Genomic DNA, 62,812 nt, shown 5'->3' with positions numbered 1-62,812 from the left:
AGTCCCACTTGTGAATAATGTTTGGTCACCTACCAGAAAAAGAAATTCTTTGAGCTTCTGCCATTTCTTCATTTACACTCACATCAGCCAGATCACTTCTAAAGCACATGGTTGTGTATGTCGGCTTTTAAAAACCTAATTTCCTAAGGAATAGGAAATCCAAGGCATTCTTTCTACAAACACAGTGGAATAGATCTCTGCCTAGAGGAGTGAGAAAGAGCTGTCAGCTAAGAAGTGGCTGTTGGTTTGCTGTTTCATAGGCAGCAGAGGATCTACTGAAAGGTTCAGCCATGGTGTGCACATAGTGCCATTAGCTGTGCCAACAGCAAGTCTTACTTGATGCCTTGTTCTTCCATAATTAAGGATGTGGTGTGCTGTGTGTTTTGAGTTTTTCTTGGAGTGTGCATGCTGTTTGTTTGTTTAGTACTGGCTGACTTTAGAACAAAGAATTGAATGATGCTGGTGGAGTTGCTCTTCTCTCTCCACAGAAAGATGACGTGTTTTCACTGGTGTTCCATCTGGTTTGAGTATTTGTGATAAATCCTTGATTTATATTTTCTGAACTGGATAATGAAGACTGCATTAAGAAGGATATGGGTGAGAAGGGTGATGAAGGCTTGTCATGAGAAGAAAGCAACCAGAAGCAAGCATTTTTTTAATTGATCTTTATTTTTAATCAAGCCCAAACCTGAAAGGAGTGAGGGATGTGAACAGCATAAAAGCCAGAAAATGAATGTGGGAGCCAGATAAAACATATCTGCAATAAAAATATTTGCATTCATTGCTACGGTCACTATCTTCAGGAAAAGCCAATTTAGAGAATGACAAGATCGTGACCTAATTACTGTTGCACAAATACTCGTGATGATAGAATTGTGCTCTTTTGCTAACTCTTGCAGTACAGTGCTTTCTGACCACAGGGTAAGTCAGTAAATCAATAATGAAGATGGATATAAACCTGGAACCCGTCACCAACAGTCTGGCACTTTAATTGGTGTAACTCTTCTTTTTACCATAACTTTAAAGGGCAGTAGAGGTTCCCTGGGGCTCTAATTTGATGAGCCATTGGTGACTCTGTAGCAATGACTATTGCTGTGAGACAACAGCATAGTCCTGAGCTCAGGTGAGGGCTTTTTTACTTGCCTGGCTTGTTTTGCTGAATTTTCCTATATTTTGCTCTCTTTTTTTTTTTTCTATAATGTGGATAAGATGCCCTAGCTGAAGATTCATGTGTGTGATAAATGCTTCACCTGATGGCCATAAAGGGACTGAAATTTGTCAAAATTATGTTATTCCTGCTCATTATGGCTTGGGTTTGCCAGCGTTGCGTGGCAAAAAGCATGAAACATTGCTTTCGTCTTTTGTAATTTTCAGTAGTTGAAGTGATAGTATGCTGAAACAAGTAAACTCTTGGGAGATGGTGAATACTGTGTGCTGTACATAGAATTAATGTTGTTAAAGCACCAGCTTTAAGGAGCATTGAAAGTTTGGACTCTTGTGGCAAATACGATAGGTGAAGCTGCTATTTCCCTCCTCCTCTCCTCAAGTTTTTGCCCTACTGCTCCAGTAGAAGCTTAAGCTTTTGCTGGGGTGTAGCTGACAGTTGATGAAGCACTTCCTCAACCACCTATTCATCCTGCAGTAGTCAGGGCTTTAGTGTTGTGTGGATTTGGTTTCAGTATAAAGTAATTGAGTAAGTTTGGTTTGAGTGTAAAGTAATGCTCTCTGCAGGGACCTGATGGCTCACAAACTGCGTTATGCTTGCTGTGGGTTAGTGCATTCTGTGTGTGGCTGGAGCATCTGTTTTAGCATGTTTGCATCAGTGAAGAAACCTGAACTGGAAAAGCAGATCTCTTGCTCTCTTCCCCATCTGCAACAGTCCATTTCTTGCAATATTTTTTTTTATCTCACACCTTTTAGCTAGATTCTGCTACCAGTTACATCTTAAATCTTGTTGACACTGCATTATACTTCCTTACTACAGCTAAAAGAAGAACTTAAACTATCATAAATAAAATGATGAAAACCTTGGTTTTGTGTTTTTGTTTTTTTTTTTTTAAAGTAGATTTGGGCTGGGATTCTGTTGCCTAATGAGTCTGGAGTTACAGATGCTGCAAGTTATTCGGCACATCTGTGTAGAGCAGACATTCAGCTCTGGGAGGACAGTACTCTTTCTGGGGCCAGTTACGGACTAGAAAATGGGATTAGATGCCTTTCTGTTGGCAGTTTAATCCAACCTGAAGCGTCAGAATAAACAGCCTTTCTTGTGGGGTGCTACTATGTTAATCATTCTCCAAAGTGGCAAAACATTGGCTAAAGAAAGTACGGGTTTGTATTTGTCCTTAAACCATGACAGTATTTTAACCCTTTTAGTGTGCACATTGCACAACACTTCTAATTATAATATCAGTACATTTTCAGGTCTTTAAACTCCTTTTCTTATTTTAATGGCCAAAACTTGGGACTTTGTATGATGATCAGAGCTGCCTGGTCATGGTTAGGAATAAACTTGTAGACAAGGCTGTGCTGACTGCCTGCTGCTGGGGATGTACTGCATGGGCACAGTTGGTTTTGATAGCTGTTGTTTCCACCTAGAGGATCTGGTTTCAGCTGGAGCTTGTTTTTAGCTAGGGAATTCCGGAGCTGAAAGCTTCCTTTATGCTCCAGTACTCCTCCAGTAGTAATGCCTTTCAGAGTATACTGTGTGACAGAATTGTCCTGTCGTGTATCTACTTGTGTAGTGAGATCTTTGTATTCCAACTCAGAAGGGGATTGCTAACAAAAAATGTAATCGGCGTTGCGTTTATGTTTCCCACAGGTTGGCAACTGTTATGTTCCGCTTAACTATCTCTGCAACATATGTTGCTCTCCCACTTGAAGATCTTTAGCAAAGCTTGAGTGTTGTGACCTCCCAGCTAGTGATCTGTTACGGAATCTTTTGCTCTGTGTTACTTGCAGTGTGTAGGCTTGAACAGGAGCTTTATGCCTGTAGGCATTACTGAGAGAAGGGATGCGATGTACTGGGTACCGAAGCACAGTTTGTGAAGACTAGTTCATTCTTACAAAGTGCTGCAGAGCAGGGAATGTGTTTGAAAGAAGCATTTTGGGAAAGAGGGTACTTCCTGGCAGTGAACTTTAGCATTTCAAATGCAGCCATCAATTACTAATTAGTAAAAGGTAACTCACTCTGATCATGAATGACAGTATTCACTTGGTGCAAACCAGTTAATTCTATGCTGCCAATTGGTGTTTAGCACAAACAGGGCCTTAAAACTGGTGTATGTACTGATCTAAATGGGATGTAGTTCTTTGTTGCAGTATTCCTGTTTCTTGTTAGCTGTAAGCTGCTGAGAACCAGCTTAAGGTGGTGGAAAACTGTGGTACTGCTGTGACTTTGTCTGGTGAATCTGTTCTCTTGATAAACTAGAGATTCTGCTTTTGCTGCAGGCAAGGATTTATACCTGCATTGGGTAAAATGCTAGCAAAATCTGTGGCAATGTCAACAGTCTCTGGTGTTGCTTCTCTTATTGTATTGGAACATGTGGCCTGTGGGCCATGAACGTGACACTGTCTGCTGTTCAGTTCTGTGCAGCTGCTCTTTGTTGTGTATATGTCCCCCTTGCTGAAGAAAAAGACATTTCTGTATTGTCTGTTCAGAAATACATTGCTTAATACACAATATATCAGTGTATCCTGTGGCCCTAAAACTTGATGACCGGTATACCTTATACATATATGCCACAGGTAGAAAATGATTGTTCTTGATCAATCTTGGACAATGTGGCTTAGTTTTTTAATTGGTGTAATTATTTCTGTTTGAACTTGTTAAGGGGAAAAATACTGTGCTGGATCCGAGAGCTTGAAGCTGCTACAGTTCTGTTCCCCCAGGTGTAACTGTTACTAAGGCTGAAAAGGTATACCCAGTGGGCACAAGCACATAGAGCAGATGTGTACATGATACATACACGTGTATGTATCTCGCCACACAGATCAGCCAGGTACATGGCTACTCACAGATAGCAACAACATCCTTATCCTCCTTCCTTCCCTAGCTGAGCAGGATGGAGGTCTGCTAGGGAGGGTATGTGTGCATATCTGTGTATACACACACATATATGTGCATGTGTATGTACATCGTAGATTCCCTCCAGCAGCCTGGCTTATACACGCAGTCTGCCCAGCAGCTGGTTCCTGGGTCCCAGTCCTCCCAGTTGCTGGCTTCTGGACACTAGAGCCTGCAGGCCACAGCCCTGCTCCAGGCTGGGTATGCGCTGTCTGGTCTTGGCTGTCTGGGGCTACTCTGCTTCCTGGGTTCAGCACCCCTGTACCCACTGACCTTGCCCTATAGAGAGACCCCGATGTGCACACACACACAGCTAGTGGCACACCCTTGTCTCCCAGGTCCTTTGTTGAGGGGCAGGCACACACAGAAAATATTAATAGTGTTCTTGATTCCTTCCCTTTGGATCCCACTTGCATTGTGAAACTTGAAAGCACTTGGCTATTAGCATTGGCTTTTTCTTGTCCATATTTTAAAAACTTCCAAGATGGAACCATAATGTGAAGCTGTTTAGAGAATGAGGGAACATGACCCTTAACAAAAAGATTACCATCTCTTTGTGATGTTTGGTATCTCTTTCCTTCTTATTCCTCTGAACCTTATCTTCTCTCCAAATCCACGCCCCAGCATTTGGGGTGTTCCCCTTCCACTGTGCCAATCTTATCTGAGTATATGGAATTGTGTTTTAACCCAGACAGCAACTAAGCACCACACAGATGCTCCTTGCTTCACCCCAGTGGGATGCAGGAGAGGACAGTAAAGGTGAGAAGATTGCAACCTTACATTCTTTCACATGTGTAGAACTTTGTATTTCAGCAGTTTCTCTGTAAAGTGAATGTGTTTAATCCTCAGGTTTTTCAGTTTGAGTTCATTCTTCTAATTAAAAGGGAAAAAAATCCCCGTGGTGTTCACTTACGGGCCTACCCATGTTACAGTTTTGATGTATGTTTTTCAAGTGCCATAAAAACGTCTTTTCTTTAGGTATGTGCATACATTTCAGTTGCCAAGAAACCTTGAAAGGAGTGCTGGCCCCTGTGATGTTGCTTTTAGGATTCAGAAAATAGTCAAACCAAGAACAAAAGTGTGACTTGAGGTGTCGATTCAGCTGCAAAGCAGTTTGTAGTAGGTGTCACCGTGTGCCAGACTGTGGTCTGTAGGTGACCCTGGGCTTTGGTGGCAGCTTATTGATGCTGATGCCTTGGCTCTGGTACTGTCCTTTGTAACGGATCTAGTGTTGTAGAATAAATGTCTTTAACGGAAAAAGGAGGCTTGGGGGCGCCATTGAGGTGTTCACTTCCAGCCGTGCTTTGTTTGGTGTTTGTTCCCTCGACACTCAGAAGTCTTGTTTCAGCGGGCTTATGCCTGGTTTGCGTGACTTCCTTGATGCGTGTGAAGGGCTGTGCATGGCGCGCGGCTGGGCCGGGTGCTGAGGCAGGGAAGGCTCCTGAGGTTATGCCTAGTCACTGCTAGGCCAGGGTTGATTTGTTACCCAGTTTGCCAAACCTCACCCAGGATGCCAGGTCTGTCGGGGGCACGGTGACAGCATGTTGGCTCCCAGAGGTGAGGGGCACTTGTGCGGCTTTGGTGGCATAGGGACGAATTATGTCAGGTCAGTGCAACCTCGCTCAGAGGGATGCGGGCTGATGTTGCTCCCGGCTGACGCTTCCCTCGGGACGAGGGGGTGCAGGCACCCGCGTTCCCGGCCCGGCGCCAGCTCTGCCCAGAGACCGTGTGTGGCACGCGTTGTCCTTGCGGAAGAGGAAGCGGCGAGGGAGGCGGCAGCTCCGCGCCGGGGCTGGCGGTGCCCTCCCCGCATCGCCCCATGGCGCGGTGCGGCGCTCGCCGACCCTGCTCAGCCCAGGCAGCCGCCGGTGTCGCATCCCGCCGGCGCCGCCCCCCCCCCCCGGCCGTCGTGCGCCAGCGCGGGAGGCGTCCCCGCCACCGGCCAAACCGGGGCCTGAAGCGGACCCGCGGCGGCGGCGCTGTCGCTCGGAGCCCCGCGTGGCCTCGAAGGCGGTGGCGGCGGCCGGTGCCGTAGCGGTGCGCGCCCGTTCCAGAACCTTCCCCGCGCGCGGCGCCCTGCGGCCCCGGGCGCCGGACCCCGCGCTCGGCGCGGGCACGTGACGGGCAGGCGGGAGGGAGGGGGGCGCGAGCTGGTGGCGCGCCTGCGCGCGCTGCGGCGCGGTGACGTCAGCGCGGCGCGCACGCACGTTGTCCCCAGCTGGCGGACACACGGTCCGCGTGAGGAGGACGGAAGCGGGAGGGCCCCGCGCCTCGCCCCGCCGCACGGTAACGACCGCAGAGCGCTGCCGCGCCTCCTCCTGGGCCCGCCCGCGGGCTCCGCGCCGCTCCCCCCGCGCCTCCCGCCCGCTTCCCCAACTGCGAAAATTAACACCCGCCGCAGCCACGAGGCCACGGGCCCGGGCCCGCGGGGCCGCTCCACGGACGCGACGCGACGCGCCGCCTCGGGGCCGCCTCGCCAGCGGCGGGGCCGCGCCGGGCTCCGGCGAAGAGCGGCGCGGCGGTTTCCCCACGTGCGCCGGCCCCGCTGCCCTCCGCCTCCACCAGCCGGCGCTGGTTCCAGCCCCCGCCTCTCCCGGAAAGGCCTTAGCGGTCGCCCTCCCCCAGTCCCGAGGCTTCCGGCTGGGGGCCGTCCGGCGGTGGCGGCAGGGCGGGGGGAGGGCGCTGCAAGCGACAAGTGCGCTGCTCGGCCCGCGGCCGTGACGCCACCTGCCCCGGGCGGGGCGCTCGCTGCATCGGGCACGGCGCCCCGGGTGCCCGGGCGGGCGGTACAGCACCACTGCCGCGGTGTTGAACGGCAGCGCCGCGCGTTCAGCGCTCGCTGCCATTGGATCCGGCCCCGGGCTCCCGTCGGCAACGCGGCGGTTGCGGGGCTCCTCCTGTGAGCGCTGTGTGCAGGAATCGTGGTCTCCGTTGCAGCTTGGAGGCTTCGGGGTTTCTGCTTGTTTGGGTCTTGTTTTCGGCTTCGGAAATAGATTTTCCCGCATCTGATTATCTTCCTGCTTTTAGCACATCTCAGTTCAACTTTCGAGTTTTTTTGGCCCCTGCTGCCTAGTTAGATGTTGCTCCTCGAGTATAAGGTCTGCATATGAGTAGAGAAAAGGGATATATATGAAGCAGATTAAATCTTAATTTCTACAACTACACACGTTTTCCTTGAAACAGTGGATTAGAAACTCCGTGCTGCAACAAAGTAGATTTGTGTGTATGACCAGGTGTAATAAAATGTGTGAAATTGTTCTTGTAATAGCCCATGTCAGTGCTGAAATAACGTAGCTTTTGGCTATTGTAATTGCACGTGATCACATTGTAACCACATGCGTGTTTGACTAGATGCTGTGAGCGGGGCTTATGGTAGAAATAACTACAGTGGTGCAATGTTTCCAACTTTAGACGTTGGAAAACAGAAATTGTGACTCAGTCACCCTTTCTGTGCATAGAGTTTTTGCTGAGTGGATGGTGTTGAGCTTTTTTGTATTTATTTCTGGCATGTGTAGGAACTACCTCAGGTAAATTTAAAGTTGCAGGTGATCTGCAGATCTTAATCCAGATTTAAAACCAGTTTGATAGTGTATTTCCTTCATGAGCTAATACAGTTTTGATGTGTATTGCACAGCACTGGTGTGAACTCACTTTATGATTGTATGTTTAATATACCTCTAAATGTGCGAGAGGGTAAGTTGGTGGGAAATCACATACAACTTAGGATGTCATTTCTTTCTCCCCACTCCATCTGTTTGATTTATATTTCTGTTGTGTTTTTATAGATGAAGGTGAAAAAGCTTTTCGGGGGGGTAGCTTTTCGTGTTGCTGGCACTTAAGATGTGATCAATTGAAAAAGGGCATCGTTCTTCAAAAGCAGCCTCATATTTTCTATTTTAACAGCTAATGAATTTCGTGCTCTAGGCTCTGCCTTGGGTGGTTGTGGGTGTGTTTGTGGGGAAAGTGTTTCATCCTTAAAGGAAAAGTGAAAACCAGATCTTGTTACTCCGCAGGTCTCAGAGCCTGTACAGAACAGTTTTGGGGTTTTTCCCTTCAGTTTAACTCTTGCATAACATTTTAAAGTGCAAAGTTTAAAGGTTGGAAGCAGATATTTTCTAGGTGTCAAAAACATTTATCATGGAGTATAAATTGCCTGCCTCCTGAGATTTGAAGTAATTTCCCACATGCATTTGGCAGCTGGCTTGCACAGTGTTTCCTCCAGCAGTGCCCCAGTCCTAGCATCATAAATGTGTCTTTTTAAATACCCAGTTCAGTTAAAACTTGGGAATTTGACTTAATTCTTTGTAAAGAAATACAGTTGTTCTCAAGCAGTTAACTCCTGTTGGTGGTGATTCACTCCTGTCCCTGGTTCTCACCAGCTAAACATTGATACCGTCAACGTGTATTTAATTCCATATACAATATGGGACAACATGCAGACATCTGAAAGGGGGAATGGCGTTCAGAAGTTTTAGTTAGTGGTGATGTAATATTTAGCCTGTGAGGTAGATACACAAAAGTCAATGGTATATATGAGGTAAAGGTAACCCTCTTTTTTAGTTCCCTAACTGGTGATGGGGCTAATCATTAACACTACAAATGTTTTCTTGTTTGATTAAATTATTTCCATGAATTAGAAGGTAGAAGTAGCTAAGGTTTTGCCTTGTGCTTTACATGCATCCATTTAATCTTAGCTGCATTGCATTTTGAGGGGTTAGTCTAATTTTTTTCCCAAAGCTTACCCTTAAACTGTTTTTTCAGGTTGTTTTTTCCTCCTGTTTTTTGTTTCTGCCTTATACAGATATTTAGAAGTTCCTGGGACTGGGGTTGGTAGGAACAAAGAAATCCCAACCCCACAAACTTAGTCTTCTTTAGTAAAGATATTTGGTGAAAATGTGAATTTTATTTAACATTTTCTTTTCCCTTTCTTTCCCCTTTCTCATTTGTGAGAAGTTTTGGACCTCTGGGAGCTATTTCTTTCTGGTCAGAGCAAGTGATATCTGCCTTTCTGTCAGAGATGTGCCATTTGTCCTTCTGAAAACTTCTGCACCTTTTGCCAAATGCTGTTAAGAAAATGATCTGAAGAGTTGGGCCAATACCAGAACAAAGCACTTTGAAATATCGAGCAAAGTAAGGAGTTCTCTTGTGGCAAAGCATTCTAAGAAAATGCAGTTTAAAGGTGTCATAGCCCTCATGTCTATAAGGCCTAATTTATATACACACAGGCAACCTGGATTTGATGCTTCTTCCTAATTGCACTCTATAGTACTTGTTATCTTTTAAGTTTTTGATGTGGGGAAGTGTTGCACAAAGGATTTCTCATGAGACTTAATTACTCAGACTGTATTTGAATAACTTTTCACTGGGTTTTCCTTTTTTTTCCAGAATGGTGAACACCCATAGAAGGCTATCAGAACTGTGTAGAATTTGCATTCGATTTGAGAGCTTGTAAGAGTACTCATCATGGAGAAACAGCAGCTTGTCCTGGGTAGCCAGGACAGTGGGACTGTGTCTGGTGCAGCACCTGCTTTTTTTGTCATCCTGAAACAACAGCAGGGAAATGGTAAAGCTGACCAAGGAATCCTAGTAGCAAATCGTGATGCTTGTGCTCTTGCCAGCAGTGTATCTGCTCCAATAAAACCCAAAGTCAAGACCTGTCTCCCAGCTGACTGTGTCTCAGGGGGCATTACTGTCACCCTAGATAACAACAGCATGTGGAATGAGTTTTACCATCGTAACACAGAGATGATCCTGACGAAGCAGGGGAGGCGCATGTTCCCGTACTGCCGATACTGGATTACAGGTCTGGATGTCAGCCAGAAGTACATCCTAGTCATGGACATATCCCCTGTGGACAATCACCGATACAAATGGAATGGCCGTTGGTGGGAGCCCAGTGGGAAGGCAGAACCCCATGTTCTTGGAAGAGTGTTTATTCATCCAGAATCCCCTTCCACTGGCCAGTACTGGATGCACCAGCCAGTATCATTCTACAAACTCAAACTTACCAACAATACCCTGGACCAGGAGGGTCATATAATCTTGCATTCTATGCACCGCTATCTGCCACGACTTCACTTGGTGCCTGCAGACAAAGCCACAGAAGTCATTCAGCTCAATGGCCCAGGTGTCCATACATTTACCTTTCCACAGACAGAGTTCTTTGCAGTTACTGCCTACCAGAACATCCAGATTACCCAGCTGAAAATAGATTACAATCCTTTTGCTAAAGGATTCAGAGATGATGGGTTGAATAGTCGACCTCAGCGTGATATGAAACAAAACAGTAACTTGGACTTGGAAGGAGGTGATGTTTTTAGTGCTGCTGGCATTCGTGGTCGTCCGTCTGAAGTTGGTGCATTAGATTTGCATCAGAGAAATTTAGATGCTTCATTCATTGGTCAAAACTCATCAGACACTGACATGGACAAAGATTCCTTTAATGCAGAAAGGGACTTCCTGGGTTTCCTGGATACTGACCTGTCTTCAGGTGATATGCCAAAGCTAAAACAAGAGGTCTCTGAAAGGTGGGTTAACATTCTTTTTTTAGCACAAGTACTGGTTGAGTGGGATATTTGGGGAGACACTAAATAACAAGATGCTTAGTATACAGATTTGCAAAGGTTGCCTGACTTGAAATGGCAGAACACTTAGTATTAAAAGCTTTTCTTAGCTTGAAGTCTTCTGTCAGTCTGGACTTTCTAATGTGTCTGAGGAGAAGAAAAGTTTGGTATTTTTTCCTGTGTTGCTCTAACTCCCTTTGTAGAGCAGTGTTGAGGGATTTCTCTTAACCCTCTTAACATTTTAGAAGACTAATTTTTCAGAGTTGCAAACAGCGCATTGTAGTCATCAGAACTTTTTACTGTGAGTGTGGTGAGACACTGGCAAAGGTTGTCCAGAGAAGCTGTGGCTGCCCCATTCCTGTCAGTGTTCAAGGCTGGGTTGGATGGGGCTTGGAGCAACATAGTCTAGACAAAGGAGTCTCTCTCCATGGCAGAAGGTTGGAACTATATGGTCCTTAAGGTCCTTTCCAACCCAAACCTGTCTATGATTCTGTGAAAACGTTGTTCTTTTTAGGATTGCTTACCACAGCAGCATGCTGCCTCCATGTCTTTGTTTCTCATTAGAGGCTGGTGGGGATGTGTAGTGTGTATGGGTATTTAGGTTGGGTGTGTGCAGGGATTGCTACAAGGCACTTGTAACTGGCAGCACACCACTGTTTTTTCAATAACTGCTTGTGGGAATTTATTCCACAAAGCAGCATGAGGTAGCCTGCCTGTTGGTAGTCGGTTGCCTCATGTTTGCTCTGAGGTAAGAGAATCTGCACCATAGGGAAGTACTTCAGAATAACTGTTACACTCTTCACACCATAATTTGCTCTGTGGTGATTTTAGGTCTGTGTACTTATACAGTAGTGTCTTTTTGAACCATTCTGTTCATATCACATAAACAGTAGTAAAGCAATCTAAGTGTATATTGGGAGTCTACCTGTAGCATGGAACCTGCTAGCTGTAAGTGTTTGTGCAGGTAAAACAAGCTCGGCAGAACCTATTATTTTACTCTACTTTCGCTTGGCTTCCAAAATCTAAGCAATGAAATAGAGCAAATCTAGTAAATAATAAATCTGTGTCAAGAGATGCTTAGAAATACTTTGAACCTGAACATGAAGAAGTGGTTTTTTTTGAAGAGGTTTCTCTGCTGCCATGTTTCTTCATTCTGCCTGTAAGTACCAGGCTTAATCTGCCAAAGATTTAGTGACAAAAGCAGCATTATGTAGATCAGTACACCAAGGAATTATTCACCTGCAGGATATCAGGATGATGTTAATGGTGTAATTAGAGGTCAATACTTGGAAGAAAAAAGATACAATTATCCAATTTGTTTCTAAGGCTGTATTGCTATACTACTTCAGTGTGTTTTAAAGAGGGCTGCTCAATGGCTTTTCTCCTTGCAGGAAGTATCTCCTTGCCTTTTGTGTAACTGAAAAACTTCAAAGTCCTCTATTCTTCAAGACTTCATTGAGTAGAGTTGTAATAATTCTTAAGAATACTAGAGTTGTTTTGGGATCTAGAGTAGCCTCACCTCTCTTTTGCAGTATTTTCCAGTGTCACTGTATTAGGTAGAAGAACATCCTCTACACCTCTCACATCCTCCAAACACATTGTAAATTCAAGAGAAACCCACCTTGAAGACTGAAAGTACACTGATTTTAGAGAGGATGGGCTTTCCTGAGTTCCTAAAAATCCAGCATGGAAAAGTGATTAGATAACTGTGCATATTGGAATTAAACCAGTAAAACTCTGCAAATAATTACTGAAAGGTTTATTTTCTCTTCAAAGTGATATTTTGATTATTTCTTTGGGGTCATCCGCAGTTGAAAAAAATAATATTTTGATAATTCTGTTTGCCTGAAGAGGGTCATTGTAGCAAATTATTTGGACAGCTGTTTGAATTGCACAGCCTGGGGGTTTTTTGGTTCCCTTCGTTCCCAAGGAGTAAACCCGATGGTTTTAAGGACTCAAGAACAGATGATACAAATTGGCAAACTTAATTTCTTCTGGTCCAGAGCATGTTAGATACATTCCCTGGTTTCACATCCAATACAGTTTATCTCTGAAACGTGCTAAAAGTTGCACAGACGAGAGATTATAAAGGGCTTTTCTCTGTTCTTGGCTTGGAAGCATCTATCATTTGATGAATAAATGTTACCACCGTGCTGGAACTCTCTTCAAGCATCGCCCAGCTTTTTGTTTTATGGTTTTGTAATCTGTGGCAGTCAGATTCTGTACTTGGAAGGAGAAAAATTGATCTCATCCAAGAAACAGAACTGTCTCTGTACGTGCTGGGGGTCTTCAGAGCATCAGTTCTCCTTTTTCCTTCATATCTGTTCACAATGTTTTCATGCCATGCAGCTGAGATCCATTCACAAACATGTCAGCCTTTCAAGGGCTGTGTTGAGTGAGTGGCATTTTTCTTTATGAAACCAGACACATTAATACTTGCATATTAATGAAGACTGAGCAGTTTTTTGTCGTAGGCAAGCTATTGCTGTTAGTCGATAGGCACTGTCTCGCTTTCATGCAGGGTAGTGATTTCTGCGGAGTTTAGATTTGGGTGAGAGTCAGAAGGTGGGAGCTGTTGCCTCCCAGATAACGCTCACTAAAGGTAGTGGAGTTCCTAGCGTGTGGTATTGCCCCCAATGCTCGTTTTTTCTGACACTTTTGAGAATGAAACTATGTAAAAGGTTGTGTATACCTGAGAATAATTCTAATCTTGAGTTAGGAGCACACTTTGGAAAGAAAGGGCTATTTTCTTTATACAAGGTAGTGTGGTTGGTTGGTTGGTCTTTTGTTTGTTTTCCCTATGGCCTGGTAGTATATTCAGTTTCATCAGATGTCTTGTAAAGAAAAGAAATGTTTGAGTTATGAATGCTTCTGTACAAATGGTTATGCCTGGAACACTCAGATGTTGGGGCCATGGAGGGAACCATAAGGAAATTTCACTGGTTCTTAAGTCTTGCAGGCTGATGTGTGCCCTTTCTCCCTTCCAAGGTCTTTTGAATTTCCTACTTCAGCAGTACAGATACTGTGGGGTTCTTAATGCTCCAGTAGTTTTGTTTTTCTAATTTGGTTGTCTTGTGTTTAGTGTGAGTTTGCTTTTCTTTCCTCCTTGCCTTCCTTTTGGAAGAGGAAGGCAATTGACTTTATATCTGACCTGAACTTCCCCTGTTTCAGTTTGAACCCATTATCCCTTGTCCTGTCACTACAGTCCCTCTCTGGCATCCTAGTAGGCCCCTTCAGATACTGAAGGCTGCTATGAGGTCTCCACACAGCCTTCTCATCTCCAGGCTGAGCAGCCCCAAGTTTCTTAGTCTATTCCTTTTATAGATAATACATTGTTATTACAATTATGTAGTTATATTTGAAATTGTTATTATTAACTACCATTAACAAATATTGTTATTTTTACTAAAATAAGATTAACAGTTTGGATAATAATTTAACATCATTAAAATGATATATATTGTCTCATTAAAAATACATTTCTGCAAAGGGAGTATTGGAATACTATCCGATATGTTTAGTAAATAAGTACTGACTGTTGTTTGATGAGGTTCTCTCGTGGGTTGACCCTGGCTGGACACCCTGTGCCCACTAAAGCTGCTTGGTCACTCCTCCTCCTCAGCTGGACAGGGGAGAGAGAAAGCTCCTGGGTTCAGATAAGGACAAGGAGAGTTCAGTCACTGATTAGTGTTGTGAGCCAAATAGACTTAACTTTGGGAAATTAGTTTAATTTATTACCAACCAAATCACAGTAGTCCTCCTCCCACTCCTCCCTTCCTCGGCTTAGCTTTACTCCCTAATTCTTTACCTCCTCCCTTCCAGCAGTGCTAGGAATGGGGGTTGTAGTCAGTTCATCCATCACGTTGTCTCTGCTGCTCTTTCCTCCTCAGGGGAGGACTCTTCACACTCTTCCATTGCTCCAGTATGGAGTCCCTCCCATGGGAGACAGTCTTTCACAGACTTCTCTTGTGTGGGCCCTTCCCAGGGGCTGCAGTTCTTCACAAACTGCTCCAGTGTGGGTCCCCTTGACAGGGTGCAGTCCTTCAGGAGCAGACTTGCTCCAGGATGGGTCCCTCCCATGGGGTGCAGTCCTTCAGGAACGGCCTGCTCCAGCATGGGTTCCTTCCACTGGTTGCAGCCCTTCAGGAACAGACTGCTCCAGCGTGGGTTCCCTGTGGGGTCACTGCCTCCTTTGGGCATCCCCCTGCTCTGTCATAGGATCCTCCCTTGGCTGCAGGGGAATCTGCTCTGGAGCACCTTCTTTCCTACTTCTTTGTTGACCTTGATGTCTGCAGAGCTGTTTCTCCAGCATAGTCTCACTCTTTCTGGTTGCAATTGCTGTTGTGCAGTAGCTTTTTCCCTTCTTAAATGCATTATCACAGAGGTGTTACCACCATTGGTGATGAGCTCTGCCTTGGCCAGCAGAAGGTCTGTCTTGGAGCTGGCTGGCATTGGCTCTGTTGGGCATAGTGGAAGCTTCTAGCAGCTTCTCACAGAAGCCACCCCTGTAGAACCTGCCCCACTACCAAATCCTTACCAAGCAAACCCGATACAGGTTCATTATGGGTTCAAGTTTCTGGTTTCATACCTTAGCTGCTTCCTGTTGTGACAGAGAGCCAGCTTCTGAGATGCCCTTAACAAAACTCCTGACTGCAGTCTTTTCACTGTTGTGTCTGTCCCTCAAAGAAGCCCATCAGTGGAGTGCAACTGGCTGCACTGTTAGTCTTCAGTATCTAATGCATGGTATATCAAATTCTGCTTAGTTTAGTGCTGGATGTAAGATGGAGCATAATTCAATAGGATATTAACATTCTGTGAAAGTTTAAACAACAGTTGAGCTTAGGAGTTGTCTGTATGTGGCTTCAGGATGAATTAACTAGAATTTTAGTGAAATCTTGTAAACTGAAGAGCATAAAGCACTTGGTTTATTATTTGCAAGCACAGTGGCTTCAGTATGGGATACACAGCAAACTAAGGCCTCTTCTGAGTGCTTAAAACATGATAGCTTAGCATAAATTCACGCCGAGTCTCAAATAGGAGGAAGTGCAAGTGTTGCCCTGATATTCCTAGGGAAGGAAATTGTGCTGCTGCCTGCAGATAGGAGTTGGACTGGTTTTAATGATGGCAATTTCTTTTTTTTGAGCACTTATAAAAATATAACCTTGTAAACAACAGTTTATTTAGCAGACACATATTTTGGAGCATTTTGGCTTTTTATTTTTGCAATATGTAACCACGGACTGTGGGAGATGAGTTTGGGTAAAGGAAGGCATTTGATAAAGATCTTGTGTTTTGTTTTTGTCCCCTCCTTCCCACTCCAGTCCTGTTGCGAGCAGTTACGAAAGCAGTTCCCGTGTGGCATCCCCGTTGGACCCAAACGGACACTTTAATGTAGTCATTAAAGAGGAACCAATAGATGACTATGACTACGAGTCGGGTATTTGCGCACAAGGAGTAAGTGTGAAACAGGAAGACACAGATGAAGAAACGGATGAGTATTCGAACACTGATGATGATGATCCCATCCTACAAAAACACCTTATGAGACGTGGTGAAACAGATGGAACAGATGAAGAATTCAGGTCTAGGAAGCGCGTATTAAACAGTCCTTCAGGTGTTGCCAAAGCAAAAATGTTAAAATTGGATAGTGGGAAGATGCCTGTGGTCTATTTGGAACCTTGTGCAGTCACAAAGAGCACAGTGAAGATATCTGAGCTGCCACAGACCATGCTTTCCTCTTGCAAGAAGGATAAATCCCCTTTTAGTGCAATGTCGGATCCCTTGCCTATGTGCTTTGAAAATCACAAAGGCTCTTGCTCAGGCACAGACACTGTTACTGAGGAGTTAGTTATGAAAAAACAGTCTTCTGGAAATAAAGTGTCACAGAAATACTCTTCAGTCAGAGAGGCCCAGTGGGCTCTATCTAAATCACCTAATTTTAACCTCAGGGGCTCAGTAAGTTGTCAATTCTCAGCTAAAGAGATATGTGGAAGAAAAAGGTCTGGCATACTGAAGAACCCTCTGTCCCTGAGAGGCTCTGGTAGCAATCAGAACACCCTCTCATCAGTTACAACTAAAAGAGGAAGGCCACGGAAACTGAGAATTTCCAAGGCTGGTCGACCACCTAAAGGTATAGGGAAAGCTGTAATAACGAGCAAGAACGCCTCACTGGGGTCTGGGAATATCCTTCCAGATGTTAAGCCAGACCTTGAAGATGTTGATGGAGTCCTCTTTGTGTCCTTTGCATCAAAGGTAAAACCTAGCTGTTCTGAGTAAGATACAAAACCTTTTAGAATGTCTCATTAAGTCCTTCATACTTCCAGCTGAAGGTGTATTTTATTTTAAACTGAGTTTTGAGATTTATGGCATCTTTCCAAATCTGTTCTTATCCTGTCCCTGTATTAATCATAACATTTTCTAACGTAGCAGCTTGGGGAGAAATAGTGGGATCTGGAGGTCTTTATAGAAGAGTGCATACTTGTTTGTTAAGTAATCTCGTGTTTTGAATACGTTGGTGATGTTTTGATGTGGCTTAGTTTGTATCTAAGTCAGTGTTTAAGTATCTTGTACTTAAGGCTCTTCATGTATGTAGGAAGCTCTTGACATTCACACTGTTGATAAAGCTGGAGGAGGAGAAGAGTCACGGAATCTTCAGGCTCCCTTGTTGACTACAAATGATCCAGGTACATTTTTGTGGGTTTTTTTGTAAGTGGCTATTCTCTGCAATAACGGAATTTGTAAAAACACACTGGAAAATTGATATTTTTAGTCAGTTTTTTGGCACAGTAATTTTTTTTGTATATTCTTTCTTTTTGAACTTTTGAGTAGATTGTCAAGCAAGAATACAGGTACTAGAAAAGGAATTGATGGAAGAACTGAAGACATTGAGGCATAAGCAAGTAATACATCCTAGCCTTCAGGAAGGTAAGTGGGCAGTGTACATATTGTTGCCCCTCCTTGTATAGTATACTTAATCATACTGAGTTGGTATTTTCCTACTGGATGTAATGCTGTTTATGTTCAATACAGCTGGGATCTGGGTTTAGTTTCAAACACAGGAAAGTGTAGAGGTGTGTATGTACAAATGTGAGAGTAAGAAAGGAAGTTTGTGAAGTATCCCTCTTGTCATTTGTGGCAGTGAGAGAAAATCTGTGGTGCCTGACCCATTTTGTTTTATGTAGAGGCTTTAAAAGTAGTTTCTACCAGCCAGTAAAGATGTTCTTGTTTTCACACGTTGAAAACTGGAAGGGGTAACAGAGGCAGAAAATGTCTCCTGAATCTCCAGCAGCAGAGAAAGACGCTGCATGTCGTTATATGCCTCTTGCAGAAGATGCTGAGCCTTCAGACTGCCTGTTCTGTAATGAGCTAATCCTTGTAGAGAGCAGATGGAGTTGATTTTACTCACCCATAGAAAATAGCCATTTCATGGTAGTAGAGGTGCTGGAGATCCAGAAACACTTAACTAAGACTGCATTTGCTATGTTTGAATCTGTATTTTTGTGAGTCACTGTAGATCTTTGTTGGGGACTGTAGTGATAGGACAAGGGGTAATGGGTTCAGACTTAAACAGGGGAAGTTCAGCTTAGATAAAAGGAAGATGTTCTTTACTGTAAGGGTGGTGAGGCACTGGAATGGGTTGCCCAAGGAAGTTGTGAATGCTTCATCCTTAGCAGTGTTCAAGGCCAGGTTGGACAGAGTCTTGGGTGACATGGTTTAGTGTGAGGTGTCCCTGCCCATGGCAGGGGGTGTGGAACTAGATGATGCTGAGGTCCTTTCCAGCCCTAACTATTCTATGATTCTATGATCCAGTTCACTAGTCACATAAGAGGTCCAAGCAAGCATGTGATCTTGTGTTTATATACAGTATTATCCTGAGGTCAGATGGAAGGAGGTCAGATCAACATAGCAGAACTTAATCTTCTCTCTACTGATGATATTGAAAGACTTCAGCAATAGTAGTCCTGAGACCAGTGCCATTAATATAGGCTTTGGGGCAGATAAGGCAGTGATCTGAATGGCAGTGTTGCACCTCATGCTCTTGAGGTCCTGGCCCTGAATTTTTCAAGCATCTAACTGTAGGGATTGAGACTCCAAATAACCAATTGAGACTCCAAAGATTTTTGCTCTGATACGAGTTATTTTGGGTCCTTGCAGAGTTTCTGCTGGGAAGAGGCCTGGATTATCCTGAATCCAGAATGTTTTATACATGTGGTATGATGAGAACTAGCCTGTCATCTTTTGCAGACATTTAAAAGGATGCCTTTGTGTCTTGCTAGTGTTGAGCTGACATTCCTGTCTTCCGCCTTTGCAGAATGGTCGTAAGAAAGGTAGTAGAGAACTCTTGGAGCTCTGTCCTAGCTGTGGTGTCAGTGAAACCCATCCCCAGCCAGGTTGTACCTCAGTGGTATTGTGGATGTGTAAATGCAGTTTTCCTCTCCCATGATTCCGGAAATAGGCAGCCCTGTTTTCTAATGACCCCTCTAGCCAACCTGCCCTCACAGGTCTGCACATGTTGTCATACATTGCATTAGCACCATGTTTCCAAAAACTGTGGTAAAATCTCCTTTCTGGTTGGCTGCTGGCAGTGCTAGATACAGCACCGACCAAATGTTGCAGCCATGTTAAGGCTTTTTTGGTTTATATTGTGGGCCTCCTAGATAATGTCTTTACCCAAGAAAAGTAATAAAAAATTAAGGTATATTGTCAGCCATCACCCCATCACAGCAAGGGCTGTTTTACTCATGAGAGAATCCTGCAACAGGGAACATGTAAAACCCATGTGCTTTTCCTCCAGCTTCTAAATAAGGGGTGGTGAAGTGTGTGTGGTACCTTCTGAGGGGTATTGAGGACTTCACAGATACTACAAAATGGAGAAGAAAAAGTCAAGCATCAGGCTAAGGAAGAGGTCTGAAGAATTTTGACTTTCTTGAACACTTGTGACTGTCATTTCCAGTGTTGGATGGTAATCTGCTGATCCTGTTTAATGGTGAAATCATATTTCAGCAATGAAGAGAATGACCCTCACCTGTCTTATTTATTCTTAGAGTGAAGTTATGTGAAAACTATTTGCAGCAAGAGTGTTACTACAGATAAGATACAGGTGTAATTAGATTAGGCTGTGAATTACAACATACGTGTGTGTGTGTGTTGTTACACTTCAGCTGCTGTATGTAAACTGGAGTCTTTATTCAGTTTACCTTCAGCTTGCAAAAAGTTAAAGATCCATTGTAGAATAGAGGTTGGTGAAGGAACATAATGATGGTAATGGAGATACTATCAATAAGACATAAGAAGGTGGCTGGAGAGTACCTCAAGGTCACACTTAAGGGCTGTATCTTTCTCCGGACGTACTAAGTAGCATCCTGGAGCTTGGTGCAGCCTTATTAGCCTTCTTGATTCTGATACTTGTTCTCCAAAGTTTCTTGGCCACAGATGATGACTAATAAAACCACCTTGTTATCTACTACAGAGCAGGCAAAGGGATATGGCTCCCTTCTGTCTGAAAGATGGGAAGTGCATGTTTCTAAATGTGCTTTCAGCCATTCTGTAGAAGCTTTCTGGCTTTCTTGTCCTCATGGCAGTATGGGAAATGGACATAGCAATTCTGACTGATGTTAACTCTGGTTTTGGTTTTGGACAGTGTAGTTGAGAAGCGTAAATTTCATTTTGGAGATGTGTTGGAGCTGTACCTGAACCTCACAGTTGCAGTTCATTTGTGACATTAAGGAAATGGTGATTAGGGCTATCTAGATCTTGGAGGAACCAGCACTGCAGGAAGAAAATGCTTCAGAAAGAAGGGAATTCAACTTGAGCATGTTAGAGGGAAGGCTCCTACTGAAGTACTGCAGTGCTATGGGATGTCTCTTCTGTCTGAGCTAATTTGAATCCCTTATCATATTCAAAGACACTGTTGTCACATCATATTTCAGATTTGGCAGCTGCATCTGGTGGAGAGGAGAAAGTTCTTAAGGTTCTTCATTTGCTACTATTAGATTGCAGCAACTGAAATTTAGCAATACTCTAGAATGTTAGACATTAATAGAAGTGATAATTCGCCTGTCATATATGGTGATGTCTCTACTGACACAGTACTTGCTCTTACTTTTTGTTCTCTATAGGCTGTCTGCATTCATTCCATGTTGCATCCTCTTACTTTATGTCTGAGTGTTTTTTACTTCGTGATCTGAAACTGAAAGAATAGATACTGTGTATGGGTGATGTTCTTATTTTGGTTTGAGTATTAAACAAAGCAAGGCTTGGTTTTGGAGATGATAGAATAATTCAAAGGGAGTGTCAAGAAAAACAAACTGTACTCTTCCTATTTTAAATAGCGTTTGAAAAGAAATGGATGACATCTTGACATTTAGCAGTTGACATGTTTTTATACAAGATGCTAGACTGACTTGGCTTGCTGCTCATTTTGCCTGTGTAGATTTGAAAATTACATCTCACTAGACTGTCTTTGATAACAGGCTCTGTTTAAACACCCATCTTGGAGATTTGTTCCATGTCGATTGTTTTCAGGCTGCCAGTAATCAGGTCACTGTGTTGCCACTTAGGAATACAAATGTGTACCACCAACACAAGATTTCTGCTGTATGTGCAAATGCTGCTTTATGTGACCTGAGCCTTGTCATACATCTTCAATTTCAAAACTCGCATATTTAATAAATGAATTTCAGACTTGTTGGCAGCAGGAGCACTTAGCAGTAGGCTTCTATAGCTAACAACCAAAATAAATGTTCTCAGCTCCAGACTGCAAGCTGAATTTGATTGATAACAGTTATTTCTTGAACTCAGTGTAGCAATATTTTCCAGAAGAGGTACTAAGGTCCTGGCTTTTTTCCCTTCAGCATTTCTGTATCTGTATTTGTTTTGTCATGGAAAAAAGGTAGCGTTTGTGGTCAAGTAAAGTCTTTCTATTTGAGTATTTTTGGGGAGTTGATGGAGGAAGGTGTTATAGGCAGGTGGTGACATTAACAACGCCTATTGGTTAATTTCCATATGGGCACTTTTCCCTCTTGCTTCAAAAGACAAAAAAAGAAGTCTTATTGCAAAATGCCAAGCTTGGAAAAAACATAACCTGCTGAAATCTGGATTTGATGAGCTAGTCCTGAGAGTGCTCTCAATACAGTTTTATTTATATCAGAGTTCCCAAACACACACATTTCAGAACTAAAAAGTGGTTTGCTCTTGTCTCATTACTGGTTGAAACTGATGCGTGTGGTGTACGTTCTTTCACAAGAATAGCTTTCCATAGAGAAGGGGATGTGCAAGTACCACTGGCAGGATTGATGATTTATGTAGCAATACGTAATACCAATAATCAGCTGAGTTGGGTTCAGGCAGTGACTCTGGCCTTTAAGGATTTTAAGTAGTGCTCACTTCCAAAAAGGAACAGACACAAACTTTGATCATGAGAACTATGACAACACTGGCACTTTGGTTAAGAAATTTCTGTGGAAACTTCCATAGTAATCAAGAAAACTGAAAAGTAATTAAATTTTTTTCTTGATTTTTTCCCATTCTCTAAAATACTCTTTAAAATTTTCTTAAAAATATTCATTAAATAACTCATACTTGCTGCAAATCCAGCATAAGTAACAGTTACAGTTGCTAATGCTGTTTGTCAGGTCTCTTAAAATGGTGGGTGAATGCTAGAAAAACCTGCGTATAACTTAATGGTTTCCTTTTTAGTAAGTATCTTGACTTTGTTTTTACCAGTGTCTTGGTACATTGAGACATTGACTGATACTTGCTTCTTTTAGTGGGACTGAAGCTGAATTCTGTGGACCCAACAGTGAGCATTGACTTGAAATACTTGGGTGTGCAGCTTCCCCTTTCCTACTCAAATTACTCCTTGTGGAGCTATCCAGGAACCAATCCCAATTCTCCAGGTGGGTTGAATAAGAATTTGTTGTAATCTTACTTGTTGAAAGCATTACTTTTTTATCATCAATAATCAGAAGGAGGGAATGACCATTTACTTGAATGTGGCATCTTAAAGCAACTGAAGCAGTATTAACGTAATAAAATGGGGAAACTTCCTTAAATCATCATGTGGTTCCTGGCCAAGGAATCCTGAGTAATTCTGGCCAGGCTGTCTTCAGCCTTCTCTTTTTCTGATGGTTGTGATCCAGTAATGGTATCAGTCTAGTTCTGGTACGTTTTGTCTACTTGACCTGCATTTTCTAAGTGCGAATATACACATCATACACATCAACTACTCTCAAATTGCTCAGGAAAAGTTTAAGCATTCTACATCTCTCTATTGCTCACATGCCAAGCAAAAAAAAAAAAGCTGTCTTACAGAGAGCCCTGATGAGTATGAGAACTTTCCAGAAAAAAAACTTGAGGCAGCACTTGGGGGCTAATATGCAACTTCATCATCGTTATTTATTCCAGAAGTGCTGACCAGTTGTGCGTTTTAAACTTACTCTGTATCCAAACAGTCTCGTTGTACTGTGACTATGATTCTAATGCTGTTGGTCAGTATTGTTTTTAGTAATAAACTGGTTGGACAAGGTATAGGGGTGCTTATCCTCCTACTTACCTCTTTCTCCTACTTTAATATTCTGTGTCTTCCTTATTCTGGTGCTTTTAGGAGATGGTAAGGAAGCAGATGTATCTCAGCTTTTTTTCACTACAGAAGAGGCAGATTCAATTCAGAAGACCTCAATCAGCTCAGTGTCAAATGCAGTTATTTCTAGGCTGGCAATATGTAAAACAGCCACACAGGTCCCTGTTAGTATATTTATGTTCTAGCTTAGTTTCCAGAGCTGATGGCTAGCTTGGCAGGGATGTTGCTGTTCATCTTTTGTGATTGTTCCCTGTCTCTGCCCCTAATTGATACTCATCTGAATCTGACAGAACAGCAAACATTAAATGAAGTTTCTACAGATTTTGCAAAAGTCAATGGCTCATTTGAGGGGAGAGACTCAAATTATTTTCCTTGCTGAGAGAGGTGGTAGTGTCAGTTCAAAACCCGCCTGTTCCATTTTAACCTTCTGAAGAGCTGATTCACCTGTTCGAGTTTTGGAATCAACTGCTTGCACCATTGCTAAGGAGAATAAAACTGAAACCACAGGAGAAGATGTCTTCTGTGTAGGATAGCAGGTGCATGGGCATACAGCAGAACTCTGCAGGAAGCTTGGCTTTGTTAAGTATTCTATTAAAGTTTGCTTATTCAGGCTTTTGATTTACCATTCTTCGTCAGTCCCTGAAAAGGACTAAGAGAGTTTGCTAGGATATTGGTACAATCAAGCTTGGTTCATAAACTCAGGCTACCTTTCTTCTTTTCCAGATACTGGATTTCCTTTTGTTTCGAGGACAGGAAAGACAAATGATTTCACTAAAATCAAAGGCTGGCGAGGGAAGCTTCATGGTGCTTCTAGAAATGAAGGTAAAAAAGAGGTCAATTTGGTGATTGTGTCTTAAATAGAAGTATGAGGGTTTATATCAAAACTGTTGAATTTTTTGTACTGCTTCCATTGTCAGAGTGGAGATTTACAAGGGAAGAGAGAAACTTACTCTGAGTAAGATAAAAATACCTGTGTTCTGTTTTACACAGAAGGCTTGAGTGAAGATCAAAACTGTAAGAGTTTTGGGTTTGTTTCTCAGTTTTGGGTTTACTTGGAAGTATGGTAATCCCAGAAGTCTGTTGCCCCAGAGACCCTAATGAACTAGAGTAGTTTTCATTTATAGGTGTTTTTTAATTCCATTTAGAGTGGGTATTCTTTACACAATTGATTACTTTGCCCTCCTTCAGGAAGCAATGGATATTCAGCAATATTCCAATTTTTACTTTAGGTTAAATATTCATGATGTACTTTCTGCACTTCCATTCAATGTTGTGCACTGGGTAGGCTGGGTATTCAGAACAAAATACGTTGCATAGAAGCACTGCCTGTTGAAGACTTGCTGGTTTTGTGAACAAGTACTGTGTTGAGTCTGGCTGAGATGGGAGGTAATTTTCTCCATGGCAGCTAGAAAGGTGTTGATAACACACCAATGTTTTGGCTGCTGCTTAGCAGTGCTGGCACAGTGTCACTGCTGTCTCTCCCATGTTCTACTCTCACCCGTAGTCTGAGGATGGGCAAGATCCTGGGAGGGGCATTGCCAGGACACCTAACCGAAAGCGACCAAAGGAGACCTGGACAGGCTGGAGAGTTGGGCAGGGAGTAACTTGATGAAATATAACAAGGGAAAGTGTAGAGTCCTGCATCTGGGCAGGAACAACCCCAGCTTCCAGTATAGGTTGGGGAACGACCTGTTAGAGAGCAGTGTAGGGGAGAGGGACCTGGGGGTCCTAGTGGACGACAGGATGACCATGAGCCAACACTGTGCCCTTGTGGCTAAGAAGGCCAATGGCATCCTGGGGTGTATTAGAAGGGCGGTGGTTAGTAGGTCGAGAGAGGTCCTCCTTCCCCTCTACTCTGCCCTGGTGAGACCCCATCTGGAATATTGTGTCCAGTTCTGGGCCCCTCAGTTCAAGAAGGACAGGGAGCTGCTGGAGAGAGTCCAGCGCAGGGCAACGAAGATGATTAGGGGAGTGGAGCATCTCCCTTATGAGGAAAGACTGAGGGAGCTGGGTCTCTATAGTTTGGAGAAGAGGAGACTGAGGAGTGACCTTATTAGTGTCTATAAATATATAAAGGGGGAGTGTCACGACGATGGAGCCAGGCTCTACTCAGTGGCAAACAATGATAGGACAAGGGGTAATGGGTACAAACTGGAACACAAGAGGTTCCACTTAAACTTAAGAAGAAACCTCTTCTCAGTGAGGGTGACGGAGCACTGGAACAGGCTGCCCAGGGAGGTTGTGGAGTCTCCTTCCCTGGAGACATTCAAAACCCTCCTGGACACATTCCTGTGTAACATTATCTAGGTGTTCCTGATCCGGCAGGGGGATTGGACTAGATGATCTTTCGAGGTCCCTTCCAATCTCTAGCATACTGTGATACTGTGATATTCCATACTGTGTGATGTCTGCTCCGCAATAAAAGCTAAGGGATGCACACACATTCGTTATTGGGGTGTTTGTCTTCTGAAGGACAAATAGAGGCTGGGCAGAGAATGGATTGAGAGCAGCCCCGAGGAGAAGTACTTGGGGGCCAAGGGGATTTGGTTGATGAGAAGCTCAACACAAATCAGCAGTGTTGAGGCAGGTGATTCTCCCCCCTACTCCACTTTCGTGAGACCCCCCTGCAGTCCTGTGTTCAGCTCTGGGGCCCCCAAGACAAGAGGAATGTGGACCTGTTGGAGTGAGTCCAGAGGAAGCCATGAAGTTGATCAGACAACTGGAGTGCCTCTCCTGTGAAGATAGGCTGAGTTGGGATTGCTCATCTGAGACCTTATAGCAGCCTTACAGTACCTAAAGGAAGCCTACATGAAATCTGGAGAGGGACTTTTTACAAGAGCATGAAGTGATGGGACAAGGGGGAATGGCTTTAAACTGAAAGAGGGGAGATTTATATTACCTATTAGGAAACAGTTCTTTACTGTAGTGAGACATTGGCACAGGGTGCCCTGAGAAGCTGTGGCTGCCCCATCCCTGGAAGTTTTCAAGGCCAGGTTGGGTGGGGCTTGAAGCAGCATGGTCTAGTGGAAGGTGCCCGTGGCAGGGGGTTGGAAGTGGATGAGCTTTAAGGTCCCCTCCAACCCAAACCATTCTGTGATTCTATAACTGCTGTGTGTACTGAAGCCCTACTTCCTGGTTCAGACAGCTGGTTGTGTTTCAGAATGGGTTATATTTGGCGTGCCTGTGTTGTACTCCTCTAAAAGAAGAGTAACTATTTTCTTAGAGAATTATTTACCTCTTCTATAATGTTGAATTTTATAAGATTTGTCAGTATATTCTCTCAGGAGCTATATTGCTCTTTTGTTTATTTAGGTGGCAGTTCAGAAGGTTCCTTGAAGAATCGCTCAGCGTTCTGTAGTGACAAGCTGGATGAGTATCTGGAAAATGAAGGGAAATTGATGGAAACGAGTATGGGATTTTCTTCTAGCACTCCTGCTTCTCCTGTGGTGTATCAGCTTCCCACTAAGAGCACTAGTTACGTGCGAACACTCGACAGTGTCTTAAAGAAGCAGTCTACCACAATTCCATCAACATCTTACACGTTCAAGCCTGTTCCTTTATCATCTACCTCTAGGAAGACAAAGTCTCAAAACAGACAGACATCTACAAACAGAGTAAAATCATCTTACAAGCCTATACTGCCTTCACCTTTTACTGCAAAGCAGAAACAGAACATTTCAGCATTCGGGGAAAAGGCTGCTAAGTCTGCCTCAAATATCAGTGTGACTAACCAAGCTGGTGGTTTCATGATGTCACCTGTGGATGAAAACACACTTCCAAAACAGATTAGTTTGCGCCAAGCACCACAACAGCAGCAAGCAGTTCGTCCACCAGGTTTGTCTAAATCTCAAGTGAAGTTAATGGACTTGGAAGACTGTGCTCTCTGGGATGGCAAACCACGGACCTATATTACAGAAGAACGAGCAGACATCTCTTTGGCAACCCTGCTTACAGCTCAGGTAGATCTGTAATAGTTTCTTTCCTTTCTGTACTGCTGATTTTCCAGATGTGTCCACTTAACTGATGTTGTGTATAGATGCAGAAAATAGGACCAAAGCTCTAAGGTGCACGACAAAGCATGGTGTTCCTTTGTGGTGTAGTCTTTGCAGTGAATGATGAGAAGTGCTGACTTAGTAGTATGTGGAAATGTAATTATGATAGTAGCATGTTGGTGCGAATCATTAATAATTTGAGTATCTGATTTTCACCATCAGAAATTCTGGTTAATATAGCTGCTGTTCATAGCTGCATTTCCTTACTATTTGTGTGTTGAACTAACTGCAAAACCATCCTGGTCACCTGATTCGGTTTTCACATGATAACTTCTGCTTTCTTCACATCCTACTTATTACCAAGATAGTTTAGCTGTCTCAGACTGCCTCTCAGATGACTTCAGATGCCAGCTCTCCTCTGTTCTGTTTGTTACAGTATAGATGACAAATTTTCCGATTTTAACCATGTAGTTGGAGGAGTTATTCTAAATTAAGTAATTTTGCATACGCTTAATTTAATCTTCCTAAAATTTGAAGTGTCTGCTTCTTTACATCTTTTCTTAGGCTTCTCTCAAAAACAAACCTATCCACAAGATAATCAGACGACGAGCACCTCCTTGCAATAACGATTTCTGTCGCCTGGGTTGCATATGTGCCAGTCTGGCACTGGAGAAGCGTCAGCCGACCCACTGCCGCAGGCCAGACTGCATGTTTGGTTGTACGTGCTTGAAGAGAAGAGTGATGCTGGTGAAGGGAGGATCAAAACATAAGAGAATAATGAAAAAGGCTATGCGTGGAGATCTTACGTTCTATGGAACACAAGAAGACCAGCAAGAGGATGAAGATGGGGAAGAAGAGGGTGATGGAGAAGAAGATGAGCTGAAGCAGAAAGAGAAGAAGAAGAGAAAAAGGGTGGAATACAGTGAGTATTGCTGGGCAACAGTGATTACTTACAGCTTTGCAGAAATCACCTGTCTTGGTGGGCATTTCTGTTGGGATGTAGTAGTGATGCCATTTCTAAATCCAGAAATTATGACTGAATTCCAAGAGACGTCTGCAACATCTGCTTTCATATAGCTGACTAGCAGGAAATTACACCTTTTTCTTTTATTTTAACTCTTACTTACCTGATCAGCATTTTAAGTACTAAGTTGTTTGTTGTGATCCAATATCTTCAAAGAATAAGGATGTGAGATAATTACTGCTGTCACTGTTGGTAATCTTCACTGTCATAGTGCTGTTTTCTTCCTCTTTTACCAAGTGTCTCGAGCTGTATATGCAATTGCTGTGTATAGTTGCATGGTTGCTAAGTGTTTTATTTATTTATAAGTAAGTTGGTTTTTTTTCCTTGGTTTTTCTTTTTTTTTTTTCAGCTATTTGTGACTCTGAGCCAGAACAGCCTGTTAGGAATTGCCCATTGTGGGTGAAAGTAGAAGGTGAAGTAGATCCAGAGCCAATTTACATCCCAACACCATCTGTTATTGAACCAGTTAAGTCTGTGATACCACCCAACCAAGAAGTCTTGCCTTCTAGTAAGCATAGGTCTTCCAGTGGAACGAAACCAGGCAGAGTCTATATTCCTAAACCCAATCCAGTGGTAAGAGAGAAAAAGATGTGTTTGTTTTCCTTTGTATTGAAAACTAAACCAAACACTGTCAAAAGCTTCTGCACCAGGCTGTTTCAGAAGAAATGTGAGGTGAAAACCTGAGACTATCTGCCCATAGGTGTGTTGATAAGCTAGGATGAGTTGACTGTATATAAATCTTTAGCTGTGTCTGTCATCTGTTGAGAATTACTGTAGCAATACACAGATGGTGAAAGGTGCTCATAATTCACTAATGGCCTCATTTAAAAAATGCTATAATATATGCTATTGGTGGCAAAATGATTGCTTTTCCTGTAATGTTTGTGTAAGTTATTGGGCTACGTTATGCGCAACCAAGTAATGAATTATTTGGCAGGTAAGGGGATACAGACACAGTGATCAGTATAGCTCTGGAGTCTTTTTTTCTCCTTTTTTTGAGGTTTCACAGCCAGTGTTGGAAGAATATGCCTTTGCCTCTTCCCTCACCTTAGTATATAACAGAAGCAACAGCAATAGAGTCTAAACTTGCCAGAGTTGCTATTTAACATATACCAGCTAAAGTCAAACAATGCATGACAGTTGGGACTTGTTTCCTCACTTAATATCTGAACAGGTTTGAGTTTTGGGGATGGTGTTCTGTTCCATTCCTCTCATCCCCAGTATGTAATTTAGAAGCAAGATACATACTGGGCAGTGTGGTACTAAGAGGGCAGATTCAGCTTTAAATGCCAGTCTTTTGTTTTGACAGTTACTATTAAAGCACTAATGCTGAAGTGTTGCTAGGAAGCAAAACTGTTTCATGAATCTAATGTGAATCTAGAACAGAGAGGTTCCTTTCTCTCTTTTTTAATTTCTTTTATTTCTTGGTAGATTCGAGAGGAGGACAAGGATCCTGTCTACTTATACTTCGAAAGTATGATGACCTGTGCAAGGGTTCGAGTGTATGAACGCAAGAGAGAGGAGAAAAAGCAACAAAAAGACAAAAGTGATTCCCAGAGTCCTAGAGTGAAGGTATGAAGTCGCACTACATAGCATGTGTCATAGAACAGGCAGAAATATTGAAAATGTTGAAGTAATATTTATCCCAGAAATCCCTATGTGATCCATTTGATGGTGATAGGGCTCTGAAGCCTATCACCAGTAAACTTTTATCCTGTTACTGTGATAGAAATTGTCTTGTCTGTGGAAATTCCTGGTTACGAAGTGGATTATCATGTAGGAGTTAAATGTTGATTGAGAAAAGAGCTGGTTTAAGATGAAACTTCTCGTATTGTCAACATTGACATGTTTTCTGATTTGGGGTGGCAGTATATGATAGACTGGTTTATTTTGTGATGTGGAAGAGAGATCCAGAGGATGATTTTTTTTTCTCCTTGCATTTCTTTCCTCCAGGAAGAACCTGAACCAGACCCTCAGCCTCCTGAGAAAGCAACCTGTGAGGCAGACAAAGACACTGATAAATCAGGAGGTAAGATCTGAGTCTTGAGTATAATTCAACCTTTTGGTAGTTCCGCCTTTTTGTGGGGTTTTGGTAATGGCTTTATTTTTTATAAGGAAGTTTCAGCTCTTGATAAAAAGTCCGTTTTCTGGGGGAGTTTTTATGGTTGTCAATAAAAACTTCATGATGTGATTACAGTTTCCTGTTTTCTTTAGCAGTTGTGTGTGTAATGTGGGGGAGATACAGCAGTCTAAATATCCAGTTCTCACTGTTACTCTAAGGTTAAAATGACCAGTATTACAGTAGCTTCTTTAGCAGTAAAAAACAATATTGCACAGCAGACTTGTCTTCATGAGTGATAATCAGATATTTGGGAAGGAATGGAGGTCACTGGCTTTGGTTTGTCTCGGTTTCTTTTTTTTCCCCCTCCTTACTATTACTTTGTTGTTACTGAATAATAAATGTGCAAGTGGTGCTGTGAGGATGGGATCCTTAGAACCATATGGGACAAGGAAGCACTTGTACTTTGTTTGCAGTTGTTTGCTGTTGAATTCTAGTTCAAGTTTAAAGGTTGAAGTTTTGTTACATTATGTATACCAAGTTTGAGGTTTTGGTTCATAAAGAAGTAGGCTAGACATCTGTGTTCTCCTGAAGCGTCCCAAGTCATGTTATGTAATTTAAAATGAGATACACTAGAGGCATTGTGTCATCCATTAATGAAATATAGGTGCCTTTTGGAGCTGAATTTTATCACTGCTTAATGTGTACAGCAGCACACTCTACATTTAAGGATGGGAATGGAAAAATAATACAACTAGTTGAAAATGCTCGTGAATTGGTAGGTGAAATTAAAATGGCCAGGACACAGGGCTCAACATCCTTGCAGTTTTGCAAAAAGTGACGTTGGATCTCTGACAACAAAAGGTCATGCTTCTCTTTATACATCTTCTGAAAAAGCCGCTTCTGCTAGCAGCACGTTTGCCCCTCATGCCGTTCTAAGACACTGGTCCTTTTCTGACTCCAAAGTGCCATCTCTCAAGTAACCACTGATGCTTTCTACTGCATGTTGGTGTTGCTTGGAGGTCTTTCATCCATGTACTGAAACAACCCAGCTTTGTTTAGCTTGTGATGCAATGGCTGCAGGGAATGAACTGAGAAATAATTACATTAGTTTTGAAGTGAGTTTTTGATTGCTTGTGAAGCTCTGCAGGGGGAAGTGATGTTTTGAACAGGTCTTTTACTTGTTGCCCTGCAGCTGAGACAAGGGTGGAGGTGTGGGCAGAATAAAACTGTTTGAATATCCAGGTGATTAAAATGCCACAGTATTGCAGAAACCTGTTTCAATTCTTCCTCAGAGAAAAGCTGGTGTTCTTCCCGTAGCGAGGGGGACTCTTCCTCCACCTCCTATGTTCATCACACCACTCCAGGTGGACCAGCCAAACTTATCGAGATTATCTCTGACTGCAGTTTGGAGGAAGATCACAATAAGATCTTGACCATCTTATCACAGCAAATCAACAATAAGGTGCCACAGTGCCTCAAAGTGGGTAGCTTCGCTATTGAATTGGCTACAGAACCCAAGGCCGAGGATGAGAACCACCCTCCTGTCTACTCCTCCAGAATGAAGATTTCAGTGCCATCCTACCAGGAGAAGGATGAGAAACCTGAGATACCTGTCTTGGAGACTGCTGATAGTGGAGAGCCGTCATGCAAAAGCACAGAAAACTCACAGGTCTTTGAGGGAGACCCACTGAACAAACTGGAGGAGAGCTTGCGTGGGGGAAAAGGCTTACCTTTTTATGCAGGGGTTTCTCCTGCAGGAAAGATGATCGTCCACAGTTGCAAAGCTAATATGAGCCCCTTGGGCTTGATTCAGGTGGGTCCCTCTGCCTTTACTGTGGAGATTAGATTCAGTTTCATCCAGCATCCCACAACTTCTTGAAGGGGAGAACACTCTTTGATTTTTCTACCTAGTCTTGCCTGTCCAGACAAGGATTCTTAGTATTTGATGGTATTCCTGCCTCTCCATAAACTTGTCCCTTTCAGGATTGACTCAATAACAGGAAATCTGATTGAAAGTCTGAAATCTGATGGTTTAACTTGTCCTTTCGGCAATTTGGGTCTTGGTGGCCCAGTTACAGGATCTCTCTCAGGATCTTTTTGGTGTTTTGGGGAAACTCCCTGCAGATGCATTTGATAGATGATAACCTTAAATGAATGGCGGGTAGGGAGCACAGAAAGCATCTTTTCTGAGGAAGTGTACACTGGGACAAAACTTTAAAATGAAACTGTAAGCATTAAACTCTGTTTTGCTACAGCTTACTGTTAGCATTCACTAATAGTCTACCTTGTGTTTGCAGAACAGATCTTGTTCATCAAGAAAATTCATAATTCTAAATTCAGCAAGTCCTTTCCCTGCAATTTCATGCTGCCAACTTGGTATTATGAATCAGTGGTAGGAACTGTAGGCCCAAGATCAAGATCTTTTTCAGTCAAAGGTATTTGTGGTTACAGTAATATCACTTTCAGGAAAGGCACATAAACGAGGAAATCAGAGTAATGTTTATTTTCATGGCACTTTGCAGATATGGCACCCTTAGAGAAGCTAATGGAGTGGGAAAAATGTAGGGGAGATTTCTTTTATTAAAAGTCGATCAGTAAAAAGAGTCAAGACCTTGTTTAGTCCTGTGTTTAAATACATTTGGCTTCTAGAAGGTATCAAACACCCTGAAAGTAAAGTGCAACACAACCAAAGCATCCCATTGACCACTAGGCATAAAACCTGATGTTTAGAAATGTGCTGTTTCTGCTCTCCCATGCAGTCAGTTACAACTGCAACTTTGAGTGTGAAGTTTGTCAACTCACCACACCTTAATTACAGTATCCAATGACAGTACAGATAAGAAGAAAGCTGGTAAGGCTTTTACAAGCTCTTTTAGAGTTTTGTCCCAATGTATCTGACATAAGTATTCTTTCTTGTGTAATGAAAAATTTTATTTGATATTGTCCTTGAATTTGGCAACCCATATTTATTCAGGGCCATAGTGTAGGTAAGGGACAGGAAGACTTTAGTGCCAGCTTCATTCCATCTAATTTCAGTGATTTCACATCCTCCTTTGGAGTCTGTGGTTCTGTGTGGGAGTCTGAGTAGCATCTAAAAATTTGTGTTATAAAGATACGACAGAGTTGTTTGAAGTTCTCCCCAGCAGTAAGGAGATTAGGAATTCCCATTCTGAACTGCAGTGCTTTTTTAAAGACACTTAGAAGTCCCATGGAATGAAACACCTCTCCAGAGGTGGTGAATTAGCATTCTTTTCACAAAATTTCCCTTTTCCACTTTTTTCAGGTTAATGATAAAAGGTTTCCTCAGGCCAAACTGCTTTTGGGACAGATGGGGGCATTACATCCTGCCAGTCGGCTAGCAGCTTATGTCACACGCAGGCTGCGACGCACAGTACTTGGTGTCTCAGCCCTCAGTACTGTGATCTCCAAGGTAGATTCCACTGCTAAAGCAGCTGCTTCTGGGACACCATCAGTCCAGGTGCCCACAACATCAACTCCCAAAACTACATCTTCCACCAGCACTACTTCAACCCCCACTGTGACGACTCTGAAAACCCATGTCCCAGCACAGAGACAGATAGGTAGGTTGGAACTTCTTACTGTGTTTTAAATTGCGTGAAGCTGTAGTAAAAAGTGAGTGTATCCAGCATTGCTGTTGATTTCTGTGCATCAGTGCATGCTGCCTTTGGCTGCATTGCCTACCTAAACTGCCTCTGCAATAAATAACCTCTTTAAAGCAGAAAGTTTTATTTTGGCTTCAGAGTAAGATTACAGATGTTGACTATTAGTTATTTTATTAATGCTTCTAGAGCATTTTTCAAGAGACAAGGAAGGAGTGGATGGAGACACACTGAAAGTTAAGCTTGGACTTTTGTTCTGAGTTTCCTTGCTGTGATTTTTAATTGTTTTTCATCAAACATCAGTTTAAAGGATTACTCTAACACTGGTTCTTCACTGATAGTTTTTCTGATGATGTTGAATTTATAGTAATTGGGATTCTTACGACCACAAGATGTGTGAAGCAGCAGTGAAAGACAGGATGGTCCAAATCTGGATTAGTGAAGCAACAGGTGTGCAGCCAATAACCACACCAGCCTGTAATCTCCTTGGATTTCACAAGCTAAACAGGGTTGGATTTAAGCAGCACTTTGAGTATCAGAAGAAGCATATGGTACTTGAATGTGAATTGGTACTGAAACGGTTACCTCAGCATGGCAAGAGAGGAAGTTCCCTTTAACTGTTACATTTTACATGAGTTTCAGAAAACACATATTAAAATACCTAGTGCCCATCCACATTTTCCCAAAGTTATTTAAGGATCTGAAGAAGCTTTTCAAGAGAAGAGGATGTTACCTGTGTCCTGGCAAAACTCTAGTTTCTGATGTTTTGTTTCTTCCTGCCTGAATTTTCATTGCCATGTAAATGGGTGTGTTGTTTCTCTTGTCCTGTAATAAAACTTCTTGTTCTGTGTGTTTATGCCATACTGTTGAAGAGCTGGCTACGTTTCATTGATGGGTGAAGTGGCTGTTACATCTGTGAGTTAAATGTTCTGGCATATTCTTGGTTAAAGATGCTATATGCATCAATAACTATGGTATTTAAGTTGGGCTTGTTCCATAATCTCTGCTGTTGTACTCACGTGTAGGAATCTGGAGTTGTGTAGTTGCGGTATTCTAATCTCTTGGAGAGCAAGGGATGGGGGAAGGATCTTCCCAATGGTCATTGCTTCCTATTGATCAAATTTGTCCCATCCAGTCTCAGTTGCATGAGTGTTGCTGCAGGGAGAAGGGGACATGGCAAACTCTATCTCTCTCTCTCACCCCTTACGCCATGGCTGTGTAAGATGTGGATATAGTAGAAGGGGAATGAAACCCAAGAAGCAGTGAGAAGAGGAAGATCACACAAGCTGTTACAGGAAGAATTTGAGGCTTAGAAAATAGCTTTGGGCTCATTATTTCGTGTTATTTAGGTGTTTGTTTTCCTGTGCTGTAATTAGGATTGTCGGTTTCATGATAAAGAACAGCCCCTCAAGACGCAATTCTTTGTGTGGCCAGGAAGAATGCAACAAAAAGCTATAGAAGTGTGGAATAAAGCAGACTTAATTCTAATATGTGAGGCATGTTCAGGACTGCCATAAAGGTTTCAATTTAATTACAAGGTACAAAGGAAGCGGAGGCTCACTTGCATGCTGAAGTTACAGTTGTAGCACCTCATGAAAGGCAAAGAGGAAATCTGTCACAATTTTGACCTGCAAGTTTTTATTTGCAGCTGCCCGACCCTCGCCCGGTGGTGTGTTCGCACAGTTTGTGATGAACAAAGCCGGAGCTCTGCAGCAGAAGGTTCCTGGAGCGAACACACGCCAGCCTGTGTCAGGGCCACAGAAGTTCAGTATCAAGCCTACACCGATAATGGTTGTCACTCCTGTGGTTCCCTCAAGGCTACCTGCAGCTCAATGCACAGTCTCTCCTGGGATCACTACGGTCACCACCACTTCTCCAGTTATTGTGGAAAGTATCAGTGCGGCAGCATCTTCTGTGACCACTCCTGGCCAAACAAGAGCTAGTGAACCTGCCTGCTCTCCTGCAATTACAGTCACAGCTGTTCCTGCAACATCTGGAATCGACATCTTTACTACTCCCTCATCCACCACGCCAACTGCCGCTGTGAACATAGGAAAAGCAACAGGGACTGTTGTACCAACCACATCACTCCCTAAAACTGTAGTAACAACACCAACTGTTACTTGTCCTGTTGTCACAACGTCCACTGCTACGGTTGTGCTAACAACAGCTGTGACAGCTGCATCTGTGGTGACTTGCTCTGCTGGCTCTGTTCCGATTATACTGTCAGGAGTTAGTTCGAGTCCTTCACTGACTCCAAAAAAAGGTAAGACTTAGGTGCTTTGGGCTATTACTGCAAACACTTCAGGTTTTTATTCCACCTCCGTCATATCTGCAATACAGTCCACAACTGTAGAGCCCAACTCAATTATAGATTCACTTGTCTCACCCTTCTTTCCAAACTAGGGTCAGAAATGTAATCTCTGTAAGTTGCTTGTGTTCCAGAGCCAGTAGAGGAGGAGAAAAAATGCAGGTATCTGGTCAGTGACTGCTATGAAATGAGCTGTCACATCATCTGTTAGCCCATAGAAAAGTATAGCACAATTATGACTGCTAGAATTGCATGGCTGGCAGTCGAAGAAGCAGGTATGGGATTGCTCTCCTTAACATGGAAGTCTTCTGAGTCACAGTGAGAAATGTCAGTGGAACTGCACGAAAAGACTCTTCTGGCCTTGTTGGTTCTGTGTGTGTTCTGTGAATGAAAGAGGAAAAAAAATAAATTCAAGCAAATTTAAACACTTGTGCTTGTTTTCACTGAGGATAATGCCTGATTTATAGGCTGTTCTCTGACTTTTTTATGTAACTTTAAATGTTTCAGAAGATGCTACTGCACAAGGTATAAACAAGACTTCCCAGATGTCTCCTGGAGCAGAGAAGCGTGTAGGACCTCGATTGCTGCTGATTCCGGTGCATCAGACATCTCCTGCTTTGCGACCGCTAAACAGCATGCAGCTTGCTCAGAGGCAGAGGATGGTCCTTCAGCCTCTCAGGAACCCTGGTGGTATGAACCTGTTCAGACATCCTAATGGGCAGATAATTCAGCTTGTCCCCCTCCAACAGTTTCGAGCTACAGGTGCCCAAACCAATGTGCAGCCAGTGATGTTCCGCAATCCAGGTACAAAGTCCAGTGTTTCTTGACTGACAAATGCATTACCTAGTAACTAACAATGTAGTAAATGCTCCATCCATGATGCTTGTTTCCCCTGCTGGAAGTAATTGAAGAGGGTCTAATTTGATTCTGCATGAGTAACTGAAGAGCATAGTTTAATTAATTTAGATGAAATGCAGCTTAAACACCATTCTTAAAATACAGAAAGTGCAGTTAATAGCTAAGTCACCAGAATTTGAGAGTTCTGTGCAGCAAGTGAAAGTCTCTGTGTATGTATGTATAGTACAGTACAGCCATGTCCATTGTACTGTTGTAACTTAAGTTCTGTTGATCTGGTGATTCAAAACTAATTCTTGTTGAAGATTCTCTTTAAAAGAATGAGCTGCTGTTACCTGTGTCTCATTCATAGAATCACAGATCTGCTGCTCTATTTTTGTTTGGTTTGCATGTTTGTTAGTGCTTTTACAGCAGATGTTCAGATCAGATGTTACAGTACAGTACAAAATTGTTGGGGGTTTGCCTCTTTAGAGTGCGAGAAGAAAGATAAGTTTGATTTTCAGCTGATTGTAGTGCATAAAGAATGTATGCATTGCAATGTATGTAGTGCATCTTGAGAGGGAGGCCAGGTGGTGTTGAAAACAGAGAGGTGAGAGCAAGCGTAGTACATGGCAAAATGGGGCTGGGAGTAATCCTGTGCCTTAGTTGAGGTTTGAACATGGAGTGTGCTAAAGAATCAGTCAAAACGTTCATTGACTTTCTTTCTGATTTGGGGCTTTTGCTGTACAAGAGAAACTAATTGCCAGCAGTGGTATTTTTCTTTGTGTTTTATGGAGTTCTGAAATGCCACAGAAGAATTCAGTAAGGAAAAAGGTTGTGGTATGATTGTGTCATCTTGTCAAGGTTTTTCTCTGTGGAAGTATTTGCAGGGAGGGGAGGTGGAGCTGTGGTGTTTGTGGATTTTTTTTTTTTCTAATCTCCATTTTCCTGTTTTCCAGTAAATGGGAATGCAGAGAACTAACTAAATGTAATGCCTTTTTTTGGTTAGAAAACTTAATGCTGCAGCTTACCATTAAATCTCTTTGTTTTAGAGTAGCCACCTCATGTATTTTATTGGGGTGTTCCATATGAAAATGAAGCTGTTTGTATGTCTGTGCAGTACCAGCTCTTTCATCCCTGAGAATGCTGGCTACTTCCAATACAGCATCAATACTAAAACGAAATAAAAAAGGCTTTGAGGAAATACTAGTTGATGTTTTGCTTTCCTCGCAGGCTCTGTTGTAGGAATCCGGTTGCCTGCACCTTCTAAGCCTCCGGAGTCACCTGCATCTCCCACTTCCTCTGTGTCTTCCACTTCTCCTGCCACAAACTCAGCTGCACAAACTGCAATACCCAAGTTATCCCCTACGTCTAACCTAGCCACGCAAGCATCTTCTCTTCTTCCTTCAGTACCAAGTTTTGTGTCACAGGCAGGCGCCCTGACTCTGAGGATCGCTCCTACTGCTGGCAGTGTGACAAATCAGACAGCCTCTGAATCTAAAATAACCTGCAGCTCAGGTGGTCTGCCAGCTACTGCTGCTAATCTCATACCTTTACAATCTGGTAGTTTTGCTTTACTTCAGCTCCCAGGACAGAAGACTGTGCCAAACTCCATTCTGAACCATTTTGCATCTCTTCAGTTGAAGAAGAATTACAGGAAAATATGCAAGAAAGAGGAGCCGGATGTTGCTCAGCAGAAGGAGAATGAGAAGGCTTCACGCTCAGATGACGCTGTGGAGTCTGAGTTCGCAGTGTCTGATAGGAAACAAGAAGAAAATGAGTTGTCAATTAACCAGTCAAATAATGTTGAAGAGTCAGCATCTGGCACAGTTGCACCTGATAGAAATTCCACTGCATTAGAGATGGTGGAGAAGGACTCAAAGGTGCTAGAGAGTTCTTGTGATGATAGCACTTCTTCTCAGCACGATGTTTCCGCAGATGTCATATCATCTGACCACTCGTACATCAGTGAGAAGCAAAATGATGAGGAAGAAAAAGAGGCTTTTGAGGAAAAAGAGGACTCTCTCACTTCTGAAACTGCAGTGAAGGCTTTTTCAACTAATTCTGAAGCTGTTTGTGGGTCATCTGATCAGTCTCTAGCTGCTCCTCTGGATAATGCACATCAACAGAGTCTTGAGAATCAGGAGAGTGCACGGTTGAAGAACCATGTGAATGAACAGACATGTGCTGAACAGGAAGAGAAACCAATAAAAGAGGAGGAAGGAGATGAACACACACAGATGAAAGAGGACAAGGCAAGTTCTGAGCAGTCACAGAATCAACAAGAGCAAGGCACACAGCTGGAGAACATGGAACAGAATGAGACTGAACCGTCTCAGAACAAAGAAGAATGCCAGGGTGATGCTGTGCAGCTAGATATGGAAAGGAAGGACAACAGGAGCTCTGCAGAAGCAGAAAGCGTAGAGGAGAAACTGGGGAGTAAATGTGGTATCAGTTCTGCAAAAGAGCAGGAGGATGCTTCAGGAGAAGAGCATACAGTCAGTACCAAGGAAGGCAAAGCAAATGTTGCTGGGCTGGGAGGCAGTAGCAACAAAGAACAAGCGCCTTTTGATTCTCAGGAAGAACTGAAAACGGGTCATGATATTGTAACGCATGTCAACAGTTCTTGGAGTAAAATATCCAGCATTGTACCACCTTTAGAAAATAAAAGTGAGGTGGATAACAAAGCTGATACCTCTGAGAAAAGTGACTTCCTGATACCAGAAGAGAAGACACAAGAACTTCAGCATCCCAAAATGCCCACTCTTGGTATAACTGCTGATGGTATGGAAGAGGAAGAAGAAGATGATGATGAAGAGGATGAAAAAACGGATGATTCTGCTGATGAGATGCTGGATGGTGCTTCTGACTTCCCGAGTGAAGAGGAAATAGATGTTGAGAAAGTGGTAAGCATTTCACTATTTCTGAAGGTCATTTTATTTAATTGACCAACTAACATGTCCCAAGCCATGGATTTGGAAGACACAGTGTGATCTTTTTGTTCTGGACTTCATTTTCTTTAGAATGTCTGGATCAGGGTTCCATGTGGGAATGTCTTCTGTTTCTTAGTTGTATGCTTTTATTACAGGTAGCATTGTAGTGGCCTTGTAGAAATTATCTGGTTTTCAGATAAAAGGAGTTCTATCGAGCAAGCTGTAACAACCATTGCATGTTTATTTACTAAAGCAGCTTGGTTCCTTGTAACATGACTTACAATCCTAAAATGTAGTAGCCCATCTAGTGTTTCTGTTAGTTTAAGCTGATTCCTTCTACTTCATCTTTGTACCCTTTAGTTAAAATTCGCAAAGGAATGTTTGAATCTCTCCTTAAATTCCTCTTGAAATTTAGAAATACATTCAAGTAGTGCTTGAAAGCTGTCATTCCATATGCGATAGAAAGCAAATTGCTTTGGAAGTCACAAAATGAGAGTAAAACATCGTATTTAAGTATAGTTAAAGTATGTTTAGACTTTGGTGCTCATGGAATGTCCATCAAATTCCACCTAGAAATTAAAAGGAAATCCCACATGTAACTCCCTCATGTACTTTTGAAATATCTGTATGTGATACATCAAAAAAAAGTGCATTGTTACTTAAAATTTATGAAGTTGTGGTTCTGTCAGTCAGTCAAGTAGGAAATAACATAGCCCTTTCTTGGGATGAGATAAAAGTGGGAAGAGATTAAACTGGAGAAGAATTGAAGTACAAAGAAAGATAGAAGAGATTATGTTAGTGTCTTCAGGGCTTTGAAAGTATATAGTTCTTGTAGGTCTCTTGTCTTAATATAGTCCTCTCACAGTTGAAAACCAAATTAGACTTCTTTTTCTTCTAACCGTATCCAGATTAACTCAGTTAAGTCAGTAACTTGGGCTCTTAGAGAACCTATTTAATTTCCAGAAAAACTGACTAATCACTTGATATTGCAGTTTGCTATTCTGAGGCAAGATGATAGCATCTCAGCTGCGTGAAGGTGAGGAAACTGAAAGCATATGTAACTTTAAAGTTCTTTCAGGCTGGAAACTGAGCTGTTGCTGTCTTGTCTTTAGTCAGACAGTGACAGTTTGGTAACTCCTGTATCCTTCAGTATCTTCAGCAGAGTTATCATCAAGTTTTGAGAACCGGGGTTAATTTGTGCCTGATGCTAGATAAACTTTCTATACAAGGTAGTCTTATCTGTTGGTAAGCCAACAATAACAAGTCTAGGTCACAGAGTAGCCTCTTATCAGCGTTGTTGTTTTCTTTTGTGCTGCAAAAGGATGATGAAGTGAAAAAATAATTAGAGATTACAAGAAGCGTTTGTTTTGGAAGAAACTCCCTGTGCAGGTTTTGACTAGTACGGTTTGGTAAGCCATGTAAGGGTACGTGTTTGCCATAAGCTCACACAGACGTGAGTAAGCTGGCTTTGGTTCTAGAGCAATAAAGCTGAGGAATGAGATTTCAGGGTACTGTAAAAACGTGTCTGGAGTTTGGGTGAGTTCTTAGTTTGTTAGTCTGTGCTGCCTACATGTAAAGTTAGCGTGTCAGTGCCTAAGGAGGATTCAGTTTTAAATCTAAGTATGGAAGTCTGTTATTTTTTCACTGGGGATGTACTCTTTTATCAGCATAGTGCTTACAATCAGGCTGCACTGGTATTATTTGTCAGACTGGGTGAAGTCAATCAGACGAACAAACTACTAGAGGACATTTATCTGCTTCATTAAGCTAGTGAAAACAGAGCAAAGTGTACATGTATGTCCAAGAATACTTCTGTTTAGTGGCAGTACTAATGACAGCTGTTTTCAGTACTAGTTTGGAATATGGGCTGGGTTTAGTTGCTCAGGGAATACCTATTGAAAATTCCAGTGAGAGTCGCTTTCTACCTACCTGTAGAAGCTATTTGTGTTTGGTTTTTAGTACATTTGCCTGCATTGGTTCTCATTGCAGTAATGACTTTACTGTTCTTAATTTTGCATATCAGTGCTCTTCAGATTACCTTCTTACCTTGTGCTGAATTTGTGTGCTTGACTTATGAGACTCTTGTAGACACCTCCTCTATTCAATGAAAAGAGAGAGGCTTCCTTAGATGTTCTCTTGTTCTTTTGTATTTCCTACCCTGAAGTGCATCAAGAGAAGCTTAGGAAGATTGATCGTTGTGGGTTTGGTGATACAAATAAAACCTTCCGAGATACCTTGTTAAGCAAACTAATCAATATCGAGACTTGTTGTCTGAACAAATCCAAGTGCGATGGTCTGGGATGTGATGTTAAACTCTTGATCTCCAAAGCATGGTGATTGCACACAGGATTCCTGTTCAGAATGACTGTTTGGCCTGGGCTAAGTAACACACTGTGTCTGTTAATTGTTCTCATGAATTCTTTTTCGCTTAAGCCAAAACCATGCCAGGGGGTGTTCTAGTATTTTAATGGTACAGGTAGAGTCCCATGGTCCCATTTAAGTTACTAGTCTAAACGTAGCTTCTGTGTCTGGCAAGTTATTTTAAATGTCATTAAAATGTGGTTTTCAGTCATTCTTTTTCTGAGCTGACCATGAAAATGATAAGGAACTATCATGAGTTATTATAACATCATAAGTTGAATAAAAATGGCAAGTAACATTTTGTGGACAGTTGAAGTTCTAACAATCTTTTACATGTTTTGAGCTTTAGGAACTGACTGACCATATGTGAAATCTGCAGACACTGTAGAGTAGAAGGCAGATCCAGAAATGAGGCGTTTGCTTTGGAAATGTCTTAACAGCATCCTTTGTCACCGAGGACCCTCCGCCACCAGGCAGTTTGCTCTTCAGGAGCTAGCAATAAGGGTGTAGGCTGCCAGGAACAGACAGATTAAAGTGAGAGGAGAGTGCTTAGAAAAAGAAGTGTTGAAATGCAGAGAGGGAAAAGTGCTGACCTTTCTGTAGCAGCCTTGGAACTTCTGTCGTAGTGTGGGATTGCTCCTCTTGTGTCTCCATTCCTCAAGGTAATTTTTACTCTCGGAAGCTCAGAGGCATTTAGAAGCTTTATAACTACAGGACCTGTGGAGAGACAGACGCTAGAAATGTAGGACTTCCGTCCACAGGCATCTTAGAAGCTTTGCACCCTGACAAGGAGTCATGCTGGGCTATGAATAGGGTTCAAGCTATGAACAGGGTTCAGCCTGTGACAGGTTGTCAGAACACGTGTAGGAATAGCTGTTCTTGTGGCAGAACTTCACTTCTGATGGTCTTTGCAATTGTGATGTTTTCCCTGTTGTTAGGAACTCAGGAAAGATACCATCCTGAAGCATTTTTTCCCTTTGTTGTTAGATGTAAGAATGACAGAAGTTAGGTGTTTTGTTTTCCATATGTTCACATTCAGGATTTGTGAAGTTCCTAATGGGTAGTGGAGAGGAGTTTTTCACTGTCTTTCTTCCTTTTCCCCATTTTCTATTTTTATCATGTGTTTCATGAAAAAGCTGCCACATCTCAGGTTCTGAATACCGTTTATCTGGTATGGTAACATGCAGAAAGTTCCACCATGAGAGCAGCTCTAGCTGGATAATTATTATCAACCCTTTGATTAGCACAGTGTAACTTGGCAGCACTCGGAAGCTTTACCATGATAGTGTTTATACAGCAAGCACATTTCTTGAGGGCTTTTTTCCCCTCACTCTTTGAAATGTAGCATCTTTTGAGCTGCCCTGCACATCCTCCTTCCCTGCAGTGTGATGATGTCTAAATGTAGTTTAGACAGCAGTCATGCCCACTGAAGAAAAGCAGTGTGCATCTCCTGCATTTAGAACACAGCAATGATACTGTATAAAATGGAAAAGGTAGAGAAACTATCAGGAGGCTTCCAGCACCAAGGAGGATTTATGGATGACCCAGGGGAGCAAAGTGCTTTGTGTATAATTAAATACAGCCATGTTGTAATAAAAATGTGTCCTGGTAAAATTACATTAACCCTGTGCCTCTTGCCCATGTAATATTTTCAATGTAATGGCATGTATCTATTCAGTAGCTCTGTAACTTAAATAGTATCTTTGAATATTAGTTTGTTTTCAGCCAGTTCTTTTTCCCCCTCTGGCTTTATGATGCTTTTCCATCTCACATCACCTGTTGTAGCTCAGCAGAAGGGCTGTGTCTGGGGAGACCGTGCAGTTTTGATATCTTCCAACTCCTCTTTTGCTTTGCCCTCCCTCCAGTCTTACCAGTTAGTAGACTTTAATTTCACATTGAAGATTATGTTCTTCTCAGCTGAGGAATCCTTGGAATTTTAGCACTCTGGGTCTTCTGATACATCCTCTAGTTTGTTCTGTGATCCCTGGCATAGCACTTAAAGACTTCCAGAAAAGTATCTAAAAAGGACTTCTGAAAAAGACTTGGGAATCTCCGGTTGTGTGTTTGATTTTTCCTGCCTTTCTGTGACTTTGTGCAAATGGGTCAAGTCTCTGCTTTTCAATGGGGAAGCTGCAGAATTGATTTAAAGGCAACTTGGGTGCACTGGTTGTCTTAAGAACAAAATGACTCCTTAAAAAAAGGCATCCAAAAAGTGGTTCCTGTTCATTCAAACTGGATCTTGACCAAGTCTCTAGCAAGTAATGCAAATGTGAGGAGTTGTTGAAAAATTGCTGTCTGTTTGCATAGGAGATATTCTTAGAGAGAGAGATTTTACATCCAAATAGAACTTGGATTTCCCAAGTTTCTGTGAGTGTATAGAGCCACTTGACAGCCATGAAAAAGCTGCATACTGTTCACAGGCAGTGTTTGAGAGCTGTTATGTATAACATGATACCTATGCTGAAATGCAATGTAGTCTTAACTCAGAATCTCAGTAGCCCTTATGCATATGTGTTCTGGATCTAGGCTGCAAGCAGTATGTGGTTGGACCTCGCCACAGTCCCAGGGATGTGATGTCTCCTGACTTTCACTCTCCTGCTCTTTTGGGGAGCTCTTGACCAGCATGTCAAGTTCAAAGTGATGTACTGCTTCCTTGGTAAAGATAGTTCATGTTCTCTGTGCTCTGCCTGGTCCTAGTGTTAACGAGTCTTTGTGAGAGCATACTTACAAGGTGAAACAAACAAGGATTTTATGGGCTTTTGTGCACAAAGAAACAGTACTTCATTAAGTTCCTAACAGTGCCAGTACCATACTTTCAAAGTCAGATGAGAATTTGGTTTACCTCTGTGCTGCTCCTTATAACAAGAACTGTCATGGCATAATCCAGATTCACAGCTGCTCTGAAGGAAAGCTGCAAGAAACCCCTGAAGTTAGTAGTAGTACAGTGACTTACTTACCTCCTTGCCAAATACAGAACTTACCGAGATCAGAGCTGCTTTCCTGGGCAGGGAAGAATGGTGTCTTTAAAGTCAGCATGTGTTAAAAATATCTTTGAAAGATACTTCAAAGTGAGAGAGATTGATCTCTAAGTATAGTAATTGCTCATCACTCTCCTTGCTCTTTTCTTTCTTTTTCAAAAGACGTGACTTTTACATGCAGAGAAGTAATACGGGAGTGTGCATAGCAACTTGCACAAGTGAGAATGCTTTTCTGTTCAGATCTAACAGCTATAGCTGGTAACCTGAGCATCGCTTTCCTTTGTTTCAGCAGTAATGTCTTGATGCTTCATAGTACAGGAAGAGGTGTCAGCAAGTGAGTAGTTTAGCAGTTTATACCATGTTCTACACAGAATCTATACTACCAACACATTGTAGGATGCCTCATGACAGGAATGGAAGGTGATGGAAGACTTGGGAATATTTGACACTCTTTTTATGCGGGGAAGATGCTGCATGGTTTGATTCTTCTTAAAAAACTGTAAGATTCTACAGGCAGTATTTCCTATGTGTGTATGTATGTAGACACTAAAATATATGTACTATATACACACACTTTTATATGTATGCCCTTTTTCATATATATAGATGTGCAATACACTTGCCATATACTTTACTAAAGGCTACATTGCTGCTAAGTGTATGTTTGCTATATTTTACAAAGGTTATATCACCAGTGTAGCCTTTAGTAAAAGAGGGCAAACTTGCCTTATTTTTCACACAGATTCTGTTTTCAGTTTTCCATAGTCTTAATCACACAGCTATGGGAGATGGTGTATTTGCTACACAAGCTTTAAAAAGTACTGATAATGTTATGGGGCAGCGTGGTTCACAGTGGTGGCTACTCTGATGTCAGTAACGAAGCTGGTGGCATTTCTTGTGGTATTCTTTAGAGTTTAGATAACCCTGCAACAGGCTGTGGGGTTCAGAGTTGTGTGTTTATCTTTTTTCTGGTTAAGAAAAGGTTGTGTTTAGTCAGTATGAAGACACCAAATACTATCTCAAACATTAAAGAGCCTGCTTCTCTATCAAAAAGGAGATTACCAGCTAGGATGTAGTGTTTGGTCCCTTTAACATAGTTACAGACTTCACAGGTGTGCACCTTACAACTGGTGTTTGGAAATGTGTATCCTTAACTACTCCTTAGTTACACCTGTGTGGCAATTTAGGTTGCTCTTGTTTGGTTTTGTTATAGTGCTGTATGTAGCCTAATCTGTGGTCAGTTGAGTAAGTGCAAGATGTCCTTCTTTCTAATCAGAGTTTTTTAAAACATCAGTGCAAGTTGCAGATAACTTTAAATAATCAGTACCATGAAAAGCATGCCACTTACTGATCTAGTACTGCGTGTTACTTGTCTTCCTGTTCTGCACAGTAGTGGTCTTCACTGTTTACCTCAATCTCAGGTAAGTATTCAGTTCAGAGAAGGGGGAGGTTTCAGCCCCTCAAAAAGAAATAACAGAAGGACAAAGAGAAGGAAGGTGAAACAGAAGAGTAGGAGGAGAAGATTGTGTTAGTTCAGGGAACTGGGTGAAACAGAATGGAAGTATAATTACATTTTCTTACTTAAGGAGGAGAAAGAGTTCTGCATTCTGTAAGCAGACCAAAGGTTATAATAAAAAAAAACACCTGCCATTAAAAGCTGTAATGCAAAAGATTGGTTGAGTAAGGTTTGTTGCAGGGGAGGGAGCACCTACTAATGGCCACAAGGTTGATATTTAACTCTTGTAGTTGCTACAGCACTGCGGTTATTCTCTATCTCTGTCTTCGCATATGGTAGCCAGTTTCCTTGGTCAGGCAAACACAGAGAAAAGGTTTTCTTCAGAATATCATAAGTATTTAAAATAATGATTGGGCAGTGTTTTGGAAAAAGCCAAAATCATATAGCATATAAGCAGTTAACTGTATGACCCCAGGCAACCTGGCTGTATGATGTCTGACTGTTGCTGTCGTAGGTATGAAAGACGATTACCAAGGTGATAACTATCCCAACTCATGTAAAAAAGAATGTGGATTAGCAAGAGCCTGCAGTGGTGGGGTTTTACAAAGAAGTTTAATCTTATTCAAAAACGGAGGCAGGAAAGCTCTGCCCTGTGAAAGCTTTTTATCTAAGCCATAGTAAAAGCATATATGAGAGAGATGGGCTTTGCCCTTACCAAAGTTCATTGTGCAGAGTTGCTAGTGGGAGGAATTGCTGGAGGTGACAGTTACAATAACCACCTGCTGGCACTGTTTATTGGCCAGCGTAGCTGGAGATGTTGACTTTTTTTAATGCTTCTTAATGTTCTAATGTAATCTCTTTCTGAGACTGAAGTGAAACTGTTTTGGCCTGAGCTCTATTGCTAAGTAGATACTCATTTTAAAAAACGAAACAAAACCTGTTCCAGGAAGCGCGTGAATACAGTGAGGATGACGAGCAGGTGGACATTGAGACCGTGGAGGAGCTTTCAGAGAAGATTAACATTGCCCGTCTGAAGGCCACAGCTGCTAATATCCAACCTTCCCAACAGAAGTAAGCATCCTTGGAGAGCACTAAAGTTTTGTATTTGATGGGTGAGCTGGCATTGAATGAACCCATTAAACAACAGGTTTAATGCGATGGTAAGGTAAAGCAAGGCTTGTGGCAGACCTTCTCGAGCGCTGGTGCTTCCCAGTGTCTGTGAGGATTGGGCTGTCAGAACTAAGAGTAGATTCAAGGTACCTTTGGCCTTTTGTTTTTCTTTGCCCTCCCCTCTAATTAATTTGGTTATGGGGATGTGTATTTGTAATGTACATTTATTATGAGTGCATTGCCACTTCCTGCAAGCTGAATGTGAGTGGGGTCATCTTTGCTTTAAATGTGATTTTACAAGCTTTGTTTATTTTGCTGGTGGACTTGCTATTTTTAGGCAGGAGCAGTCATTGGCTTAATCTCTCATCCTGTAAGTGAAAGCTCTGTCTCTGGGGCTGTTGCCCCAGCAAAGACAGTATTTTCTTATGCACATACAGTCTGCCATGGTTGGGTAGCTTGGCTTTTTTTTGTTGTTGTTCTGGGGTTTTTTTGCTTGCTTATTACTGTTGCTGCCATCACATTTATAATGATAAGGTTCAAAGTAAAAACATGGCTTACTTGAGGTATGCAGGGATGGTCATGGCTGTTGCTCAGTTGCACCAAACGAAAAGATGGGGAATGTTGCATCTTCAGTTCTTTCTGTTTGAAGACTTTTTGTTTTTAGAAACTGAAAAATCCATTGGGTGATGATATATACATCCCACATCGTTCCTGGCGTTTTATCCTTCACCTTAGATAGCGACTTTACTATAAATTGTGAAGATCTTTCAGTGAGAAACAGATGCCGTGTTTTGTAAATATAATTGTTTCAAATATGTATTGTTCTTTCTTTTCCTCAAGCTCTGGAGATATGAGGAAGCTGTTGTTATATATTAGGATAGTAAGAAATGTGAGGGGTTTGGTTGGTTGCTTTTGGTGGGGGAGGGATTGCTGTGCCATTTGTATTGAACCTCTGTTGCTTGTTCTTTTTAAGAAAGAACCATTTTAAAAAGCAGTACTTTCTGCAGTTGACAGTCACAGGCTGACTTTATTCTCTTTGGCATTTAGTGAAACAGTTTGTCTTTTTGCACTGTGGGTTAATTTCAGAGCTTTCAAGATGATGGCACTGAAGATAGAGTTTACTTTCTTTAGGAAGCTCAATTGTATCCTGCTTTTATGTCGTTACACAAGGAAAGGTTAATTTCAAGGAATGATAATGAGCAAATCTAAGCTTTTGGAATGTGGTTAATGAGGATAGAGTGCATGAGATGAGTAGTGCTGGGAAAAACTTTTTACCTTTCTTCCAGATACCATGCTCGTAGTTCTTCGGATGAAAAATTATCAGAAAATCCTTCGAAGGTATATGTTTGCTCTCCTCTTTCCTTTTGGTATCACACCTCCATTGTAAAGATAAACTTTCATCTCAAGTGCAACTCTTTAACGCAGTTTATCTACCTTCCATAAATCATAGAATCATAGAATAGTTAGGATTGGAAAGGACCTTAAGATCACCCAGTTCCAACCCCCCTGCCATGGGCAGGGACACCTCACACTAAACCATGTCACCCAAGGCTCTGTCCAACCTGGCCTTGAACACTGCCAGGGATGGAGCATTCACAGCTTCCCTGGGCAGCCCATTCCAGTGCCTCACCATCCTTACAGTAAAGAACTTCCTCCTTATATCCAATCTAAACTTCCCCTGTTTAAGTTTGAACCCGTTACCCCTTGTCCTAGCACTACAGTCCCTAATGAAGAGTCCCTCTTCAGCATCCCTATAGGCCCCCTTCAGATACTGGAAGGCTGCTATGAGGTCTCCACGCAGTCTTCTCTTCTCCAGGCTGAACAGCCTCAGCTTATGATTAGCCCCAATTTATCATTAAATGCAAGGAAACAAATGTGTATGGGGGTGGAGCGGCGGCTCAGTCCAAATCTCATTAAATAAAAAGGACTGCTATTGGAAACAGTGGGTTTGAGACACAGCTTTATGAATGGGAGGAATACCTGCCTTTCATTTATTAGTATGTTTGCTTAGTTTTTGTGTTCTTGGCATAAATAATTTTTACAGCACACTTAAAACAGTGAGTGAGAAATTACTTTCATGTGTTGAAGAAGACAGCATGTAGTTACGTAGACTCAGCAATGGGCAAAAGGATTTCTGATATCAGTAGTTTAAATAATACGTATCTAGGCAGAATCCTTTCAAACCAAAACTCCCTGCAATCCTTCTGAAGCTTATGCTGTATTTTTGGGTGGCTTTGAAGCCAGTTGCACTCACTGTCCATGATAATTATCTGTGATGTACTTGATGTCAGATCTAGAGCTACCTGTTGTGGTGGGGTGGGCCTGGTGTACGTCTTATACCTTAGAGCAGACTGGTATGTATGCTTTTGCCTGAGATGGAGATGGGTTCCATGATGCTCTGCCTGCTTCACCTTCTCCATGTATTCTTCTCCCTGCCCTTGAATTTATGGCACAAGGCCCTTTTGTGAAAGAAACCTAATGCCCTGTAAGAGTACTGATGAAATAACAAACCTTCAGATCTGTAGAGATGAGTAATTACGCTTATTGCCTGTCAGCCTTTTTGGAAACTTAAGCAAATTCAGAATCAGAGCCTGTCTTTGACACTCCTGTTTCTTGGTAGATGTCTGATAAGTTTCAATGTCATCTTTCACATTCTTACTTACAATGCCTCTTGGCCCATTGAAACAAAACAGAAATCAAACTAGTTTAACTCCAGGGAAGAATTCAGGCCTCCTATATTTGATGAGATTGCTTCATTCTGTAGTAGACTTTCTGACAAGCAAACAACAAGAAAGATTTGGCTCAAAACATGTGTGATTTTGCTGTAATCCTATGATTTACCTAAGCAGCCTTGTATTGCAAACAGTAAAAGCTTGTGAATAGGAGGAACTGCTCATGACCTTTTCCTTTAGGGTTGATGTGATTATGTTGGTCATTTTTTGTTGGTCAGCATTTCATGCTTATTGCGTGTGCTTCTGACACTGAAATTTCATGGAGATGTAACAGCAGAATAGCATGACATGAAATCTTCAGGCGTCTGTATAAATCTTGTATATCAGGCATGCATTTGAACACTGCTTGCCATTACATTTGCCTTTTCATTTAAACTGGTCCATACGGTTACTTCTGCAGCAGAAATATCAACTCTGGAGCAGGAAGCTGAAGACGGTGGCAGAAGCCTTTGCTCATTACCGCCAGACGCACACAGCAAATGAACGCCGGCGACGTAATGAAATGAGAGATCTCTTTGAGAAGCTGAAGAGAGTTCTGGGCTTACACAGCCTGCCCAAGGTCTCCAAATGCTACATTCTCAAGCAGGTAAGTATGTTTAAGCGTAAGTAAGGAGGAGTTTAATGTGGACAGAGTAATTAAGCTCATATGGACTCCTTGAGTTGAGTCCCAGTAATGCTGTGATTAGAGAAGTTCTGTCACTTTACAGGACTCTAGAATAAAACAGTAGCTGAAAGAATCTGTATCCCTGAAAGCTTGACCTGATGACACAGACACATTTTTTCAGATTAGCCCTCTCCTTGTAGTCTTTGTGAATTTAACCATGGAAGGTTATGTCCTAATTGCTCAGTGGTTTACCGTGTACATCAGGCAATTTTGCAATACATCAAAGTCCTCCCTTTTTAATGCAGAAGAAGATAGCATTTCATTAAGTATTACATTGCCATTAAAAACTTCATTGTAAAGGTGTAAATAACAGGAAACAAAATCTAAGCTGTAGGTATACTATTATGTTTATCAGCTGCACCTTGAAATTGTGAGTTGTTTTTCTTTAGCTGTATTTTGGAGGAAGGATGAGCAAGATGTTTATCACTTTCGAGCTTGCATTTAGGAAAAGCTGGCATTCCATGGTACCTCGCGTGCTTTCTCTGAGTCCTAGTTTCTCAAGATGATGAAAATGTCTAAATCAATTTTGTAAAGGTTTCTGGGAAGGAAAATGATTCTATTATTTTGGGTATCATTGGTTTATATATCAGTTCCCTCACGCTTTTCTAGGCCTATGAGGAAATCCAAGGATTGACTGATCAGGCAGATAAATTTATTGGACAGAAGAACTTATTGATGCGCAAACAAGATGTTTTGATTCGAAAAGTATCCAAGCTTTCAGGTGAGACTGGTTTTGGATATAGAGTAGTTGGAATAATGAAAAAAGGCTTGCAATAGTAGGAGTGAGTGGAGGGATCCTTAGTGGATCCAGGTGAGTCATTAGTTCACTTAAAATTTAGACTCTTGACACCAAAGCTCTGACTCAGGGATACACTCATCAGGCTGATAAGAACTGCTTTTGTTTTCCTTTGTGCCTCAAGGAAGTAGCATGATCTCTGTACCGCCAGCCACAGGATTGGGTTCCTGCGCATTGGTTATGCTTAAGTGTGTGTGGGGAAATCACTTCATTCTGTCATTGTCGTCCTGCTCAGTGCTTCACAAACATACACAGCTGTCTTTGATCAGCACCAAGACATTTGACTACTGTGCAAATAACTATCCTTGTACTACTCGTCTGAGAACTAGTGTTAGTAGTGTCTAGTAGAAGACAGCTTCGTCCGTAGAACTGCAGTATATTCTGAGCTGCTACTCATTCAAGACAAAACTGTGGTATATTTATTGTGTCTTTGTGTCTCATTTGAAGGTGTAGGAAAGCTGTGACACAAGCCAGTGCCAAAATGTATGCAAACAAGCAAAGCAATAAATTATTCTTCCAATCTTCTTACTGCCTGGGAATAAGACCTGTAAATTAGAAATGGAAGATACTTAAATCTTGTATATCTATGTGAATCAACTTACGTATATTTGGGGTACTCAATAAAAATGTTTAGATGAACCCTCATCTTAATCCAGAAGCGTATGATGGGCCTTTTGGGCAGGGAATGAAAGCAGGTAACTTCACAAAGTAGTTTTCTGCTCTTTTGCATTCCTAGTGAAGTACCTCAGAACTGTTGAGGAAAAAAATCCTCTCTCAAGAAGTTAGTTAACTATAGACTTAACTGAAGAGAGACCATGCTGAACCCAGGACATAGGACATAAATACTAAGCAGGAAACAAGCCAGTATTGTCTCTTGAACATTGATTGTATTAAATTGAGTGCATCTGCAGAAAACAGATTGTGTATAAAATCCTTGTGGTCGTTCAAGGTTACAGTTTTCATGCTAGTGGTAAACTGTATGTGAGTTTACCTCTAAATGTCATTTGAGTAGCAGGGTCCATTAGTCCAAGAGGTTTCATACCAAGTAAACATAATGTTTTGTCTGGTGGTCATACAATAATCAGTAGAAGAGATGTGAGATTTTTTCACAGCTGTGGATACTTTCAAGTGATACTTGCTCAGCAAGAGCTGTTGCTTGTCCAGGCTGGTTTCTGCTCATCAAAGTTGCAGATAAATTCTGAAATGTGTGGATGTTCCTGAAGAAATAAAAAATGGGAATAAATATGTAATTGCTTTCCTATGTTAGTAAGTATGCTGTTTATTTGGTGGGTGTGGTGCTTACTATGTTCAGTAGCTGAATGGTGTCAATAGATATTTAGTTCTACCTTCAGCTCTTCAGTATTGGAAAGAGAGTTTGAAGTTAGGTTGACTCTTTGGTAATTTTCCTGTAGGGAAGACTGAAGAGGTTGTCCTGAAGAAGCTGGAATACATCTATGCCAAACAAAAAGCAGTAGAAGCACAAAAAAAGAAACAAGTTGAGCCAGAGGAATCTGCTGTAACCTCAGCTGCTAGCACACAGCAAGAAGAAATTTCAGCTCCCTCCAGAGAGCTTCCTGAAGTGGCTATGACAAATAGAAGAGGCAAGCCCTTGATACTTGCCAGGAAAGGAGTCCGTGCCACAGGTGGGCTAAAAGTGTTTCACATAAAGGAGAGACAAATATTGAAGCAGCACTCATGGGAGGTCAGGATGCTAGGCTGCTTGTGCAGGCAGCTTCATTCTTGAAGCGCAGTTGAGCACAGGACCAGGAAGTGTCCATCCAGTAGGTGTTAGAAACCATTTGTTTTCAGCAAGGATGAGACCAGCACTACTGAAGTCTTTAGGTGAATGTGACTTTGAGTTTTGGAATGATGGGGAATGTTCAAGGTCCGCTTGGATGGTTGGGCTTGGAGCAACCTGGTCTAGTGGAAGGTGTCCCTGTCCATGGTAGAGGGTTGGAACTGGATGACCTTTAAGGTCCTTTCCGACCCAAACCATTCTAGGATAAATCTAGGAAGGAACAAAAGGATGGCAGAAACACAGACTTCCATGGTAGTACAACTGTAATGCTCTGTAAGGATCTGGTAGTGTTTCTTATTTTGGTAATAATAAATAGACCTTATTTAAGTGGTATCAAGCTATTACAAACAACTGATCATTCTGATTTACCAGGCCTTATTTTTGTTCAGTGCTGGGGAAGTCTGGCATCAGAATTTGGATATCTGGGGTTTGTAAACCTTCTATCTGGAGTTCCTTCCACACCTGTACTAAACTCCAGATCACAGGTATCATTTGCCATTGAGGGTGCTGTGCCAGAATGGATTGACCGATTTACATGTCTCTTTTTTCAGAAGACACCTCATCCCCTCTCACACTAACTGCTGCAAGCCTGGTGATGACTCCACAGGGGCAGGTGCTTACACTGAAGAGCCCACTGGTACCAGGGCAGGTAGCAGCCGTTCCTTCCACTCTGTTGCAAGCTGAATTAAAGCCTCGACCTGTCACTACTGCCATGACAGCACAGCCAGGTACGATCACGTGAGAACATGTTGATGAAAATCAGTATAATGCTGTTCTTAGGTGTGCACAGCAGTTTAAAAAGTAACAGGTGGTTAGATTTTTGCTTTCATTTTGGGGGGTTTTATTCACAAGTTAATTGAGGTAGAACCTGACTCATAAGAGATTGGATGCAATTATGTCAAGCTATCAGTTATCAACAGGTAAGTAAAATCTGTTAGATTTTCACTATTTCCAAACTAGGGATACCTAGGGAAGATGTCTTAGTCATCTAACCAATCTGTATGTCTACTTTTTACCACTTTCAGAGGATGTTACAGTGTAAACTCTTGTCTAGAAGTGCAAGGCTCTTATTTTCCAGGCTTAACTGAGTATCTGAAAGGCTCTTGTTTCCACCTCACCCCCGTTCCCTTTTCTTGGATAAGGTATTGCTTCTGTGATGATTCAGCTACCAGGATCAACTGTTCCTGTCCAAGTAAAAGGAATCCTAACTAACTCTACCATTCCTATTACACTGTCAACTGTTGCTGGAAACCCAGTGCCCTCAGCAGTAATATCGGCTACAGAGCCCCATTCAGGTAGGCTCTTTTTCATGCATCTTTTTGCTCACATGCAGGGAACTTTAGCCATGCAAAGATGAAGGTAAATTGTTTTCTCACTAGGAAGTAATGGTAGGTATCATTGTCTGGGTATTCAAAGAAAATCACTATTAAATGTCTTGAGCAGATTGGAGGGGCCTCGAGGAGATTATAGATGAGAGCTTTTTGACTTTCCTCCACCTCCCTGAGCTTCCTTGCCCTCAGTGAAATCAGAGTAAGTAGGGACTGGACTGTGTCTGTGATGTAAGGAAGCTGCGGTGCCAAGTGGTGGGGGGGCTGTTTGGTTACATCCATCCTCCTGTTCTGGCACAGCCCATTCCCATGTCCAGCCAGTTCTGCTGCCCCTTGGAGAGATGTTTCTTAGGGCTGAGTGCTGTACATGGGGTAAGCAGCAGAGCTTGCTCTTGTTCTGCCAGTTGAAAGTTAGAGCTCTTAGTGTTTTAAGGCTTTGCTTGACCAAAACTGTGTAAGCAGTTTAAATTGCAAATAGCAGCTTGCTTTAGGAAGATCTGAAAGTGAGCAATTAATACTTGGGCGTTATCTCAATGTCCGGCTGGAGACCCGTAACGAGTGGTGTCCCTCAGGGATCCGTGTTGGGACTGATCTTGTTCAGCATCTTTATCAGTGACATGGACAGTGGGATTGAGTGCACCCTCAACAAGTTTGCTGATGACACCAAGCTGTGTGGTTCAGTTGATACGCTGGAGGGAAGGAATGCCATCCAGAGGGACCTTGACGTGCTTGTGAGGTGGGCTGATGCCAACCTCATGAAGTTTAACCATGCCAAGTACAAGGTCCTACACCTGGGTTGGAGCAATCCCAGGCACAGCTCCAGGTTGGGCAGAGAAGAGATTCAGAGCAGCCCTGCAGAGAAGGACTTGGGGGTGCTGGTCAATGAGAAAATGAACATGAGCCAGCTTCAGTGTGCGCTTGCAGTCCAGAAAGCCAACTGTATCCTGGGCTGCATCAAAAGTAGCGTGACCAGCAGGTTGAAGGAGGTGATCCTGCCCCTCTACTCTGCTCTTGTGTGACCTCACCTGGAGTATTGTGTGCAGTTCTGGTGTCCTCAACATAAAAAGGACATGGAGCTGTTGGAACAAGTCCAGAGGAGGCCACGAGGATGATCAGGGGACTGGAGCACCTCCCGTGTGAAGACAGGCTAAGAAAGTTGGGGCTGTTGAGCCTGAACAAGAGAAGGCTGCGTCGAGACCTCCTAGCAGCCTTCCAGTATCTGAAGGGGGGCTATAGGGATGCTGGGAAGGGACTCTTCATTAGGGACTGTAGTGATAGGACAAGGGGTAACGGGTTAAAACTTAAACAAGGGAAGTTTAGATTAAGGAGGAAGTTCTTTCCTGTTAGGATGGTGAGGCACTGGAATAGGTTGCCCAAGGAAGTTGTGAATGCTCTATCCCTGTTGGTGGATTGGCCAGGTTGGACAGAGCCTTGGGTGACATGGTTTAGTGTGAGGTGTCCCTGCCCATGGCAGAGGGGTTGGAACTGGATGATCTTAAGGTCCTTTTCAACCCTAATGATTCTATGATCTTGCAGTTAATGTGGCTCCTGATGGATGCTCCTTTGTTTGGCTTTGCAGAAAGTGAAGATTCATTCATGATGCCAAAGATCGTTAATGTAACATCACTGGCTGCTGAGGTAAGCATGGGTCTAAACCTGAACAGCAACAACAACTTTAATACAACAGCAGCTGTGGATGCTCAGGCTTCAGAGAAATCGGTTGTAGCATCTGTGGAAAGTAGGAAGAGTGACAGCATCCTTTCTGAAGAAAAAGCTAAACTGTGTCCTGGTGACAGTGGCGGAGATGGAAGAAATACCACAGGTCCCACGAAAGTTTTCTTGGAAAATAAAGATGGCTTTCCCCAGCTCCGAAATGTATCATGTACAAAGGAACCTCCTGAGTCCTTCAGCAAAAAGCTTTGCCTTGGCGAGTTTGTAGGGAGCCAAGTGAGGAGGAAAGACGGTGATCCTGGAGGGGAAAGGTTAAAACCTAAAGAATTGCCATTCCGCAAGCTGCAGATCAAAGATTCCAGAATAGAAATGGAATTGAGGAAAGTAGCGTCTGCAATGGAGGAAGCAGAACTGGATGCAAGTGAGTTACTGAGCAGCATTGAGGAGAGCGATGACACAGATGAAACCCTCACGTCGCTGCTCAATGAGATTGCCTTTCTCAACCAGCAGCTGAACGACGATGCTTCAGCAATGTCAGAACTACCCAGCACTCTGAACTCAGACTTCTCTCATGAAGATGCAGAAGCCCGTCGAGGAACATCTGGTCAGCTCACCACTGCAGGTGGGTCTTCCTTCCAGTTTGGCCATTTGGGAGGCAGTTTTAAGGACCTTGCTGAAGTTCCAGAGGGTGGTGGCTCTATAAGCCCTCTCCTCCTGCACCTGGAAGACGATGACCTCACTGATGGGGACAAGAACTCTGGGGAGCCTTCAACTGAAGCAGATGTTTTAAAGATAGTAATAGGTGCTGAAATGAAGGATCCACTTCCCAATCTGGCCGTAACCAGTGGTGGGAATGACAAAACTGTAACAGCCTTGGTGGAGACCGCTAATGCGACTCCACCAGTTTTGCAGATGAAAACTAATCCAGAAGCTGGCAATGCTGACGCTTTGTGGAGGCCCATGCCCAAGTTGGCACCACTTGGTTTAAAAGTGGCAAGTCTGCCAGTGGACTCAGAAGGGCAGAGTAATAAAGTGATGCCCTTGTTGGCGCCTGTGGTTGCAAAACTGGCACCCAGTGGGGTAAAATCTTCATTACCTGCAGCTGTTCAAGAAGGACAGGATAACAGAGTGATGCCCGCATTAGCTCCTGTGGTTATGAAACTGAATACTGCTGGGACCTTGCCTCCAAATTCAGCCGGCAAATAAATGCGTATTTTTTTTGTCAGAGACTGGAATGGAGATGTGGAGCAACATGATCCAGGGTTGGAGTTCGGCAGCCTCCCGCGTTTGCAACACTTTGTTTTCTGCCTGGCATCAGCACTCTGCTCACCTGAGGGCAGGCCCCAAACTGAGAACTAAGTGCTATGAAACTTAAAGCATGTTGGCATATTGTTACCTCACTGTTGTGTTCTGCGTGTTCTCTTTCTCCTTCACACAAAGCAAAGATGATTTATAACCATTGCTGGGCACATGGTATCCTTCCAGAATTGGGTCCTTCACTAAATAGTTTGTTAAAGGACTGAGTTAAAGTTTTCTCCCCCCGCAAGTATGGAGGTAGCTGTCCTGTGGGGGATAAAATCTGGATTACTTGGTTTTGTACCAGTCAGTTGATCTATGCAGAAATGGGATTGTTCACATTTGCTGGTGTTAGTGTTTGCAGAATATGATGAATGTGCAGAAATGAGATTGCGGTTACTCTCAGACCTGTTACCTGGAGCAGCGGAAGGGAAGTCTGAGAGGTTGAAGCGTATAGTTTTTGTTCCATGGTGCTAGCTAGTTCTCTGGCAGAGACTCATTTTAGGAGCTTATGCACAGAAGATTTTCATAAACAACTCTCACTACATGGGGAAGGAAAGGATATTTCCCAGTGTAATTAAAAGTAGGACTCTAATAAAACTACAAAAAACCCCCACACCCTCACTTTGGCCTCCTGCCCCTAGATGGATGCTCCCTCCCTAGATGCTTAAGGCATCTGGAAGGAAAAATTACAGAGAGTAGAAAGAAACTTGGGCACCCTAATTGCTGCATCCTTAAAGGCACTGCTGAAGTAGCATGAGTGCTTTCCCAGTTCTTGTTTTCTTTCCTCTGTTCTTCAAAAGGTGTCTAGGAATGATCATAGGAAGTGTTGCTTCATGAAAATATAGGACGCTTTCTGTGCTGTAATAGCCCAGCATAAATCAGCGAGGTGTATATGTGAATGTATATATGAAAATATGTGTATATCTTTCCAAACCTTCCATTCCTTTATAAATTCAGGAAAGGTACTCAGAGGTTTCTCACTGCATTTGCACAAGCTGTGTATAGCAAAAAATAAAAGTCAACAAAAATGCTCATTACCAGGGAAATAGGGCAGTATTGAATCGCAAGATGTATTTTTTATTCCTCTCTGCCACTGCTTACTCAATAACCTATAGATGCTCTTCACTGTTCAGCTGCTGGATGGGAAGGGCCTACAGACTGTAAAGATATTTATATTTTTGTACACAGTTTTTGTTTTCAATAGTTTTCTTGACAAATGAACTTTTCAGCCTAGGAGAGATGATTTGTTAATGAGTGTATACACAACCTTTTCCTATCCAGTTTGTAAATAGGAGTTCGGGTGCACTTTGAGGGGCTTCTTCACTGCTCCAGAAAGGTAAAAAACGTTGCCATGAAAGTGATACAGAGCTTGTTGTGTGTTTTGCTTTACGTATAGGGACGTTATCCCCTGTTTTGCGACTGGTATTTTTCCCCTGCCATTCCCCATCTTCAGTGATGCACTAATGCACGAATTTCATCTTTCCACGTACTGAGAGCAGTGTTCTTCCACAGTTAGGGAGCAGCGTTTGTATGCAGGGCATCCATACGCTCTTTTCAGTAAGCTGCATCTTCTGGATGTGTCTACCTTAGATCCACGAGCGATACACCTACTTTGGGTGCTTCCTTACTTCCTTATGCTTTTATATTGTGCTGCAGAGGAGTTAAGCCCTTCAAGCTTGATGTGTATAAAGTTAACTCCAGACCCTGCATAAAAAAGATTCTTCACCTGGTTATTCTAAATTGTGTGTTTTAAAGCATTATATGTAACTCTGTATTGCCTTTTACATATTTACTATTTTAATATTTGACACAAGTCCCGTATTAGTGATTTGGCAAAGAGCATACGAGCATGAGAGTCAAGCAGGGTCTTACAGGTGTCACTGAATGCCTTAGAAAAGTGAATTTACGATGTAAATATTTAGCCATACATTGCTTATTGTTAAAGAATTTTAACCTTATTTTAAACCAATGGGAAGCTGGAGTAACTCAATTAGTTTAGTAGCACCACATCAGGCTTCAATTCATTTACCTGGGAAGCTAGTTCTGGGTGTTTCCAATAGGCTGAATTTGCTTATTTTTCACCCATGGTGAGGTTTCATTCCTCCTCTGTGTGAAACAGCAACCAGAACTGTGCTGTGATTCCTTCCCAGGTCCTTGTCACTGACCTTTCTGCATTATCTAAAATGAGTGCTGTCCTTTGGTGCTTTGTTCATCATCAAGGTAGTGGAGAATCCCTGCCTGTATCTACTGTTTGACACCATGCAGTAGGGAGTTCTACTGCAATGAAGATACACTGTGTAACGATGACAGCAGAAACTTTCAGTCCCTGAACGCAATGACTAAATTAACTAAGAACAGACCCCAGATTTGGCTGCAAAAGGTGGTAGTTGGTGCAGTTCCAAGAAGAACCTGTGATGGGTTCTACCAGTCAACAACACATGTTCGAAATGCTCATAGCTTCTGCTGTTTTCTACTGTCTCATATCTGCAGCTTAATGTTGTGCTATGAATTTAAATGCTGACTCTCTTCTTTTCTTTGCTCTTCCCTCAAGCTCCCATTGGTTTGGAACAAACCTTTTAAAACTTATTTATGCTGTCTTTTGAGGCAATAATACAGGAATACGACAAGTAATGAAAAGATTTTACTGTCAGGAGAACAAAGGAAACCCCTGCAAGGCGCACGTTCTCACTAGACCAAGAGACCTGGAGATTTTCTTTGTTTTTTTACACATATGTAAATAGACTGGAATGTTTTTAAGAATATAATGAAATGTCAGATTTAGCTTTTTTTTTCCTTTTATATATTAAAATATATCTTTCCCTCTTTTTCTGCTTTTGAAAAATGGATATTTTTGTAGAAATCTAACGGTAAAGGACTCTTTAACTGTATGTGAGGGACAAAGTGTACAACTAAAATAAACCAATCGCGGTCAACTAGAAACTGGCTTGGGAAGTTTATTCCAGGTAGGGAGAGGGAGCAGCAATGACATTGATGACATGGGATGTTGGACCTGAGCAGGTGATGCACACATGTGTGTGTTCTGAGGAGTTTGGGCCATGCAGACCTGTGGGGTTTGGTTCGAGTTATGGGACAACTTGGAGATTTCTTCCTTTAGCCTTGAGCAGCACACAGGAAACACTACTGGTGGTAAAAGGGATTTTGACTTGTTAAATACAGAGGAACTACTGAAGGGGCTTTATTTTCACCAAAGTGCATCTTAAGCAGGAAGCCGGTGGTATAAAAATAACCCCAACAGCTGAAGATTAAGCCTGTGTAAAATCACTTTCCAGTTGCCCAGCCTCAACGTGTTAGGTTAATCCTTTGTACCTGTATCCTCTAGTGAAGTGGTACCACACAGCCTTTGTCTTTGTGGGAACAAGCCTGAAGATCTGCCTCCAAGTGAAGGGTCAGGGGAGATGCTTTCTTAGTAGAAATGGACTACATGCCTGTAACCATCACTGTTTATTGCTTCCATATCCAGTAAATGGAAGATGACACACTGAATGGTTTGGGTGTGGGTTGTGTTTGTTTTAAAGAGGAAGATCAGATCTCACAGGACAGAATCGGTAAGGATTGGTCATACAGTTGGGGAATGTATTTTTGATAACCTCCAATGAAAGCCTTCAGCAAGGCCTCATCCTATGACTCCTTATCTTAAGGGATAAAGATACTTCTTGGAATAGAAAGGAACATTAACTGTAAGGTGTATCCAGTCAGGCTTGCAATGGAAAGAATTGACCAAGAGTCCCCTGATGATCCGTGCTGGGAGCTCTGTCTTCAGCACATTCACTGTGCTCTTAGAAACGCAGGTAATCGTACAAGTAAACTGAGCTGACTGACAAGGTACAAGGAGCTTTTGCAATAACTGATTTAAGGCTGCATTGGAGTCCGTAAGCGCAACACAAAATCCATGCAGAGGACTGGTTTATCCATAACTAGCAACAAATGGAATCTAAATTACTGTCAGTTGGGATCATGGTAGCGGAGGAATTGTGCCACTGCCTGTGATCACATAAGCTCAGTGCAGCATCTGTTTGCCCTATTTACACATCACCCCAGCAGCATGAAGTGTCCGACCTGTGCCAGCTGTACGTGATCCCCCTGCCCTCCCCATTCCAGCACAGCCGCCCTCTGACAGCCCCTTGCTGGCAGCAGGGTTCCTGTGGGATAAAGCATAGTCAGGGACCTCTCCTTGCTTTATCGGCGTTCCCTTACCTGGTTCATCCCGCTCTGCTGCCGGGTGCCTGTTTCTGTGGGACTGTGCAGGTACAGGACTTGTTCTTCGGGGTTACGGCTGCTGGCCCTGGCTCTGCAGTGAAAAGCAGAAGGAAACAAAGGTGAGGAACCTGGAGGTGAGTTTATAACCAGCTGTCACCGTTGCCTTTGCTCCTCAGCATGACTGTGGCAGCAGCTGGACCGGGGTCGCTGTGGGGTGAAGGGGGTGAAGTGCAGCCGTGCCGGCCTGCCCACAGACACAGCTACAGTGCTGCGGGAGCGGGGCTTGCTCTGCTGTGCCAGCCCGCTGGGGCCAGCTCCAGCGAGGAGGAGACCGGCTCTGCCCTGTGTGTCCTAGCTTCCTTCCTCCTCTCTGGAGGCCCCAGAGCCGCTGTAATTCCCACATCCAACAGGCCGTGGTG

General features: G+C 42.6%; 1 protein-coding gene across 11 annotated transcripts; it reads left to right on the top strand.

The window, feature by feature from the left end:
- The first annotated feature begins 6,845 nt into the window (after positions 1 to 6,845).
- On the top strand, positions 6,846 to 58,276 carry MGA (MAX dimerization protein MGA). 11 transcript variants are annotated; one of them, XM_057403957.1, is made up of 26 exons: positions 6,854 to 6,962; positions 9,017 to 9,193; positions 9,449 to 10,590; positions 15,948 to 16,878; positions 17,219 to 17,309; positions 17,455 to 17,550; positions 22,395 to 22,523; positions 23,930 to 24,028; positions 26,519 to 27,165; positions 27,763 to 28,120; positions 28,572 to 28,795; positions 29,654 to 29,794; positions 30,176 to 30,251; positions 31,577 to 32,097; positions 33,568 to 33,865; positions 35,553 to 36,170; positions 36,723 to 37,019; positions 38,283 to 39,955; positions 47,724 to 47,848; positions 49,174 to 49,225; positions 51,020 to 51,205; positions 51,893 to 52,004; positions 53,492 to 53,722; positions 54,429 to 54,605; positions 55,020 to 55,172; positions 56,785 to 58,276. In XM_057403957.1, exons 3-26 carry the CDS (start codon positions 9,527 to 9,529, stop codon positions 58,080 to 58,082), a joined length of 9,597 nt encoding a protein of 3,198 aa, XP_057259940.1. In that variant the 5' UTR covers positions 6,854 to 6,962; positions 9,017 to 9,193; positions 9,449 to 9,526; the 3' UTR covers positions 58,083 to 58,276. The 11 variants fall into 11 exon arrangements, with proteins under 11 accessions (XP_057259948.1, XP_057259946.1, XP_057259943.1 ...); XM_057403961.1 differs by having other exon boundaries at positions 9,017 to 10,590; positions 56,785 to 57,498; positions 58,103 to 58,276; XM_057403958.1 differs by having other exon boundaries at positions 9,017 to 10,590; positions 36,726 to 37,019.
- Positions 58,277 to 62,812: the final 4,536 nt, after the last annotated feature.

The sequence above is a fragment of the Pezoporus wallicus genome, unplaced genomic scaffold, assembly GCF_028554395.1.
Source record: "Pezoporus wallicus isolate ANWC-B61680 ecotype Strahan unplaced genomic scaffold, APGP_CSIRO_Pwel_v1 contig_8673, whole genome shotgun sequence".
Taxonomy (NCBI): domain Eukaryota; kingdom Metazoa; phylum Chordata; class Aves; order Psittaciformes; family Psittacidae; genus Pezoporus; species Pezoporus wallicus.
Note: the sequence above shows the minus strand (reverse complement) of the source record. Positions and strands in the feature narration are given on the sequence as shown.

Excerpts from the sequence above, each read along its gene's own strand:
- MGA (XM_057403957.1), top strand. The coding sequence starts at position 9,527 with ATGGAGAAACAGCAGCTTGTCCTGGGTAGCCAGGACAGTGGGACTGTG. Across the intron at positions 22,524-23,929 it reads AACCAATCCCAATTCTCCAG|ATACTGGATTTCCTTTTGTT; the intron begins GTGGGTTGAATA and ends CTTCTTTTCCAG. Across the intron at positions 28,796-29,653 it reads TTCCTAAACCCAATCCAGTG|ATTCGAGAGGAGGACAAGGA; the intron begins GTAAGAGAGAAA and ends ATTTCTTGGTAG.